Raw genomic sequence first — 72,089 nt, forward strand, 5'->3', positions numbered from 1 at the left:
TCCTCTGGCAGTCTCTATGGGGGTGCTACAGGGTTCAATCCTTGGGCCGACTCTTTTCTCTGTATATATCAATGATGTTGCTCTTGATGCGGGCGATTCCCTGATCCACCTCTACGCAGACGACACCATTCTATATACTTCCGGCCCGTCCTTGGACACTGTGCTATCTAACCTCCAAACGAGCTTCAATGCCATACAATACTCCTTCCGTGGCCTCCAACTGCTCTTAAATGCTAGTAAAACCAAATGCATGCTTTTCAACCGTTCGCTGCCTGCACCCGCACGCCTGACCAGCATCACCACACTGGATGGTTCCGACATTGAATATGTGGACATCTATAAGTACCTAGGTGTCTGGCTAGACTGCAAACTCTCCTTCCAGACTCATATCAAACATCTCCAATCGAAAATCAAATCGAGTCGGCTTTCTATTCCGCAACAAAGCCTCCTTCACTCACGCCGCCAAACTTAGCCTAGTAAAACTGACTATCCTACCGATCCTCGACTTCGGCGATGTCATCTACAAAATTGCTTCCAACACTCTACTCAGCAAACTGGATGCACCTTATACCACCCACCACTGCGACCTGTATGCTCTAGTCGGCTGGCCCTCGCTACATATTCGTCGCCAGACCCACTGGCTCCAGGTCATCTACAAGTCCATGCTAGGTAAAGCTCCGCCTTATCTCAGTTCACTGGTCACGATGGCAACACCCATCCGTAGCACGCGCTCCAGCAGGTGTATCTCACTGATCATCCCTAAAGCCAACACCTCATTTGGCCGCCTTTCGTTCCAGTTCTCTGCTGCCTGTGACTGGAACGAATTGCAAAAATCGCTGAAGTTGGAGACTTATCTCCCTCACCAACTTCAAACATCTGCTATCTGAGCAGCTAACCGAGCTGTACATAGTCTATCGGTAAACAGCCCACCCATTTTTACCTACCTCATCCCCATACTGTTTATATTTATTTACTTTTCTGCTCTTTTGCACACCAATATCTACCTGTACATGACCATCTGATCATTTATCACTCCAGTGTTGTTAATCTGCAAAATTTTAATTATTCGCCTACCTCCTCATGCCTTTTGCACACAATGTTTATAGACTCCCCTTTTTTTCTACTGTGTTACTGACTTGTTAATTGTTTACTCCATGTGTAACTCTGTGTTGTCTGTTCACACTGCTATGCTTTATCTTGGCCAGGTCGCAGTTGCAAATGAGAACTTGTTCTCAACTAGCCTACCTGGTTAAATAAAGGTGAAATAAAAATAAATAAAATAAAACCTGCCCGTTACTCTCGGGGTGAAAACCCATGGTGAGCCTTATCGTGCCCCCTAGGCGTTCCATGAACGCCTTCCAGACTCTCGACGTGAACTGGGGACCCCGATCAGACACTATATCTTCAGGCACCACGTAGTGCCGGAAGACGTGCGTAAACAGGGCTTCCACAGTCTGTAGGGCAATAGGAAGACCGGGCAGAGGTAGGAGACGACAGGACATAGAGAAACGATCCACAAAGACCAGCATCGTAGTGTTTCCCTGTAAGAGGAAGATCCGTTAGATAATCCACCGACAGGTGTGACCAAGGTCGTTGTGAAACGGGTAAGGGATGTAGCTTACCTCTGGGCAGGTGTCTCGGAGCCTTACACTGGGCACACACCGAGCAGGAGGAAACATAAACCCTCACGTCCCTGGCCAAGGTGGGCCACCGTCCGACCGATCCCCGGATTACGAGAGGAGGGTGACGTGTGGGCCCAATAGATCAATTGTTCACGGACAGCAGACGGAACGTACATACCCCCGATGGGACACTGCAGGGGAGCGGGCTCTGTATGCAACGCCTGCTCAATGTCTGCGTCCATCTCCCACATGACCGGCGCTACCAGGCAGGAGGCCGGGAATATGGGAGTCTGATCCATGGGCCGCTCCTCTGTGTCAAACAGCCGGGACAGTGCGTCTGCCTTCATATTCTGGGAACCTAGTCTGTAGGACAGGGAAACACAAAACGGGTAAAGCACATGGTCCACCTTGTCTGACGTGGATTCAGTCTCCTCGCTTCCTGGATGTACTCCAGGTTGCGGTGGTCAGTCCAGAGGAGAAAAGGGTGTTTCCACGTCTTCAAAGCCTTAACCACAGCCAACAGCTCCCGGTCCCCCACATCATAGTTACGCTCTGTCGGGCTGAGCTTCTTCGAGAAGAAAACACAGGGGCGGCGTTTCGGTGGCGTACCCGAGCGCTGTGAGAGCACGGTTCCTATCCCAGCCTCAGACGTGTCCACCTCCACTATGAATGCCAAATAGGGATCCGGATGGGCCAGCACAGGAGCCAAGGTAAACAGAGCTCTTAGCTGCCGAAAGGCCCTGTCCGCCTCAGCCGACCACTGCAACCGTACAGGACCCCCCTTCAGCAGTGAGGTGATGGGAGCAGCCACCTGACCATAACCCCGGATAAATCTCCGGTAGTAATTGGCAAACCCTAAAAATATTCTGGGGGGGATGCGCACGGTGGAGACCTAGTCTGCCCTTTCCACCGTGGTAGCACCAACGGAAACTCCTACACACCTCCCCGAGCACTCTCGAGACCACCCCGGGAGAGCCCTCTGTTGCCAGGAAATAGTGGGGTTATGATAAGCCAACCAGGGAAGGCCGAGTACTACTGGAAACGAGGGAGGACACTCTCTTCCGTCCCGAGGGAGCTGGGTGAACGGTGGCCAGGTATAGGTCCAGCTGTAATAGGAACCGCTGGCACCTTGCTGCCGTCCCATCATACTCCCTGGGAAGGGAGAGACGTATCCCACTGGGACTGGCTCCAGACGGGACGGGCAGAGGTAACTCCGCTTTCTGTCTCTCCCAGCGGTCCATCAAATCAAATCAAATCAAATGTATTTATATAGCCCTTCGTACATCAGCTGATATCTCAAAGTGCTGTACAGAAACCCAGCCTAAAACCCCAAACAGCAAGCAATGCAGGTGTAGAAGCACGGTGGCTAGGAAAAACTCCCTAGAAAGGCCAAAACCTAGGAAGAAACCTAGAGAGGAACCAGGCTATGTGGGGTGGCCAGTCCTCTTCTGGCTGTGCCGGGTGGAGATTATAACAAAACATGGTCAAGATGTTCAAATGTTCATAGATGACCAGCATGGTCGAATAATAATAAGGCAGAATAGTTGAAACTGGAGCAGCAGCACAGTCAGGTGGACTGGGGACAGCAAGGAGTCATCATGTCAGGTATTCCTGGGGCATGGTCCTAGGGCTCAGGTCCTCAGAGAGAGAGAAAGAAAGAGAGAATTAGAGAGAGCATATGTGGGATGGCCAGTCCTCTTCTGGCTGTGCCGGGTGGAGATTATAACAGAACATGGCCAAGATGTTCAAATGTTCATAAATGACCAGCATGGTCGAATAATAATAAGGCAGAACAGTTGAAACTGGAGCAGCAGCACAGCCAGGTGGACTGGGGACAGCAAGGAGTCATCATGTCAGGTAGTCCTGGGGCATGGTCCTAGGGCTCAGGTCCTCCGAGAGAGAGAAGGAGAGAATTAGAGAACGCACACTTAGATTCACACAGGACACCGAATAGGACAGGAGAAGTACTCCAGATATAACAAACTGACCCTAGCCCCCCGACACATAAACTACTGCAGCATAAATACTGGAGGCTGAGACAGGAGGGGTCAGGAGACACTGTCCATGGTCTGGACAACGCGATCTATCATGGCACCAAGATGATGTAACATTGCAGAGTGTTCCTGGACGCGCTCCTCAACTCCTCTAACCGGGGTACCTGCTCCTGCTGACTCCATGGTGGTGTGAAATTCTGTTAAGGATGTGTACTGGAGGAGAAGTCCGCCGCCCGAACAAGGAGGAACTGTGCTTTACACATGTAAATACAATATCAAATGTAAATACATTTACACATTTAAATACAGCAACATATGTAAATACAGCAACACGTTTAAATACAGTAAAACATGCAAATACAGTAACACATGTACATACAATTATGACATAAATTCAATAACCAATGTAAATACAGTAACCCATGTAAATACAGTAACACATGAAAATACAATAACACATGTAAATACAATCACCCATGAAAATACAGTAATCCATGTAAATACAATAACACATGTAAATACAGTAAAACATGTAAATACAGTAACAAGGTCAATACAGTAACAGATGTCAATACAGTGATACATGTAAATACAAAAACCCATGTAAATAGCATAACACATGCAAATACAATAACCCATGCAAATACAATAACCCATGCAAATACAATAACCCATGAAAATACAATAACCCATGAAAAAACAATAACACATGCAAATACAATAAACAATGAAAATACAATAACCCATGTAAATACAGGAATAATTATAGTTACATAAGCAACAACTTGTTGTTATTCACGTCTCCTCTATCAATGTGTTATGATAAATAGATGCTATGACAACAATCTGTGTAAATATTAATCTGTTAAAGTGCCATCTATCACCTAATCACAGGATAACAGTTTGTTTGTGTCTGAAATCAAGGACACCATTTATTTTTCATTCTGTCAGTCATAGAGTATGTTAATCCTGTTTAAAAACTCCCATAAAAGGTTGTTTATTATTCTGAAAAAGAAGAGCTGTTTTGATAGTGTGTTGTTATTAGGATTGGGGTAATAGTGTTGTGTTGTTAGGATTGGGGTAATAATGTGGAGTTGTTAGGGTTGGGGGTATAGTGTGGTGGTGTTAGGGTTGGGAAAATATTGTGGTGTTTTGGGGTAAAAGTGTGGTGTTAGGATTGGGGTAATAATGTGGTGTTGTTGGGGTTGGGGTAATAGTGTGGTGCTGTTGGGGTAATAGTGTGGTGTTGTTGGGGTAACAGTGTGGTGCTGTTGGGGTAATAGTGTGGTGTTGTTGGGGTAACAGTGTGGTGCTGTTGGGGTAATAGTGTGGTGTTGTTGGGGTAACAGTGTGGTGCTGTTGGGGTAATAGTGTGGTGTTGTAGGAGTAATAGTGTGGTGCTGTTGGGTAATAGTGTGGTGTTGTTGGAGTTGGGGTAATAGCGTGGTGTTGTTGGGGTAATAGTGTGGTGTTGTTGGGGTAATAGTGTGGTGTTGGGGTAATAGTGTGGTGTTGTTGGGGTAATAGTGTGGTGTTGGGGTAATAGTGTGGTGTTGTTGGGGTAATAGTGTGGTGTTGGGGTAATAGCGTGGTGTTGTTGGGGTAATAGTGTGGTGTTGTTGGGTAATAGTGTGGTGTTGTTGGAGTAATAGTGTGGTGTTGTTGGAGTAATAGTGTGGTGTTGTTGGGGTAATAGTGTGGTGTTGTTGGGGTAATAGTGTGATGTTGGGTAATAGTGTTGTGCTGTTGGGTAATAGTGTGGTGTTGTTGGAGTAATAGTGTGGTGTTGTTGGAGTAAAAGTGTGGTGTTGTTGGGGTAATAGTGTGGTGTTGTTGGGGTAATAGTGTGGTGTTGTTGGGGTAATAGTGTGGTGTTGTTGGAGTAAAAGTGTGGTGTTGTTGGGGTAATAGTGTGGTGTTGTTGGAGTAAAAGTGTGGTGTTGTTGGGGTAATAGTGTGGAGTTGTAGGAGTAAAAGTGTGGTGTTGTTGGGGTAATAGTGTGGTGTTGTTGGGGTAATAGTGTGGTGTTGTTGGGTAATAGTGTGGTGTTGTTGGGGTAATAGTGTGGTGTTGTTGGGGTAATAGTGTGGTGTTGTTTGGTAATAGTGTGGTGTTGTTGGGGAAATATTGTGGTGTTGTTGGGGTAATAGTGTGGTGTTGTTTGGTAATAGTGTGGTGTTGTTGGGGAAATATTGTGGTGTTGTTGGGGTAATAGTGTGGTGTTGTTGGGGTAATAGTGTGGTGTTGTTGGGGTAATAGTGTGGTGTTGTTGGGGAAATATTGTGGTGTTGTTGGGGTAATAGTGTGGTGTTGTTGGGGAAATATTGTGGTGTTGTTGGGGTAATAGTGTGGTGTTGTTGGGGTAATAGTGTGGTGTTGTTGGGGTAATAGTGTGGTGTTGTTTGGTAATAGTGTGGTGTTGTTGGGGAAATATTGTGGTGTTGTTGGGGTAATAGTGTGGTGTTGTTGGGGTAATAGTGTGGTGTTGTTGGGGTAATAGTGTGGTGTTGTTGGGGAAATATTGTGGTGTTGTTGGGGTAATAGTGTGGTGTTGTTTGGGAAATATTGTGGTGTTGTTGGGGTAATAGTGTGGTGTTGTTTGGTAATAGTGTGGTGTTGTTGGGGAAATATTGTGGTGTTGTTGGGGTAATAGTGTGGTGTTGTTGGGGTAATAGCGTGGTGTTGTTGGGGTAATAGTGTGGTGTTGTTGGGGTAATAGTGTGGTGTTGTTGGGGAAATATTGTGGTGTTGTTGGGGTAATAGTGTGGTGTTGTTTGGGAAATATTGTGGTGTTGTTGGGGTAATAGTGTGATGTTGGGTAATAGTGTGGTGTTGTTGGGTAATAGTGTGGTGTTGTTGGGGTAATAGTGTGGTGTTGTTGGGGTAATAGTGTGGTGTTGTTGGAGCCTGTCTTTGGATTATGAGCTGCAATAGATGTCGTCCATATGTTCCGATATGATCCTGTTTGTCTAACGTGTTGTTCTGTTGTGTCACTGAGAAGGGGGAGATAGGGGGACAAGAGAGAAGAGAGGGTGGGGGGAAATGGGGAGATGGGGGGACAAGAGAGAAGAGAGGGTGGGGGGAAATGGGGAGAATGGGGGGAGGGGATAACCGCTGTTCACTTCGCTGTTATTTCCCAGGCTAGATGAGACAGATCGAGACAAAACCACAGTTAGGCCATTATACCAAAACAGAACCACAGTTATACCCATTATACCAAAACAGAACCACAGTTATACCCATTATACCAAAACAGAACCACAGTTATCCCCATTATACCAAGACAGAACCACAGTTATCCCCATTATACCAAGACAGAACCACAGCTAAACCCATTATACCAAGACAGAACCACAGCTAAACCCATTATACCAAGACAGAACCACAGTTATCCCCATTATACCAAGACAGAACCACAGTTATCCCCATTATACCAAGACAGAACCACAGTTATCCCCATTATACCAATACAGAACCACAGTTATACCCATTACACCAAGACAGAACCACAGTTATCCCCATTACACCAAGACAGAACCACAGTTATACCCATTATACCAAGACAGAACCACAGTTAAACCCATTACACCAAGACAGAACCACAGTTATACCCATTATACCAAGACAGAACCACAGTTATACCCATTATACCAAGACAGAACCACAGTTATACCCATTATACCAAGACAGAACCACAGTTATACCCATTACACCAAGACAGAACCACAGTTTCCCCATTACACCAAGACAGAACCACAGTTATACCCATTATACCAAGACAGAACCACAGTTATACCCATTATACCAAGACAGAACCACATTTATCCCCATTATACCAAGACAGAACCACAGTTATACACATTATACCAAGACAGAACCACAGTTATACCCATTATACCAAGACAGAACCACAGTTATACACATTATACCAAGACAGAACCACAGTTATACACATTATACCAAGACAGAACCACAGTTATACCCATTATACCAAGACAGAACCACAGTTATACCCATTACACCAAGACAGAACCACAGTTATCCCCATTATACCAAGACAGAATCACAGTTAAACCCATTACACCAAGACAGAACCACAGTTATCCCCATTATACCAAGACAGAACCACAGCTAAACCAATTATACCAAGACAGAACCACAGCTAAACCCATTATACCAAGACAGAACCACAGCTAAACCCATTATACCAAGACAGAACCACAGCTAAACCCATTATACCAAGACAGAACCACAGCTAAACCCATTATACCAAGACAGAACCACAGTTATCCCCATTATGCCGAGACAGAACCACAGCTAAACCCATTTTACCAAGGCAGATAATGGCAGAGTTATTTAACGACCACATGAAGCCAAGCAGCTAAACAATAATTATTACCATTAGACCTGCAGTTTACCTGTTCGCTTCGTGGCCCCACTCAAATACATTACTATCTTCACTGTCAAGCCCCTCAGGACAAATACACTTAACATAAATATCAAATAATTAAAAATGAAAAGACAAATGAATGTTGTTGCACGCTAATGAAAATATTAATTTAATGGAGTATTCATTTATTTTGTATTAGAATTTGTATTATTACTGTTGCATTTAAATGATTTTTTGCTTAATGTACGCACACCAAAACAATGTGAAAAACAACACCCCTAACCCTAACCCTCCAACAATGACCAGAAATACATCCCAACCATGGAGGGAAGGTTCGGGGCCAGTTGAATCATCTCAAAATAACACTTCCTCTTCGTCCTTTGCTACTTTTGTTTTTCTGACTGTGGGACCAGAACAATAACTACAGTAAACAATATAATCTGTTTTTTTTATATTCGCAGATATATGTTTCAGGGAATTACAGCACGGATCATGGGATTACACAATTAATGCTGGTAGTCTGGGAATTGGAGAGGGGAAGAATCCTGATGTGACACTGAAACCAGACTCCCTGTTAGGCTAGGATAGTCCAGGGAGACTGACCACACAATACCCAGGGCTATAGAGATGTCTATGGCTCAGACCCTACCTATCTCACTGTGATAGACGACACCGGAAAGGAACACCTGCGATGCTCAAACGCTTTTAAATATATCAGGCTAACCTGAAGCCCCTGATATCACTGGGGATAACCCTCTAACCCTTACTGATATCACTGGGGATAACCCTCTAACCCTTACTGATATCACTGGGGATAACCCTCTAACCCTTACTGATATCACTGGGGATAACCCTCTAACCCTTACTGATATCACTGGGGATAACCCTCTAACCCTTACTGATATCACTGGGGATAACCCTCTAACCCTTACTGATATCACTGGGGATAACCCTCTAACCCTTACTGATATCACTGGGGATAACCCTCTAACCCTTACTGATATCACTGGGGATAACCCTCTAACCCTTACTGATATCACTGGGGATAACCCTCTAAACCTTACTGATATCACTGGGGATAACCCTCTAACCCTTACTGATATCACTGAGGATAACCCTCTAACCCTTACTGATATCACTGGGGATAACCCTCTAACCCTTACTGATATCACTGGGGATAACCCTCTAACCCTTACTGTTATCACTGGGGATAACCCTCTAACCCTTACTGTTATCACTGGGGATAACCCTCTAACCCTTAATGATGAAGCCCCTGGTATCACTGGGGATAACCCATTAACCATTAATGATGAAGCCCCTGATATCATCGGGGATAACCCATTAACCCTTAATGATGAAGCCCCTGATATCACTGGGGATAACCCATTAACCCTTAATGATGAAGCCCCTGATATCACTGGGGATAACCTTCTAACCCTTAATGATGAAGCTTTTTTGTGACATAGAAAGTAAGTCTCTGAATTGTTCATTAACCTCTCTTCCCCTGACCACACTTCAAACTAACAATGTTCCACTGACCACAGCAGCAGAGTACCAAGGTGATTAAACCTCCTCATCAATATAAAACAACAGGCTGATTTATCTGCTTCCTGTCTCTAGTGTCCGGCTACACTAAGAGTCCTGTCAATAACAGCTAACAGCCTCATTAGGGTTTAGAGGCTGTTTACAGGACGAAGCAAGAGGAAGTTGTTTACAGACCGTAGTACGAGGAAGCTGTTTACAGGCCGTAGTACGAGGAAACTGTTTACAGGCCGTAGTATGAGGAAGCTGTTTACAGGCCGTAGTACGAGGAAGCTGTTTACAGGCCATAGTACGAAGAAGCTGTTTACAGGCCGTAGTACGAGGAAGCTGTTTACAGGCCATAGTACGAGGAAGCTGTTTACAGGCCGTAGTACGAGGAAGCTGTTTACAGGCCATAGTACGAGGAAGCTGTTTACAGGCCGTAGTACGAGGAAGCTGTTTACAGGCCGTAGTACGAGGAAGCTGTTTAAAGGCCGTAGTACGAGGAAGCTGTTTTACAGGCCGTAGTACGAGGAAGCTGTTTACAGGCCGTAGTACGAGGAAGCTGTTTACAGGCCGTAGTACGAGGAAGCTGTTTACAGGCCGTAGTACGAGGAAGCTGTTTACAGGCCGTAGTACGAGGAAGCTGTTTACAGGCCGTAGTACGAGGAAGCTGTTTACAGGCCGTAGTACGAGGAAGCTGTTTACAGGCCATAGTACGATGAAGCTGTTTACAGGCCGTAGTACACGGAAGCTGTTTACAAGCCGTGGAAGGAGGAGAGGACCTGAGAGAGACGGGACTGTAGCGTCGGGGCAGAATTGCAGCAGAGTGGCCTGGTTATGAAATGAGACAACATTACTGGCTCTGAACAAACATGTTCATTAGGATGATAGAAAGAGGTCTGACCTGAAGATAAAACACCTCCTACAATGATCAAGCAGCCCTCCTAGTACTGGTACAGCTATAACAGCCCTCCTAGTACTGGTACAGCTATAACAGCCCTCCTAGTACTGGTACAGCTATAACAGCCCTCCTAGTACTGGTACAACTATAACAGCCCTCCTAGTACTGGTACAGCTATAACAGCCCTCCTAGTACTGGTACAGCTATAACAGCCCTCCTAGTACTGGTACAGCTATAACAGCCCTCCTAGTACTGGTACAGCTATAACAGCCCTCCTAGTACTGGTGCAGCTATAACAGCACTGCTAGTACTGGTACAGCTATAACAGCCCTCCTAGTACTGGTACAGCTATAACAGCCCTCCTAGTACTGGTACAGCTATAACAGCCCTCCTAGTACTGGTACAGCTATAACAGCACTGCTAGTACTGGTACAGCTATAACAGCCCTCCTAGTACTGGTACAGCTATAACAGCCCTCCTAGATGTTGTACAGCTATAACAGCCCTCCTAGTACTGGTACAGCTATAACAGCCCTCCTAGTACTGGTACAGCTATAACAGCCCTCCTAGTACTGGTACAGCTATAACAGCCATCATAGATGTGGTACAGCTATAACAGCCATCCTATATGTGGTACAGCTATAACAGCCATCCTAGATGTGGTACAGCTATAACAGCCCTCCTAGTACTGGTACAGCTATAACAGCACTGCTAGTACTGGTACAGCTATAACAGCCCTCCTAGTACTGGTACAGCTATAACAGCACTGCTAGTACTGGTACAGCTATAACAGCCCTCCTAGTACTGGTACAGCTATAACAGCCCTCCTAGTACTGGTACAGCTATAACAGCCCTCCTAGTACTGGTACAGCTATAACAGCACTCCTAGTACTGGTACAGCTATAACAGCCCTCCTAGTACTGGTACAGCTATAACAGCCCTCCTAGTACTGGTACAGCTATAACAGCCCTCCTAGATGTGGTACAGCTATAACAGCCCTCCTAGTACTGGTACAGCTATAACAGCCCTCCTAGTACTGGTACAGCTATAACAGCCCTCCTAGTACTGGTACAGCTATAACAGCCCTCCTAGTACTGGTACAGCTATAACAGCCCTCCCAGATGTGGTACAGCTATAACAGCCCTCCTAGTCCAGTTTTGGTTTGGTGGTGTTGACTGCATGCTGTGTGGAGTGGTTGCCGTTTATTGGCTGAATAATATCTTCATAGATCCTCCCATTGTCTAATCGCATGCGCTCAGTAATTTCACAAATATCGCGTGCTATGCCTTTCACCTGTATAGTAAAATGTAGCGTAACCTGGTCACAAGAAAACTATTCGATAAAATACTCCGGTTGTTTTGTGTCCCATATGTTATGATAGTCACGCTATAAACCCCAGGTGCTTTCACCTGAGAGAGGAGACAGAGGGGTAAAACGGTATATGATATTATTCTGATGGCACATCAGACCGAACACCTATACCTGAGGAATTGTACATCTACGAGACAGAAGGTAAAATATAATCTAATAAAATACATATCATTGTAAATATAAATGTGTATATTTACAGTATCATCCGATTTTGGTTTGATTATTAAGTCAGAAGATATATTCGATTTGGAATAGTTATTTTGATTTGATTCAGTGACTATTTTCCACTGGCCATCTCTGAGAGAAATGATAGACTGTCAATAAACCATTTTATTCGATATAATTGATTTGTGGCTTCGACAGGACAGCTCAATTATTGCGGAAGGATAACATAAATTAACACACGTTTATGCACGAATTCTATCATCTTACATGTGTTTCCCTCGTTTACATTTGCACATATAATGATAGAGTAGGCATACATATGTTTTATTTTCATATTTTCATTGCATGAGCTGTCCTGGTACTTTCCTTGAGTTCGTTGAAAAGTTTAATTGTATTCATGCACCTGCTAAAAGGTGCTGCCCATGTTACAGACACGTGATTTGGGTTGCGGGCTCTGTTCGAGCCCCTTTCAGGTTGGAACTCTGCATCCTTCAGACAGTCTGAATGTTCAGGAAGGAATACCTGGAACTATAACTATACTATGTACATACTATAGCATAACTATAACGACCTTGGAGTCTGTAAAACAGAGAGACTAAATGTCCTCTGAAATCTGATGCCGGCTGGGCGCCACGTTGTCTGGCTGTCTCTAATTGATTAATCTCCACTTAAACTTTCAGGAGTTTGTTTGCTGCAGCTCAAAGGAATTCCATGTGGAGTGGTGTTTTAATTATTATATAGCGAAAAGTCCATCAATAATTATTATGATGGGATATGGCTCAGTGAATCAGCCTTCTCTTTCTGCGGTTAAACCACCACTACACTCTTATTCTCAAAAGAAACCAAAAGGCTATCCTTGCTTCATATATGGCGCCTCTAAAGATTCTATATAGAAGCCCAAAAGAAGCCTTTTGTATCTAAAAGTGTTGGTCCATAATAGTATGCTACCGTGTTGGTTGTCAAATGAGTTCCATTAGGCAGCACCATCTGGTCAACAGTGCTCCTGCTCGCACACTTTATCCTGCACTAATATAGCAACTTCAACAGACCTACTAAAGGCTGATTCAAATTTGATTTGTTAATTCAATTGTTCAGAATTGATTTGTGACCAGTTGTATTTTGGCATGTGCTTTGTTTTTCCCTCCACCTGCAGATTTCTGACTGAGAAACTCTCCTGCGTCAGAAGACGTTTTTCTCTCAACGTCAGAGAGGTAGAACTATGTATGTATTGTAGAATATAGCCATGTGATTTAGCGATGTGTTCATAACTAAATAAAATAGCCTAGATCTACTGCACGTGTGGCCTGACTTTCAAGAAGTACATTTAGGCTACATAATTCAAATCAACCAAAAGGTTTCAGTCCACTTCAAGATGTTGTTATTGTGCTCATGTAGCCAGCAGTATTTTTTAAATAAAGGCATCACGGTTTTATAATTCAACATTTATGTTTACACACAAATCTGGACGTGTAGCGAGGCCACATCATGACGTCAGAGGCCACCACCACACCCTGACATTTTATCTGATAGGCTACTTTAATTTGAGACCATAATCAAGCTATGGAAGAAGAATAGTGGGAAAGGTTATTAGGAAACATCACTGACACTTTTCTCAATGAAACACAGATTAGATTCATCTAGATTATACTGCAGGGTAAATCTTCACAGATGAAGACACACATGGTTTTTTAATTTAGTGATAGACTGTAGCATTAACTAAGGATTCAAATCCAGGTCAATTGTGCTCGAGCATTAGCAATAGCCTATGTCACCTCCTAATCTACATATAGCCTAGGCCTACTTGTGATATAACATCAAAATGGCAAAACAGAAAATCCATAGGTCTGCATTATAATTCTCCAACAAAAGCAAATGAAGCCTATTCACTGCTCCCACACGCCCTTCTGCCGCCAAAAGACATGCGGCCTCATCTCTGGCATCAGATGTTGATGGTGTTATACTGGAGGAGATCAGATGATGTATTTCAATATGGTAATGACCCACCCCGGGCGCAGTTCATTTGTTGACTGATTTGAAGTTAAACGTCTCCGTATCACTTAGTCTTGTAACTCTTAATTTATAACGTTGTTTCGTATTGACCCTGCGAGGTCAAACAGCTATTCTGTTTTAAACGCATGATTCATTTCACAGTAGGGAGACCGTCACTAACATGACACATCATGCATTATCAAAATGGACAATGAATTGATTTCGCACTTCAAATGGTCCAGTATAAAATATTATATTTAGCCCATATTTATATAGTATAATTATCTTCCTTCCACTGGTATTTGTTGGCACACTTCACAGGACCATCATTACTTCTACACTGGTGCAAAGCGTCCAAATTAAAGTTTCTTAATTGAAAGGAAAATAAACGTAGGCTATTAAAGTGTAAGAGAAATAATACATATTATTTTATGATATTATCTTTACTTAATTTAGCCTATACCTGTAAAATGCTAGTTTTAAATAATCCAATGCATTGAACTAGTAGTGGATTGGTTTAATGAAATAGGCTATTCCTATTAAGTGTAGAACTATTCAATACTTAAACATGTATTCCTCCCTGGCTCAATAAATAATTCTCTCTTTTTTTTTACCATTGTCATTCATATGCGTATACTCACACCCTGAGTGTGTTTCACGGTGTGACGCTACAATACAGCCTACTCTCCTATAGTCCTAGCTGTACTATTCTAACCCTGGACGGTGGGAAGCTCCTGCCGGTTGATGCTTCTGCCTGGCCGCGTGCTCCGGTGCCTCTGCGGAGGCGAGACAAAAGCTCGAGCAATGACATCTAAATTGGTCTAAAGAGAAACAGATGGGGCTCGCCCTGCGTGCTGCTGTCACGACGGTCCGGTTTAGGCCAAAAACGATCTGTTAATATTTATTAAGATGAAGGCAGGGAATATATACAAGCAAAACAAACGAATTGATTGATAAGTGTAGTATATTTAATATTACATTTAATGTATTTATTTAATAAAATGCTGAATAATATGTGTAATCAAAGTAGTCTAAATGTAAAGGGGTTTATTGTATTGACTGAAATCGCATTTATTTGCATTTATAAATATTGACAAATATTTTATTGGAATATCTAGGCTATATTATACCGTTCTTCCATCCCAATGACTAAATATATCCAGTCAAACCTGAACCTCTTGTTGGTTATTCATCCTAGTTGTCGTTAATTCATTTAATTATAATCGGTTTGATCCAGTGTTGATGACGTCATCTCACTACATATCAATACTATTTACATCAATAAACTGTTTAGATAATTGATTAGGTGTTCCGGCTACAAACACTTAATCTGTTTCAGATGAACTGTTTCTCTCTTCCGCCCTGTATCGTTAGTGATGGGAGACATGGTGAGACATATGCGGCCTTCTACAATAATGAAGAAATAGCCGCTCTTTATTACCTTTTCTCCCTCATCTTCTCCTCTCATCTCTGCTTGGAAACTTGATGGATGGATGATGGATTTCTCTGAATGTTGTCTATGTGGTCTTTAACGGCCAATTTACGGAAGCCCTGAAATTAACTCTTCATGATGACGACAATTAGAAACTTGCTAAATACTCACGCCAGAATACATGAAACCAATTCACGACACCCGCAATAACATCTGCTAAACACGTGAATTTGACCAATAAAATGTTATTTGATCATATGGCCAATCAATAAATAGTGAACATTTAAATAACATTTAATTGCTTGGTTCCGCTAGAAGCCTATTGACGCACGGTTCATTGTATTCCTGCATGGGAAATCATAAATGTACAATTTATTCCATGTATTTATGAAACAATGTTAATTTACCAGTCATTCACAGGCCTATTCAATGTTATGATGACGGCGCATATATGACAAGTCGTACTGTAAATGTAAAACATATTTGGTAGCCTATAAAAACATTTTTTTCTGTCTTGGTAGAGAAACGTTTTGAAAGGCAAATTTGCTTAGGACAAATAAAATGCAATGTAGAATTACCTGAAGGCATATTGATTAAATGAGTTAGAATTGTTAGCCTATACGCGATTTAGGTTAACAAATTGTTTTAGCCTACTCCAGGTTATGTTTGAGTTACACAGCGCCATGAGTTCTGTGATGTAGGACCGACACCGTGTAAAATAGGCCACAGAGGCATTTTAGTTAGTGACATCGACCTACTTATTGTTCATCTCGTTGTTGGTAAGCCTGCTACATATCTGCTGTTTGTGGATTTGTGAGTCAGAGTCCTCATTCAGATTGGAGGTGTACAGCCCGTCTTTAGCCCGGGGCCAGGCTCCTGCATTAGTCTCTTTAGAGTGTTGAGTGTCAGTTAGTGAAACGTCATTGGCTCCTGGCGGAAAGTATCGAGCTAAAAGAGGGGCAGAGCCACGCGCCAATCACGTCCCGTCCGACACCGCCTGCCTCTAGACACGCGCCTTGTCCTTTAAAGGGAATAAGCCAGAGCGCGCTGCGCACTTACTCATCACCGACTGGTAACTTTCTTTTATAGAACAACATATATTCTCTTCTTCTATATTATTTTATAGAACAACATATTATATCTTCTTCAATATTCGGAATTAATTTACTTCAGCTTTGTAAGGCACGTGGTTTTTAATGTATCGGTTGTATTGGGAGAGAGATAAGGGATGTCTTTATTTTCGTAACATTTGGATTTCTGTCATCACGCTATAGAGGAGGTAAGATATCCCATTCTGTCCACAGTGTAACAATTGAGGTTTGACGTGAATTATTGTGTTATTAGCCTACATTATTATTTTTGATATTATTATAATTATTTTTATTATTATTATTATTATTATTGTGAGTAGGCCTGTTATTATTATGAGTTTTAATATTAGTTTTGTGGCTATCGGCATCAATGAGCAATAATTATTAGAATTGTGTTATGTTGAAAATTAATTCTGGTCTAAATCTGCTGAAAATCACTAGCATACCGAGCACATTTTGCGACATAATATAGAGCCTTTTATTTTAGAATATCTTGCACAGTAAAATACCTCGACCTTCTCCACTGCACATCTTCTGTCAGTAGGCTATCATGTCGTTGACGTATATCTTTTCTAGGCCCTTCCGGGATGACCCTCACATGTCGGTTTGATCTACAGGTCATCCTGTATTTTGTCCTATAATGTTACGCGTGCCAAATTACATTATTATTCAGCAGAGTTCACACCAAGCCAGGTCATATATTAATATCATACATACTATTAATAATTGGTTCTATACTGCCTCTCAGAATGAGGTGTTATATAGCCTCCAGTGTTTTGACCAAACATTTGAAGTACAAAATATGTATTAACATCAACGAAATGGAAGTTCTGTTAAATTACAATTATTTTATTTTTAATTTCGCCATGTTCAGTTGCAATTCTATAACTTTTTATCAACGTTGTACATTTGTGGGCTATCAACAAATGACCCCCAAAGTAAAATAACTATTTATCTTTTTTTTTTTACGAGTAAAGCCTAATGATTCTCTATAATTAGCCTCTATAATTCTCCCAGATGTGCATTGTTGAAAACAGTTCGGCCGCTTCTTGTCTTCGATGCGACATCGTGTCTTTAAGCTTTAAAGTCGAAAACGCAGCGGGCTCAGCGGGAGTTGCGTATAACTTAACTCTGCAAAATGGGAGAGAAAGTTGAACATTTAGCGCCTACAATACAAACTTAATTGAATGTTTATAACAAAATAATATAAATAAGAAACATAAGAAATCATATGTGGTATTGCTATTCAATCATCGTCAAGTTTTTCACCATTAGGCATATATTTTATTTTGCTAATGATAATTTGATATAATTAAAATAGTAATAATAATCATTCTATTTATTTTAACTGAACATCTGTCTGACTGATGTGCAGTTTGAACTTAAATGTTAATGTGTGTGTGGTTTTCCAGCAGAGTATCATCCAGACAGACAGACTGACAGGAGGACTGACTCCACGGTAACACAACCTACTTACTGGTTACCAACACCAGCACTACCATGACCACCCCACCCAGCTCGTTCCAGCAGGAGCCCCTGACCCCCCCCAGACCCCCCCACTCCTCCCTGAAGCCCAACCAGGTGGGTCAAGTGGTTCTGTATGGTGTACCCATCGTCTCCTTGGTGATCGACCATCAGGAGCGGTTGTGTCTGGCCCAGATCTCCAACACTTTGCTGAAGAACTACAGCTATAACGAGATCCACAACCGCCGCGTGGCGCTGGGTATCACCTGTGTTCAGTGCACCCCTGTCCAGCTGGAGATCCTGAGGCGAGCTGGCGCCATGCCCATCTCCTCCCGCCGCTGTGGTATGATCACCAAGCGAGAGGCGGAGCGGCTGTGTAAGTCCTTCCTGGGGGAGAACAACCCCCCCAAACTGCCTGACAACTTCGCCTTTGATGTGTCACACGAGTGTGCCTGGGGTAGTCGTGGTAACTTCATCCCAGCGCGCTACAACAGCAGCAGAGCCAAGTGCATCAAGTGTTCCTACTGCAGCATGTACTTCTCTCCTAACAAGTTCATCTTCCACTCTCACCGTACTCCTGAAGCCAAGTACACCCAGCCGGACGCTGCTAACTTCAACTCCTGGAGACGCCACCTGAAGCTGTCAGATAAAACCCCTCCTGATGACCTGGCTTTTGCCTGGGAGGACGTGAAGGCCATGTTTAATGGTGGCAGCAGGAAGCGGTGTCTACCCTCATCTCACTGCTCCCCTATGGGGCCGGGGAAGGTTGTGAACTCTGGTCTGCCCCACATGATGACCCCTGACCTGGTCCAGAAGAGGAGCCGCTTCGAGGAGGAGGAGGACCTGGATGGAAGCAGCCTGTCTCCCCATAAGAACCCTCGCAGCTACCCGGTGATCCCTGTGCCCAGTAAAGGGTTCGGCATGCTGCAGAAGTTCCCCCCTACCTCCCTGTTCCCCAACCCTTACTCCTTCCCAGCCTTCAGCCTCTGTCAGCAGAAGAAAGATGACAGTGAGGTGGCTGGAGGACAGAAGAACACTGGTCTGTCAGGTCTGCTGTGGCCCGGTCGTAAAGACACCTTCTACCCTCCGTTCTGCATGTTTTGGCCCCCTAGGGCCGCTGGGGGCCTCCCAGTGCCCACCTACCTGCAGCCACAGCCGTCCGTCAACACCCTGTCCTCATTGGCCGAGAGCCCTTCCCTCAGGCAGGCCTTCCTCGACCTATCAGAGCCCTCACAGCCAAGGGCAGGGCCAGACATGAGGGCCACACCCAGGTCAGGCCTGTTTGACCCTGACTCCTCCCCCCTGACCTCTGACCTGCGCCCTGTGACCTCAGAGGGCTGGCTGAAGCTGCTGGACGTCCCGTCTCTCCAGGCCAGGAAAGCCTCCTACCACTCAGCCTTCCGACCTGTCGTCAAGGATGCAGAGAGCATCGCCAAGCTCCATGGAAACCTGGAGGAGTTTGGTTCGGATCGCCACCTGTCCCCCGCCACCAGCTGCAGCTACGCCTCTGAGAGCGGAGGAGAAGGGGAGGAAGAGGGAGAGGGAGGAGAGAGTGAGGAGGAAGGAGAGGTGGATGTGGAGACCAAGCAGGATGAAGAGGAAGAGGACAGCTTCAACAGACCAACCCCACCACAGACACACAGCAGCCTGCACCTCCGAGGGCTGACTGAAGGATCAGGACCATGGGAGAGAGGAGAGAAAGAGGCTGTCACCTTCCCCTGCAGCCCTGCAGATCACAGCCAGGACCAGAGCAGCAGTAGCCTGCCTGCCTCTCCTCCTGCTCCCCCTGCGAGCCTCACACTCTCTCTCCCCAGCCCCACACATACCCCGCTGCCACTGGAGGACCAGGCCTACAAAAATGTAAATATTCCCTTAAGGCACTTTAACTAATTATTATTTAATTGGCGCTGTAGGCTGGCTGATGTAATATGCATAAAGAGATTGATAGTGGCGTCTCCCTGAAGAAATAAAACATCCACAGTGCTCTGATCCCTGATAATAAGAACAGTCCGGTATTGTTTAATGGTCACATTATATCGGTTCTCTCCTTGTCACTTTCTGCCTGTTAGCCTTTCTAATCTGGAACCTGTCGACTCCACATTAACAAGGCTAAGGGAGTTGGTCCCCAACCAGGGGAAACAGTCCTGTTGTACTAATACAAGTGAGGAGACATTCACAGTCTAATAACAACACTAATGAAGAGACATTCACAGTCAAATAGTAACGTAAATGAGGGAGACATTCACAGTCTAATAGTATCATCAATGTGGGAGACATTCACAGTCTAATAACACTAATGAGGGAGACATTCACAGTCTAATAACAACACTAATGAGGGAGACATTCACAGTCTAATAACAACACTAATGACAGAGACATTCACAGTCTAATAACACTAATGAAGAGACATTCACAGTCTAATAACAACACTAATGAGGGAGACATTCACATTCTAATAACAACACTAATGAAGAGACATTCACAGTCTAATAACAACACTAATGACAGAGACATTCACAGTCTAATAACACTAATGAAGAGACATTCACAGTCTAATAACAAAACTAATGAGGGAGACATTCACAGTCTAATAACACTAATGAGGGAGACATGCACAGTCTAATAACACTAATGAAGAGACATTCACAGTCTAATAGTAACTGTGATGAGAGAGACGGTCCTTCTGTATTGATGCTACAGGCTCAGTATGGGAGGGAAACACTTGGAATAGTAACACTACAGGCTTCCCATTGGATAATTACAATACATGCTTCCCATTGGTTAGTAACACTACAGGCTTCCCATTGGTTAGTAACACTACAGGCTTCCCATTGGATAGTAACACTACAGGATTCCCATTGGATAGTAACACTACAGGCTTCCCATTGGATAGTAACACTACAGTCTTCCCATTGGATAGTAACACTACAGGCTTCCCATTGGATAGTAACACTACAGTCTTCCCATTGGATAGTAACACTACAGGCTTCCCATTGGATAGTAACACTACAGGCTTCCCATTGGATAGCAACACTACAGGCTTCCCATTGGATAATTAAACTACAGGCTTCCCATTGGATAGTAACACTACAGGCTTCCCATTAGATAGTAACACTACAGGCTTCCCATTGGATAATAACACTACAGGCTTCCCATTGGATAGTAACACTACAGGCTTCCCATTGGATAGTAACACTACAGGCTTATATTAAGAGTGTTGTTCATCATAGACAAAATTAGGCCAAAAGGAGAATTGTTCCACTCCATTGACTCTTCAAGTCTGTGAAGGCCAGAAGCTATTCTAGTGTACACCAGCATTCTCTATCCCAGGACACCAGTGGTTCTATTGTGGGTAGCATTATTAGACTCCTTCTCGGTTTGATATGCACATGCTAAAACCTCTGTCTTTCTCTGTGTTCTCAGACTCATAAAAGCAGAGACCATGGACTGCCTGTTTACACAACCAAAGAAAACTCCAACATAGCTCGTGAGTAGCATTACCTCCTCATCTTATTGGTTTGAAGACATCGGTTCCTTTCTACCAGTTTTCTGTGTGCAGGTGACCAAATCAACTCTGTTCCCTTATAAACAGATGAATGAATGTCCTTCTGTTCTCCTCTTCCTCTCTCATTCTCCTCTTGATGAAAACAAAGAGCCCAGCAGTTTCTTTGTATCAGAGACAGAATCATCTGGCCCAGAGTACTGGAGAGAGACGGCAGGTAAAACCTCTACTATAATATCTAACTGTTTAATCAAGACAGATAAAACCTCTACTATAATATCTAACTGTTTAATCAAGACAGATAAAACCTCTACTATAATATCTAACTGTTTAATCAAGACAGATAAAACCTATACTATAATATCTAGCTGTTCAATCAAGACAGATAAAACCTCTACTATAATATCTAACTGTTTAATCAAGGCAGATAAACCTCCTCTGCAATATCTAACTTTTCTAACTGATTTATCAAGACAGATAAAACGATCACTATAATAGGACATTTATCTAGACAAGGAGAACAGCAGACTCATTCTCCTCTCACAGACCATACTGTAGGTTTACGGATTACTAGAGATACATAAATAGATGGAATAGCTGATAGACTGTGCAACGGAACATCGGCTGTTTCCAGTGTTCCAATGTGGTCCAGAATGTTTTGTAGATTGTGTTCTACAGGGGGCCATTACAGTTCTAGAATGTGTTCTACAGGGGGCCATTACAGTTCTAGAATGTGTTCTACAGGGAGCCATTACAGTTCAACAAGACAATCAGCTCAACACAGGGAAGGTGACAATCTCCATCTCAACAATATCAAACCCATATAATTGCCTTTTCCCTTGGCAAAACCTTTCATTACAAAGATCACATCTTATTGCCTTTTATATCTGTCACAGAGACATTAAAAGGGTTTTATGACATCTATGCCAACATTCTTATTATGTAGCCCATAATGATATCCTCACATAATGTAGAATTTATTTCAAAAAATTACACGAAACAAATTAAATGAGACCACCTTTGTCTGATTGCTAAACGTCTCCCTGGGCGATGGACGACGTGATTAGACGTTCTGATTCCAAAGACTCTCAGACTCTGTCTTAAGGAGAGGGCTGTTTCTTGGGAGAAAAATAATCTAATTTTCCATTTATGTAATGCAAACTGCCTTGGCTTTGACTATTCACGGTTAATTGACTGTCAAACGAGGTTGTTATCCTGAGGCACTGTCTGCTGATTTGCTTGTCAAATGAGACAGAGAGAGGAGAGGAGCGAGAGAGCGAGAGCAGGCCGTTCCAAATGAGGGAAGTGTTGGGAGGCTTAAGGAGGCAAGACATGAAATGACTAGAGAGGGAAAGAGAGAGGGAGAGAGAGAGAGATGGAGAGAGGGGGAGATTATACATACAGAGAGGGAGAGAGCGAGGGGGAGATTATATACACAAATGTGCTGGATCGCCTCATTTAAGCCATTTGATTTGCCACATTGTCAGAATTCAGAAACAAACACACAAGACATTTTCAGGTTCATAGATGAAGAAATCAGGCCATAATGGAAACGACACTAACATTGTAGAAGAGTGATAGAACAATATGGTTATCATGGTTACAGGACTACAGTAATACATATCCACTGTTAAAAAACGCAGCACGGCTACAGACACTATAGACTGCAGACAGAACAATAGGTTTTACAGGCACCATAATAACAAACATATTGTTTCAAGTGAATGATATTTCAAGCATTTTAGGGAAAGTATTTAATTAACGCATTCACCAAGTGGTTTAATTAGTTATTTACATGATCAAGCGTTTTCCATGTTTTATTGATTGGTTTATAGCATAATGTAGCATAATATCAAATGAATAGCGGGCACGATTATAATGAGATTATTAGTGCAGTTTGACATTTAACATTTACAAACATGTGGTTCTATACGGAATGCAATGACCATTGAGAATGTAAATGACAGTAGTTCTCTGAGAACACAGTAGACAGGGCAATAGAAGATCAAAGCCTTCAAGGATCCAGACAGGTGGAAGGAAATATGCAGTTAGACTGACACCTACAGGCCAATGGTTACATTACAATCAGAGGACTACAGATTATTAGAGGGATAATATAACTCACTGTCCGATTGAGTGCTTGATTCATACTCAACATTTATTTTCTTTCCTCCTTTCCAGGTGATCAAACACAAGATGGAAGTTCCCCTGTTCCACTAAAGGAGGATGTTGAGAACATGGAGAAAGAGGAACTCCAGAAGGTTCTATTGGAACAGATCGATCTACGAAGACGACTAGAACAGGAGTTCCACGCTCTGAAGGGAAACTCCCCCTTCCCTGTGTTCCGTAGGTCTACCTCTCTGTCTCTACCCCTAACCCTTCATATCCTAACCCTTCATACCCTAACCCTAACCCTTCATACTCTAACCCTTCATACCCTAACCCTTCAAACTCTAACCCTTCATACCCTAACCCTAACCCAAACCACTCATACCCTAACCCTTCATACTCTAACCCTTCATACCCTAACCCCTCATACCCTAACCCTTCATATCCTAACCCTTCATACTCTAACCCTTCATACCCTAACCCAAACCCCAACCCCTCATACCATAACCCTTCATATCCTAACCCTTCATATCCTAACCCTTCATATCCTAACCCTTCATAGCCTAACCCTTCATACTCTAACCCTTCATACCCTAACCCTAACCCAAACCCCTCATACCCTAACCCTTCATATGCTAACCCTTCATACTCTAACCCTTCATACACTAACCCCTCATGCCCTAACCCTTCATACCCTAACCCTTCATACTCTAACCCTTCATACCCTAACCCCAACCCCTCATACCCTAACCCTTCATAACCTAACCCTTCATACCCTAACCCTAACCCTTCATACTCTAACCCTTCATACCCTAACCCAAACCCCTCATACCCTAACCCTTCATACCCTAACCCTTCATATCCTAACCCTTCATACCATAACCCTAACCCTTCATACTCTAACCCTTTATATCCTAACCCCTCATACCCTAAACCCACATACACAAATCCCTAACCCCTCATACCCTAACCCCTCATACCCTAACCCTATAACCTCATACCCTAACTCTTCATACTCTAACCCTTCATACCCTAACCCTAACCCCAAACCCTCATACCCTAACCCTTCATATCCTAACCCTCCTTACCCTAACCCTTCATACTCTAACCCTTCATACTCTAACCCTTCATATCCTAACCCGTCATACCCTAACCCTTCATACCCTAACCCTAACCCTTCATACTCTAACCCTTCATACCCTAACTCAAACCCCAACCCCTCATATCCTAACCCTAACCCTTCATACTCTAACGCCTCATACCCTAACCCTAACCTCTAACCCCTCATACCCTAACCCCTCATACCCTAACCCTAACCCCTCATACCTTACCCCCTCGTACCCTAACCCCTCATACCCTAACCCTAACCCCTCATACCCTAACCCCTCATACCCTAACCCCTCATACACTAACCCTAACCCCACATACCCTAACCCTTCATACCCTAACCTCTATTACTCTAACCCTAACCCCTCATACCCTAACCTCTCATACCCTAACCCTAACCCCTCATACCTTAACCCCTCATACCCTAACCCCTCATACCCTAACCCTTTATATCCTAACCCCTCATACCCTAACGCCTCATACCCTAACCCTAACCCCTAACCCCTCATACCCTAACCCCTCATACCCTAACCCTAACCCCTCATATCTTAACCCCTCATACCCTAACCCCTCATACCCTAACCCCTCATACACTAACCCTAACCCCACATACCCTAACCCTTCATACCCTAACCTCTCATACTCTAACCCTAACCCCTCATACCCTAACCTCTCATACCCTAACCCCTCACACCCTAACCCTAACCCCTCATACCCTAACCCCTGATACCCTAACCCCTCATACTCTAACCCTAACCCCTCATACCCTAACCCCTCACACCATAACCCTAACCCCTCATACCCTAACCCCTCACACCCTAACCCTAACCCCTCATACCCTAACCCCTCATACCCTGACCTCTCATACCCTAATTCTAACCCCTCATACCCTAACCCTAACCCCTCATACCTTAACCCTAACCCCTCATACATTAACTCCAACCCCTCATACCCTAAACCTAACCCTTCAAACCCTAACCCCTCATACCTTAACCCCTCATACCCTAACCCCTCATACCCTGACCTCTCATACCCTAATTATAACCTCTCATACCCTAACCCTAACCCCTCATACCTTAACCCTAACCCCTCATACCTTAACCATAACCTTTCATACCCAAGGCCTAACCCCTCATACTATAAACCCTCATACCCTGACCTCTCATACCCTATTTCTAACCCCTCATACCCATACCCTAAACCTAACCCTTCATACCTTAACCCTAACCCCTCATACTCTGACCTCTCATACCCTAATTCTAATCCCTCATGCCCTAACGCTAACCCATCATACCTTAACCCTACCCCCATACCCTAAACCTAACCCCTCATACCTTAACCCCTCATACCCTAACCCCTCACACCCTAACCCTAACCCTAACCCTTCATACCCTAACCCATCATAACCTGACTTCTCATACCCAAATTCTAACCTTTCATACCCTAACCCGTCATACCCTGACATCTCATACCCTAATTCTAACCCCTCATACCCTGACCCTAAACCTAACTCTTCATACCTTAACCCTAACCCCTCATACCCTGACCCTAAACCTAACTCTTCATACCTTAACCCTAACCCCTCATACCCTGACCCTAAACCTAACCCTTCATACCCTAACCCCTCATACCCTGTCCTCTCATACCCTAATTCTAACCCCTCATACCCTAACCCTAACCCCTCATACCTTAACCTTAACCCCTCATACCTTAACCCTAACCCCTCATACCCTAACCACTCATACCCTAAAGCTAACCCCTCATACCTTAACCCCTCATACCCTTACCCCTCATACCCTAACCCCTCACACCCTAACCCCTCATACCCTAACCACTCACACCCTAACCCTAACCACTCATACCCTAACCACTCATACCCTAACCCCTCACACCCTAACCACTCATACCCTAACCCCTCACACCCTAACCCTAACCCCTCATACCCTGACCTCTCATACCCTAACCCTAGCCACTCAAAACCTAATTCTAACCCTTCATACCCAAACCACTCATACCCTAAACCTTCATACACTAACCCCTCATACCCTAACATTCATACCCTAACCCCTCATACCCTATCCCCTCACACCCTAACCCCTCACACCCTAACGCCTCACACCCTAACCCCTCATACCCTAACCCCTAACCCCTCATACCCAAACCCCTAACACCCAAACCCCTCACACCCTAACCCCTCATACCCTAACCCCTCATACCCTAACCCCTCATACCCTAACCCCTCACACCCTAACCCCTCACACCCTGACTGTTACCCTTAACACCCTAACCTTATTCCATGAATCCCAAATAATTTCCTCATTATCTGGGGGTGTAATTGTGAACTGAATGTGTTTTTATCCATCCCAGATCATTTCCAGGACCAGATGAAGCGAGAACTATCGTACAGAGAGGAGATGGTGCAGCAGCTACAGATGGTCAGATCACCTACTACTATACCATAACATGTATTCTACACTGTCTGACCCTAACCCCTACTACACTGTTACTCTGTCTGACCCTAATCCCTACTATACTGTCTGACCCTAACCTCAACTACACTGTCTGATTCTAACCCCTACTAGACTGTTACACTGTCTGACCCTAACCCTTACTACACTGTCTGACCCTAACCCCTACTACACTGTCTTGCCCTAACCCCTACTACACTGTCTGACCCTATCCCCTACTACACTGTCTTACCCTAACCCCTACTACAATGTCTGACCCTAACCCCTACTACACTGTCTGACTCTAACCCCTACTACACTGTCTGACCCTAACGCCTACTATACTGTCTGAACCAAACCCCTACCACACTGTCTGACTCTAACCCCTACTACACTGTTACACTGTCTGACCCTAACCCCAACTACACTGTTTGACGCTAACCCCTACTACACTGTCTGACCCTTACCCCAACTACACTGTCTGACCCTAACCCCAACTACACTGTCTGACCCTAACCCCTACTACACTGTCTGACCCTAACCCCTACTACACTGTTACACTGTCTGACCCTAACCCCAACTACACTGTTTGACGCTAACCCCTACTACACTGTCTGACCCTTACCCCAACTACACTGTCTGACCCTAACCCCTACTACACTGTTACACTGTCTGACCATAACCCCTACAACACTGTTACACTGTCTGACCCTAACCCCAACTACACTGTTACACTGTCTGACCCTAACCCCAACTACACTGTCTGACCCTAACCCCAACTACACTGTCTGACCCTAACCCCAACTACACTGTCTGACCCTAACCCCTACTACACTGTCTGACCCTAACCCCTATTACACTGTCTGACCCTAACCCCTACTACACTGTTACACTGTCTGACCCTAACCCCAACTACACTGTCTGACCCTAACCCCTACTACACTGTTACACTGTCTGACCCTAACCCCAACTACACTGTTTGACGCTAACCCCTACTACACTGTCTAACCCTAACCCCAACTACACTGTCTGACCCTAACCCCTACTACACTGTCTGACCCTAACCCCTACTACACTGTCTGACCCTAACCCCTACTGCACTGTTATACTGTCTGACCCTAAACCCAACTACACTGTCTGACCCTAACCCCTACTACACTGTCTGACCCTAACCCCAACTACACTGTCTGACCCTAACCCCTACTACACTGTTACACTGTCTGACCCTAACCCCTACTACACTGTTACACTGTCTGACCCTAACCCCTACTACACTGTTACACTGTCTGACCCTAACCCCTACTACACTGTTACACTGTCTGACCCTAACCCCAACTACACTGTCTGACCCTAACCCCTACTACACTGTCTGACCCTAACCCCTACTATACTGTCTGATAGTGAGGAGTAAAATGCTAGGAACTGCTGTTATGTGATTATACGTTTTTTGAACTAGGAAGTTTCTATTAATTTTCAAAATATGTTAAATTATATTATTATTATATGATCATACTTTTAATACTATGTTATTTGATGAAAACATTTAGATATATCAAAAATCCCATTCTGATTAATCCTATTCTGATCAAGCCTATTCTGATTAAGCCTTTTCTGATTAATCCTATTCTGATTAATCCTATTCTGATTAATCCTATTCTGATTAACCAGGTTAATCCTATTCTGATCAAGCCTATTCTGATTAATCCTATTTTGATTAATCCTTTTCTGATGAATCCTATTCTGATGAATCCTATTCTGATCAAGCCTATTCTGATCAAGCCTATTCTGATCAAGCCTATTCTGATCAAGCCTATTCTGATTAATCCTATTCTGATTAATCCTATTCTGATTAAACCTATTCTGATTAATCCTATTCTGATTAAGCCTATTCTGATTAATCTTATTGTTAATCTTACCTGTTAGTGATTAACCTGTTTAGCGGGATTGATTTGACAACATCCAGTGAAATTGCAGAGCGCCAAATTCAAACTACAGAAATATCAATTCAAGATTCACAAAAATATAAATCTAATACATCACAATAAAGTTTAACATCTTGTTAATCCAGACCCAGTGTCAGATTTCAAAAAGGCTTTACGGCGAAAGCAGACCATGCGATTATCTGAGGACAGCGCCCCGCATACAAACACATGAAAACAATTTTCAACCAGAAATAATGATATAATAAATGCCTTACCTTTGAAGATCTTCTTCGTTTTGCAATCCCAAATGTTTCAGTGACACAATGAATTATTGTTTTGTTCATAAATTCCTTCTTTATATCCCCAAAATGTGAATTTATTTGGCTCGTTTGATTCAGAAATGCATCGGTTCCAACTCCCCCAACATGACTACAAAGTATCTAATAAGTTACCTGTGAACTTGGTCCAAACATTTCAAACAACGTTCCTAATCCAACCTCAGGTATCCTAAAATGTAAATAATTGATCAAAATTATGACGGGATAAACTGTTTCCAATACCGGATAAAAATCAAATCAAATCAAATTTTATTTGTCACATACACATGGTTAGCAGATGTTAATGTGAGTGTAGCGAAATGCTTGTGCTTCTAGTTCCGACAATGCAGTAATAACCAACAAGTAATCTAACTAACAATTCCAAAACTACTGTCTTATACACAGTGTAAGGGGATAAAGAATATGTACATAATGATATATGAATGAGTGATGGTACAGAGCAGCATAGGCAGGATACAGTAGATGGTATCGAGTACAGTATATACATGAGGTGAGTATGTAAACAAAGTGGCATAGTTAAAGTGGCTAGTGATACATGTATTACATAAGGATGCAGTCTGATATAGAGTACAGTATATACGTATGCATATGAGATGAATAATGTAGGGTAAGTAACATTATATAAGGTAGCATTGTTTAAAGTGGCTAGTGATATATTTACATAATTTCCCATCAATTCCCATTATTAAAGTGGCTGGAGTTGAGTCAGTGTCAGTGTCAGTGTGTTGGCAGCAGCCACTCAATGTTAGTGGTGGCTGTTTAACAGTCTGATGGCCTTAAGATAGAAGCTGTTTTTCAGTCTCTCGGTCCCAGCTTTGATGCACCTGTACTGACCTCGCCTTCTGGATGATAGCGGGGTGAACAGGCAGTGGCTCGGGTGGTTGATGTCCTTGATGATCTTTATGGCCTTCCTGTAACATCCGGTGGTGTAGGTGTCCTGGAGGGCAGGTAGTTTGCCCCCGGTGATGCGTTGTGCAGAACTCACTACCCTCTGGAGAGCCTTACGGTTGTGGGCGGAGCAGTTGCCGTACCAGGCGGTGATACAGCCCACCAGGATGCTCTCGGTTGTGCATCTGTAGAAGTTTGTGAGTGCTTTTGGTGACAAAGCAAATTTCTTCAGCCTCCTGAGGTTGAAGAGGCGCTGCTGCGCCTTCTTCACGATGCTGTCTGTGTGAGTGGACCAAACCATGTGAAGCGCGTTCCAGTCCACCTGGAGTGACACTTACAAAGAACAGTCATACTTCTTAATTTCTCAAAAGAAAAACATTGAACAATTTCTAAAGACTGTTGACATCTAGTGGAAGCCATAGGAACTGCAAGCAGGTTCCTAATAATCAGGGCTTCCCATAGAAAACTATTTGGAAATACTATGACCTTAATTATTTTTCCCCTGGATGGTTTGTCCTCAGGGTTTCACCTGTCAAATCAGTTCTGTTATACTCACAGACATTATTTTAACAGTTGTAGAAACTTTAGAGTTTTTTCTATCCAAATCTACTTATATGCATATCCTAGGTTCTGGGCCTGAGTCGCAGGCAGTTTACTTTGCGCACACTTTTCATCCGGATGTGAAAATACTGCACCCTATCCCTGAGAAGTGTTTAATACTTTTCTGATTGTCCCATCCTGTATTTCATTGTATTTAAAACATATATCAAACAAGCATCTGACATGCCTTTCAAGGCTAGGAAGTTCATTTGTAGCAGTAGTCAATGAGATGAACAGTTGAACATATTGGCATCAGTCACACTCTGTATCTGCTTGTCAGTTACACAGTACCAGTCAAATGTTTGGACACACCTACTCATTTAAGGGTTTTTCTTTATTTTTTCCATTTTCTACATTGTAGAATAATAGTTAAGACATTAAAACTATGAAATAACACATATGGAATCATGTAGTAACCACAAAAGTGTTAAACAAATCAAAAAATTGTTTATATTTTAGATTCTTCAAAGTAGCCACCCTTTGCCTTGATGACATCTTTGCACACTTGGCATTCTCTCAACCAGCTTCACCTGGTATGATTTCCAACAGTCTTGAAGGAGTATTCTGAGCACTGCTTTTCCTTCACTCTGTGGTTCAATTCATCCCAAACCATCTCGATTGGGTTGAGGTCGGGTGGTTGTGGAGGCCAGGTCATTTGATGCAGCATTCCATCACTCTCTGTTATTTCATAGTTTTGATGTCTTCACTTTTTTTTCTACAATGAATAAAATATTAAAAATAAAGAAAAATCCTAAAATGACTATGTGTGTCCAAACTTTTGACTGGTACGTATATAGCTGTTTATATCCTGCTCTCCAATTACATATAGCTGTGTTCTCCAATTACATATAGCTGTGTTCTCCAATTACATATAGCTGTGTTCTCCAGTTATATATAGCTGTGTTCTCCAGTTATATATAGCTGTGTTCTCCAATTACATATAGCTGTGTTCTCCAGTTATATATAGCTGTGTTCTCCAGTTATATATAGCTGTGTTCACCAGTTATATATAGTTGTGTTCTCCAGTTATATAGAGCTGTGTTCTCCATTTATATATATCCTGTTCTCCAGTTATATATATCCTGTTCTCCAGTTATATATAGCTGTGTTCTCCAGTTATATATAGCTGTGTTCTCCAGTTATATATATCCTGTTCTCCAGTTATATATATCCTGTTCACCAGTTATATATAGTTGTGTTCTCCAGTTATATAGAGCTGTGTTCTCCATTTATATATATCCTGTTCTCCAGTTATATATGTCCTGTTCTCCAGTTATATATAGCTGTGTTCTCCAGTTATATATAGCTGTGTTCTCCAGTTATATATATCCTGTTCTCCAGTTATATATATCCTGTTCTCCAGTTATATATAGCTGTGTTCTCCAGTTATATATAGTTGTGTTCTCCATTTATATATATCCTGTTCTCCAGTTATATATATCCTGTTCTCCAGTTATATATAGCTGTGTTCTCCAGTTATATATAGCTGTGTTCTCCAGTTATATATATCCTGTTCTCCAGTTATATATATCCTGTTCACCAGTTATATATAGTTGTGTTCTCCAGTTATGTAGAGCTGTGTTCTCCATTTATATATATCCTGTTCTCCAGTTATATATATCCTGTTCTCCAGTTATATATATCCTGTTCTCCAGTTATATATAGCTGTGTTCTCCAGTTATATATAGCTGTGTTCTCCAGTTATATATATATCCTGTTCTCCAGTTATATATATCCTGTTCTCCAGTTATATATAGCTGTGTTCTCCAGTTATATATAGTTGTGTTCTCCATTTATATATATCCTGTTCTCCAGTTATATATATATCCTGTTCTCCAGTTATATATAGCTGTGTTCTCCAGTTATATATAGCTGTGTTCTCCAGTTATATATATCCTGTTCTCCAGTTATATAATCCTGTTCACCAGTTATATATAGTTGTGTTCTCCAGTTATGTAGAGCTGTGTTCTCCATTTATATATATCCTGTTCTCCAGTTATATATATCCTGTTCTCCAGTTATATATAGCTGTGTTCTCCAGTTATATATAGCTGTGTTCTCCAGTTATATATATCCTGTTCTCCAGTTATATATATCCTGTTCTCCAGTTATATATAGCTGTGTTCTCCAGTTATATATAGCTGTGTTCTCCAGTTATATATAGCTGTGTTCTCCAGTTATATATAGCTGTGTTCTCCAGTTATATATAGCTGTGTTCTCCAGTTATATATAGCTGTGTTCCCCAGTTATATATAGCTATGTTCTCCAGTTATATATAGCTGTGTTCTCCAGTTATATATAGCTGTGTTCTCCAGTTATATATAGCTGTGTTCATGTTTAGTCTGTAATGATGTATCTGATTCAGAGGAGGAGCTGATGGTTCTGTCTATAGTTTACAGTCTGTAATGATAGATCTGAACACCCTTAAGTATGAGGTTGTGTTATGAGTATCTAACCCTAGAGTGAAGGGAGGTTCAGAACAATCAATTTATATTTGTTTGCAAATCAAATGCGCTAAATAAATGTCAATGACTGCATAACAAGGTATATCTACACTGTAAGTACACTGGACTAATGTTATTTTTCTACCTTGTTCTGCAGATGCCAAACATCATCCGGAAAGAAAAGATCACATCACATCTTAACAAAAAGAGCTAAATTGTAAGTACCTTCTTGATGGTTTTAGAACATTCAGTGTTTTGTGAAGGCGATGGAAAATATGTTGTTGTGGGGGAGTTTAAAATAGGGGTTCTAAGCTGACACATGGACTTGTTTTAAGATGGTCATTCTAAGGATAATTTTGCTATTTGATTTACAATTTTAGGACCCATAAGAATAAAATAATATATATACAAATTATTTAGAATAAATATTGAATTTGGCCTTTACAAAAATAGCCTCTGAGAATAGCATAGAATAACACAGTTAAAACATAAATCATAATGAACAAGGTTTTGAAGTGTCTGTCCTAAATATAGGATATCTAAAAAAAACTCAGCTATATATGTATACAGTTAAAGTCGGATGTTTACATACACTTAGGTTGGAGTCATTAAAACTCATTTTTCAACCACTCCACAAATTTATTGTTAACAAACTATAGTTTTGGCAAGTCGGTTCGGACATCTACTTCGTGCATGACACAAGTAATTTTTCCAACAATTGTTTACAGACAGATTATTTCACTTATAATTCACAGTATCGCAATTCCAGTGGGTCAGAAGTTTGCATACACTAAGTTGACTGTGCCTTGGAACAGCTTGGAAACAGCTTGGAAAATAAACAGCTTGGAAAATTCCAGAAAATGATGTCATGGCTTCTGATAAGCTTCTGATAGGCTAATTGAAACCATTTGAGTCAATTAGAGGTGTACCTGTGGATGTTTTTCAAGGCCTACCTTCAAACTCAGTGCCTCTTTGCTTGACATCATGGGAAAATCAAAAGAAATCAGCCAAGACCTCAGAAAAAATTGTAGACCTCCACAAGTCTGGTTCATCCTTGGGAACAATTTATAAATGCCTGAAGGTACCACGTTCATCTGTACAAACAATAGTACGCAAGTATAAACACCATGGGACCACGAAGCTGTCATACCGGTAGGGAAGGAGACCCAATTTTCTCCTAGAGATGAATGTACGTTGGTGTGAAAAGTGCACATCAATCCAAAAGAACAACTGCAAAGGACCTTGTGAAGATGCTGGAGGAAACAGGTACAAAGTATCTATATCCACAGTAAAACGAGACGTATATCGACATAACCTGAAAGGCCACTCAGCAAGGAAGATGCCACTGCTCCAAAACTGCAATAAAAAAAAGCCAGACTACAGTTTGCAACTGCACATGGAGACAAAGATTGTACTTTTTGGAGAAATTACCTCTGGTCTGATGAAACAAAAATAGAACTGTTTGGCCATAATGACCATCGTTATGTTTGGAGGAAAAAGGGGGCGGCTTGCAAGCCGAAGAACACCATCCCAACCGTGAAGCACGGGGGGGGGGGGGGGACAGCATCATGTTGTGGGGGTGCTTTGATGGAGGAGGGACTAGTGCACTGCACAAAATAGATGGATTCATGAGAAAGGACAATTATGTAGATATTATGTGGATATATTGAAGCAACATCTCAAGACATCAGTCAGGAAGTTAAAGATTGGTCGCAAATGGGTCTTCCAAATGGACATTGACCCCAAGCCTACTTTTTGTGGCAAAATGGCTTAAGGACAACAAAGTCAAGGTATTGGAGTGGCCATCACAAAGCCCTGACCTCAATCCTATGGAAAATGTGTGAGCAGAACTGAAAAAGTGTGTGCGAGCAAGGAGGCCTCCAAACCTGACTTCGTTACACCAGCTCTGTCAGGAGGAATGGGCCAAAATTCACCCAACTTATTGTGGGAAGCTTGTGGAAGGCTACCCGAAATGTTTAAAGGCAATGCTAACAAATACTAATTGAGTGTATGTAAACTTTGGACCCACTGGGAATGTGATGAAAGGAATAAAAGCTGAAATAAATCATTCTCTCTACTATTATTCCGACATTTCACATTCTTAAAATAAAGTAGTGATCCTAAGACAGGGAATTTTTACTTGGATTAAATGTCAGGAATTGTGAAAAACTGAGTTAAAATGCACTTGGCTAAGGTGTATGTAAACCTCCGACTTCAACTGTATATTCTGTTTGTTTTTTTTTAACACATATTTAACGCGTTTTTGGGTAGGCACAAAACTACCTTCATACTTCCATTCATTTTTTTAACCGTTACTGGTTATCTTCAGACGGGTCTAGTGACAACGATTTCCGGCTGTAGTTCTGCCACCTTTCACCGCAGATGCGGAAGTGCAACATGACATGACGTAGGTGGATTGAGACGAACTGGTGCGTTCAAAAAGTATCCACACCCCTTGACTTTTTCCACATTTTATTGTGCTGGTTTTAATTGTTCTTTTTTGGTCAACTTTCTACACAAAATACACTAATGTCAAAGTGGAAGAAATATGCTAACATTTGTAAATCATTTATGAAAAATTATATATATTTTATATATTTATATTTATATTATATATATTTTGATTAGATAGCCAATACATGAAGCACGGGGGTTGAGGGACGAGGTCAAATGTTGTATTGTCAAACATCTTCACATCCTTTTTTTTTTGTCCTTTTTCATAGTTGTCTGTTTTAGTATTGAGCCAATGCATGTTACAATCATTTTGACAGCAATTACAACTGTAAGTCTTTCTGGGTAAGTCTCTAAGAGCTTTGCACATCTGGATTGTGCAACATTTGCCCATAATTTTTTTTAAACATTCTTCAAACTCTGTCAAATTGATTGTTGCTCATTGCTAGACAACCATTTTCAGGTCTTGCCATAGATTTCCAAGCAGATTTAAGTCAAAACTGTATCTCGGCCCCTCAGAAACACTGACTTCTTGGTAAGACACTCCAGTGCAGATTTGGCCTTGTATTTTAGATTACTGTCCTGCTGAAAGGTAAACCTGTCTCCCAGTGTCTGGTGGAAAGCAGACAGAACCAGGTTTTCCTTTAGGATATTGCCTGTGCTTATCTCCATTCCATTTAGTTTTTATCCTGAAAAACTCCCTAGTCCTTGCAAATGACAAGCATACCCATAACATTATGCAGCCACCACTATGCATGAAAATATGGAGACTGGTACTCATTGAATTGATTTGCCCCAAACATAGCAATTGTATTCAGGACAGAACGTGTATTGCTTTGCCACATGTTTTTTGCAGTATTACTTTAGTGCCTTGTTGCAAACAGGATTCATGTTCTGGAATATTTTTTATTCTGTACAGGCTTCCTTCCTTTCACTCTGTCAATTAGGTTAGTATTGTGGAGTAACTACAATGTTGTTGATCCATCCTCAGTTTTCTCCTATCACAGCCATTCAATTCTGTAACTGTTTTAAAGTCACCATTGGCCTCATGATGAAATCCCTGAGCGGTTTCCTTCCTCTCTGGGAACTGAGTTAGAAAGGACGCCTGTATCTTTGTAGTGACTGGGTGTATTGATACACCATCCAAAGTGTAATTAATAACTTCAACATGCTCAAAGGGATATTCAACGTCAGATTTTTTTTACCTATCTACCAATAGGTGCCCTTCTTTGCGAGGCTTTGAAAACCTCCCTGGTCTTTGTGTTTAAATATGTGTTTGAAATTCACTGCTCAACTGAGGGACCTGACAGGAAATTGTATGTGTGGGGTACAGAGATGTGGTAGTCATTAAGGAAATCATGTTAAACACTATTATTGCCCACAGAGTGAGTCCATGCAACGTGTTATTTGACTTGTTAAGGACATTTTTACTCCTGAACTTATTTAGGCTTGCCATAACAAAGGGGTTGAATACTTATTGACTCGACATTTCAGCTTTTAATGTTTAATTCATTTGTAAAAATGTTGAAAAACATAACTCAAAGTTTGCTATTTTGGGGTATTATCTGTAGGCCAGGGACAAAAAAAATCAATTTTAAACTCAATTGCATTTTAAATTCATGCTGTAACACAACACAATGTGGAAGAAGTCAAAGGGTGTGAATAGTTTCTGAATGCACTGTACACACTGGGGTCTGAAAAGATTAACACCCTTGATAAAGATGAGCACAAATTACTGTGTAAAATAAATAATTTGCAACCTTTTACCTTAGAGGCTGCTGCCCTGTATACAAAGACTTGGAATCACTGGCCACTTTAATAACGGAACACTAGTCAATTTAATTATGTTTACATAATGTTTACATACTGCTTTACTGATCTCATATGTATATACTCTATTATATTCTACTGTATTTTAGTCAATGCCACTTTGACATTGCTCGATCTAATATAAACACATTTCTTAATTCAATGTTTTTACTTTTAGATTTGTGTGTATTGTTGTGAATTGTGAGATACTACTGCACTGTTGGAGCTAGGAACACAAGCATTTAGTTAGATACTACTGCACTGTTGGAGCTAGGAACACAAGCATTTAGTTAGATACTACTGCACTGTTGGAGCTAGGAACACAAGCATTTAGTTAGATATTACTGCACTGTTGGAGCTAGGAACACAAGCATTTAGTTAGATACTATTGCACTGTTGGAGCTAGGAACACAAGCATTTAGTTAGATACTACTCCACTGTTGGAGCTAGGAACACAAGCATTTAGTTAGATACTACTGCACACAAGCATTTAGTTGTATACTACTGCACTGTTGGAGCAAGGAACACATGCATTTAGTTAGATACTACTGCACTGTTGGAGCTAGAAACACAAGCATTTAGTTAGATATTACTGTACTGTTGGAGCTAGGAACACAAGCATTTAGTTAGATACTACTGCACTGTTGGAGCTAGGAACACAAGCATTTAGTTAGATACTACTGCACTGTTGGAGCTAGGAACACATGCATTTAGTTAGATACTACTGCACTCTTGGAGCAAGAAACACAAGCATTTAGTTAGATATTACTGTACTGTTGGAGCTAGGAACACAAGCATTTAGTTAGATATTACTGCACTGTTGGAGCTAGGAACACACACATTTAGTTAGATATTACTGTACTGTTGGAGCTAGGAACACAAGCATTTAGTTAGATACTACTGCACTGTTGGAGCTAGAAACACAAGCATTTAGTTAGATATTACTGTACTGTTGGAGCTAGGAACACAAGCATTTAGTTAGATACTACTGCACTGTTGGAGCTAGGAACACATGCATTTAGTTAGATACTACTGCACTGTTGGAGCTAGGAACACAAGCATTTAGTTAGATACTACTGCACTGTTGGAGCTAGGAACACACACATTTAGTTAGATACTACTGCACTGTTGGAGCTAGGAACACAAGCATTTAGTTAGATACTACTGCACTGTTGGAGCTAGGAACACAAGCATTTAGTTAGATACTACTGCACTGTTGGAGCTAGGAACACAAGAATTTAGTTAGACACTACTGCACTGTTGGTTACTACACCCGCAATAACATCTGCTAAATATGTGTATGTGACCAATAACATTTTATTTGAATTCAAATTCTAAACTATATTTTATGCTCAAAAACGTGTATTGTATTTATTATACTTTTATTATATTATATTTGATTATATATTAACACAATTGCTCAGAAAAAAATATATTTTTTAATAAGTAATATTTTTCTCTCCCAAAAGGTAGGGGTCAAAATTATTGACACCCCTGTTTTCAATACCTTTCAATACCTCACCTGACCACGTCAACCATTTTCGACCCCACTGTAGGTAATATAATATAGTAAACATGATACACATGGTATAATATGATAGTCATGATGTCATAACTTTGACTCACCAGGGAACTTGGAAGTCCTGAACCATCTGGACAAGAACCTGAGGTCCTATGAACCTCAGGAGTGAAATGGAGGTGGAGTGAAACCAACTAAAACAAACAACTATGAAAAAGGACAAAAAAAAGGACGTGAAGATGTTTGACAATACAACATGTGACCTCGTCCCCCAACCAATCCTTGACAGTCTCTGACATGGACCATGGAGGAAACAAATAAAGACTTTGTCTACTACTCTGACGCCAGGTCCAAACCTAGAACAATATTAAATACTACTGCAGTGAATTACTACAGCAGACAGCCTGTCCACCTGTATATATTCCACCTGCCGTCCCAGGATACACACAGAACCAATCAGCTATGAAGGACTCAGATATTTGTTGGTGTTCCAATACAATGATTGATTTCATCACAATGTATCTATATGTGTTTGTTTATCTGATCTGATTAAATGACTGATTACATTACTATGATCCTGATCATGACATGTCACATGTTAAAGAAGGATGTGAGGTACATCAACAGAGAACAGTAGAAACAGCCCCTCACTCCTCCTAGTTGTTTAAGAACATATCATGGATCACTTGTCATGAATACAAAATCTATAATGTTATTATTACAAACTGTTCATGTATTTAAATATGTCATTGTTGTTTCTATACTATTTATGTGGATAAATAAAAAGTCTATACAAGAATTAAACAAAGTACTGTGGATTCCTAATTACTACTTTGGTGTTAGGGTTGGGTTAGGGTCGAGTTAGGGTTGGGTTAGGGTTAGGTTAGGGTTAGGTTAGGGTAGGATTAGGGTTAGTTTAGGGTTGGGTAAGGGTTAGGGTTAGGCAAGGGTTAGGGTAAGGGCTAGGTTAGGTTAGGTTATAGGTTAGGGTTAGGGTTGGGTTAGGGTAAGGGCTAGGTTAGGTTAGGGTTAGGTTTGGGTTAGGGTTGGGTTAGGGTTGGGGTTGGGTTAGGGTTAGGGTTGGGTTAGACGTTGGGTTAGGGTTAGGTTAGGTTAGGGTTAGGTTAGGGTTAGGGTTGGGTTAGGCTTAGGTTTGTGTTAGGGTTGGGTTAGGGTTAGGTTAGGGTAAGGTTAGGTTAGGGTTAGGTTAGGGTTAGGTTTGGTTAGGGTTAGGTTTGGTTAGGGTTAGGTTAGGGTTGGATAAGGGTTAGGGTTAGGTTAGGGTTAGGGTTGGGTTAGGGTTGAGTAAGGGCTAGGTTAGGGTTAGGTTAGGGTTAGGGTTAGGGTTGGGTTAGGGTTGGGTTAGGCTAGGGTTAGGGTAAGGGTTGGGTTAAGGTTAGGTTAGGGTTGGGTTAGGGTTGGGTAAGGGCTAGGTTAGGTTAGGTTAGGGTTAGGGTTGGGTTAGGGTTAGGGTTGGGTAAGGGCTTGGTTAGGGTTGGGGTTGGGTCAGGGTTAGGGTTGGGTTAGGGTTGTGTAAGGGCTAGGTTAGGTTAGGTTGGGTTGGGTAAGGGCTAGGTTAGGTTAGGGTTAGGTTAGGTTAGGGTTAGGGTTGGGTTAGGGTTAGGTTTGGGTAAGGGCTAGGTTAGGTTAGGGTTGGGTTAGGGTTAGGGTTGGGTTAGGTTAGGGTTAGGGTTTTATTAATGTTTTTATTTCACCTTTATTTAACCAGGTAGGCTAGTTGAGAACAAGTTTTCATTTACATCTGCGACCTGGTCAAGATTAAGCATAGCAGTGTGAACAGACAACACAGAGTTACACATGGAGTAAACAATTAACAAGTCAGTAACACAGTAGAAAAAAGAAAAAAAAGAGAGGTTTAGGGTTAGGGTTGGGTTAGTGTTAGGGTTAGGTTAGGGTAAGGTTAGGTTAGGGTTACGTTAGGTTAGGGTTAGTGTTAGAGCAAGGGCTAGGTTAGGGTTAGCGTTAGGTTAAGGTTAGGGTCGGGTTAGGGTTAGGGTTAGGTAAGGGTTGGGTTAGTGTTGGGTTAGGGTTGGGTTGGGTTAGGGTTGGTTTAGGGTTAGGGTTAGGTAAGGGTTGGGTTAGTGTTAGGTTAGGTTACGGTTGGGTTAGGGTTAGGTTAGGGTTGGGTTAGAATTGGGTTAGGGTTAGGGTTGGGTAAAAGTAAGGGTTAGGGTTAGGGTTGGGTAACGGTTGGGTTAGGGTTAGGTTACGGTTGGGTTAGGGTCAGGGTTAGGGTTAGGGTTAGGGTTAGGGTAGGGTAGGGTTAGGCCAGGGTTAGGTTAAGGGCTAGGTTAGGTTAGGGTTAGTGTTAGGGTTGGGTTAGGGTTGGGTAAGGGCTAGGATAGGTTAGGGTTAGGTTAGGGTTAGAGTTGGGTTAGGGTTATGGTTGGGTTAGGGTTGGGTTAGGCTAGGGTTAGGGTAAGGGCTAGGTTAGGGTTAGGGTTGGGTTAGGGTTGAGTTAGGGTTGGGTAAGGGCTAGGTTAGGTTAGGTTAGGGTTAGGGTTAGGGTTGGGTTAGGGTTAGGGTTGGGTAAGGGATAGGTTAGGTTAGGGTTGGGTTAGGGTTAGGGTTAGGTTAGGGTTAGGGTTTTATAATTTTTTTTAGGGTTAGGGTTAGGGTTAGGTTAGGGTTGGGTTGGTGTTAGAGCAAGGGCTAGGTTAGGGTTAGCGTTAGGTTAAGGTTAGGTTAGGGTTGGGTAAGGGTTAGGGTTAGGTAAGGGTTGGGTTAGTGTTGGGTTAGGGTTAGGTTAGGGTTGGGTTAGGGTTGGTTTAGGGTTAAGGTTAGGTAAGGGTTAGTGTTAGGTTAGGGTTAGGTTACGGTTGGGTTAGGGTTAGGTTAGGGTTGGGTTAGAATTGGGTTAGGGTTAGGGTTGGGTAAAGGTAAGGTTTAGGGTTAGGGTTGGGTAAGAGTTGGGTTAGGGTTATGTTACGGTTGGGTTAGAGTTAGGGTCAGGTCAGGGTAAGGGTTAGGGTAAGGGTTAGGTTAGGGTTAGGGTTAGGGTAAGGGTTAGGGTTGGGTTAGGGTAAGGGTTAGGTTAGGTTAGGTTTAGGGTTAGGGTTTGGGTTAGGGTTTGGTTTAGGGTTGGCTTAGGATTAGGTAGGGTTAGGTTAGGTAAGGTTAGGGTTAGGGTAAGGGCTAGGTTAGGGTTAGCGTTAGGTTAGGGTTAAGTAAGGGTTAGGTAAGGGTTGGGTTAGTGTATGGTTGGGTTGGGTTCGGGTTAGGTTACGGTTGGGTTAGGGTTAGTAATAGAGCAAGGGCTAGGTTAGGGTTAGCGTTAGGTTAGGTTAGGGTTGGGTTAGGGTTAGGGTTAGGTAAGGGTTGGGTTAGTGTTGGGTTAAGGTTAGGTTAGGGTTGGGTTAGGGTAAGGGTAAGGTTAGGTTAGGGTTAGGTTAGGTTTGGTTAGAGTAAGGGCTAGGTTAGCTTTAGGGTTAGGTTAAGGTTAGGTTAGGGTTGGGTTAGGGTTAGGTAAGGGTTGGGTTAGTGTTGGGTTAGGGTTAGGTTAGGGTTGGGTTGGGTTGGTTTAGGGTTAGGGTTAGGTAAGGGTTAGTGTTAGGTTAGGGTTAGGTTACGGTTGGGTTAGGGTAAGGGTTAGGGTTGGGTTAGAGTTAGGTTAGGGTAAGGGTAAGGGTTAGGGTTGGGTTAGGGTAAGGGTTAGGTTAGAGTTAGGGTTTGGGTTAGGGTTAGGTTTAGGGTTGTTTTAGGATTAGGATGGGTTAGGTGAGGTTAGGGTTAGGGTTAGGGTTAGGGGTTAGGGTTAGGTTAGGGTAGGGTTGGGTTAGGCCAGGGTTAGGTTAAGGGCTAGGTTAGGTTAGGGTTAGTGTTAGGGCTGGGTTAGGGTTGGGTAAGGGCTAGGTTAGGTTAGGGTTAGGTTAGGGTTAGAGTTGGGTTAGGGTTAGGGTAAGGGCTAGGTTAGGTTAGGATTGAGTTAGGGTTGGGTAAGGGCTAGGTTAGGTTAGGTTAGGGTTAGGTTAGGGTTAGGGTTAGGGTTGGGTTATGGTTAGGGTTGGGTAAGGGCTAGGTTAGGTTAGGGTTGGGTTAGGGTTAGGATTAGGTTAGGGTTTTATAATTGTTTTTATTTCACCTTTATTTAACCAGGTAGGCTAGGGTTAGGGATTAGGGTTAGGGTTAGTGTTAGGGTTAGGGTTAGGTTACGGTTGGGTTAGGGTTAGGTTAGGGTTGGGTTAGAATTGGGTTTGGGTTAGGGTTGGGTAAAAGTAAGGGTTAGGGTTAGGGTTGGGTAAGGGTTGGGTTAGGGTTAGGTTAGGGTAAGGGTTAGGGTTAGGGTTAGGTTAGGGTAAGGGTTAGGTTAGGGTAAGGGCTAGGTTAGGTTAGGATTGAGTTAGGGTTGGGTAAGGGCTAGGTTAGGTTAGGTTAGGGTTAGGTTAGGGTTAGGGTTAGGGTTGGGTTATGGTTAGGGTTGGGTAAGGGCTAGGTTAGGTTAGGGTTGGGTTAGGGTTAGGATTAGGTTAGGGTTAGGGTTAGGGTTTTATAATTGTTTTTTTTCACCTTTATTTAACCAGGTAGGCTATGGTTAGGGATTAGGGTTAGGGTTAGGTTACAGTTGGGTTAGGGTTAGGTTAGGGTTGGGTTAGAATTGGGTTTGGGTTAGGGTTGGGTAAAAGTAAGGGTTAGGGTTAGGGTTGGGTAAGGGTTGGGTTAGGGTTAGGTTAGGGTAAGGGTTAGGGTTAGGGTTAGGTTAGGGTTAGGGTTGGGTTAGAGTTAGGTTAGGGTAAGGGTTAGGGTTGGGTTAGGCTAAGGGTTAGGTTAGAGTTATGGTTTGGGTTAGGGTTAGGTTTAGTGTTGGCTTAGGATTAGGTAGGGTTAGGTGAGGTTAGGGTTAGGGTTATGGGTTAGGGTTGGGTTAGGGTTGGGTAAGGGTTAGGATTAGGTTAGGGTTAGGGTAGGGTAGGGTTAGGCTAGGGATAGTTTTAGGGTAAGGGCTAGGTTAGGGTTGGGTTAGGGTTAGGGTTGGGTAAGGGCTTGGTTAGGTTAGGGTTAGGTTAGGGTTAGGGTTGGGTTAGCGTTGGGTAAGGGCTAGGTTAGGTTAGGTTAGGGGTTAGGGGTTAGGGTTAGGGTTAGGGTTGGGTAAGGGTTAGGGTTAGGTTAGGGTTAGGCTAGGGTAGGGTTAGGCTAGGGTTAGGGTAAGGGCTAGGTTAGGTTAGGGTTAGTATTAGGGTTGGGTTAGGGTTGGGTAAGGGCTAGGTTAGGTTAGGGTTAGGTTAGGGTTAGGGTTAGGGTTGGGTTAGGTTAGGGTAAGGGCTAGGTTAGGTTAGGTTAGGGTTAGGTTAGGGTTAGGGTTAGGGTTGGGTTAGGGTTAGGGTTGGGTTAGGGTAAGGGCTAGGTTTGGTTAGGTTAGGGTTAGGGTTGGGTAAGGGCTAGGTTAGGTTAGGGTTAGGGTTAGGGTTGGGTTAGGGTTGGGTAAGGGCTTGGTTAGGTTAGGGTTAGGATTAGGGTTGGGTTAGGGTTAGGGTTGGGTCAGGGTTAGGGTTGGGTTAGGGTTGGGTAAGGCTAGGTTAGGGTTAGGGTTGGGTTAGGGTTGGGTTAGGTTAGGGTTAGGGTTGGGTTAGGGTTAGGGTTAGGGATAGGTTAGGGTAAGGTTAGGGTTAGGTTAGGTTAGGTTCGGTTAGAGTAAGGGCTAGGTTAGCTTTAGGGTTAGGTTAGGTTAGGGTTAGTGTTAGAGCAAGGGCTAGGTTAGGGTTACCGTTAGGTTAAGGTTAGGTTAGGGTTAGGGTTAGGGTTAGGTAAGGGTTGGGTTAGTGTTGGGTTAAGGTTGGGTTAGGGTAAGGTTAGGTTAGGGTTAGGTTAGGTTTGGTTAGAGTAAGGGCTAGGTTAGCTTTAGGGTTAGGTTAAGGTTAGGGTTGGGTTAGGGTTAGGGTTAGGTAAGGGTTGGGTTAGTGTTGGGTTAGGGTTAGGTTAGGATTGGGTTAGGGTTGGTTTAGGGTTAGGGTTAGGTAAGGGTTAGTGTTAGGTTAGGGTTGGGTTAGGGTTAGGTTAGGGTTGGGTTAGAATTGGGTTAGGGTTAGGGTTGGGTAAAGGTAAGTTTTAGGGTTAGGGTTGGGTAAGAGTTGGGTTAGGGTTATGTTACGGTTGGGTTAGAGTTAGGGTCAGGTCAGGGTAAGGGTTAGGGTTAGGGTAAGGGTAAGGGTTAGGGTTGGGTTAGGGTAAGGGTTAGGTTAGGTTAGGTTAGGGTTAGGGTTCGTGTTAGGGTTTGGGTTAGGGTTAGGGTTAGGTTTGGCTTAGGATTAGGTAGGGTTAGGTTAGGTAAGGTTAGGGTTAGGGTTAGGGTAAGGGCTAGGTTAGGGTTAGCGTTAGGTTAGGGTTAGGTTTAGGGTTAGGGTTAAGTAAGGGTTAGGTAAGGGTTGGGTTAGTGTATGGTTGGGTTTGGTTCGGGTTAGGTTACGGTTAGGTTAGGGTTAGTGTTAGAGCAAGGGCTAGGTTAGGGTTAGCGTTAGGTTAAGGTTAGGTTAGGGTTGGGTTAGGGTTAGGGTTAGGTAAGGGTTGGGTTAGTGTTGGGTTAAGGTTAGGTTAGGGTTGGGTTAGGGTAAGGGTCAGGTTAGGTTAGGGTTAGGTTAGGTTTGGTTAGAGTAAGGGCTAGGTTAGCTTTAGGGTTAGGTTAAGGTTAGGTTAGGGTTGGGTTAGGGTTAGGTAAGGGTTGGGTTAGTGTTGGGTTAGGGTTAGGTTAGGGTTGGGTTAGGGTTGGTTTAGGGTTAGGGTTAGGTAAGGGTTAGTGTTAGGTTAGGGTTAGGTTACGGTTGGGTTAGGGTTAGGTTAGGGTTGGGTTAGAATTGGGTTAGGGTTAGGCTTGGGTAAAGGTAAGGTTTAGGGTTAGGGTTGGGTAAGAGTTGGGTTAGGGTTATGTTACGGTTGGGTTAGAGTTAGGGTCAGGTCAGGGTAAGGGTTAGGGTAAGGGTTAGGTTAGGGTTAGGGTTGGGTTTGGGTTAGGGTAAGGGTAAGGGTTAGGGTTAGGGTTGGGTTAGGGTAAGGGTAAGGGTTAGGTTAGGTTAGGTTAGGTTAGGGTTAGGGTTTGGGTTAGGGTTAGGTTTAGGGTTGGCTTAGGATTAGGTACGGTTAGGTTAGGTAAGGTTAGGGTTAGGGTTAGGGTAAGGGCTAGGTTAGGGTTAGCGTTAGGTTAGGGTTAGGTTTAGGGTTAGGGTTAAGTAAGGGTTAGTTAAGGGTTCGGTTAGTGTATGGTTGGGTTGGGTTCGGGTTAGGTTACGGTTGGGTTAGGGTTAGGGTTTGGTTAGAATTGGGTTAGGGTTAGGGTTAACCAAAATAGGGTTAGGGTTAGTGTTAGGGTTAGGGTTAGGGTTAGGTTAGGGTTAGGTTAGGGTTAGGGGTAGGTTTAGGGTTGGGTTAGGGTAGGGTTAGAGTATTGTTAGGGTAGGGTTAGAGTTAGGGTTATGGTTAGGTTAGGTTAGGTTAGGTTAGGTTAGGATTAGGGTTAGGGTTGGGTTAGGCTAGGGTTAGGGTTAGATAGTAGATAGTGTATAGGTCCAGGGTTAGATAGTGTATTGGTACAGGGTTAGATATTAGATAGTGTAGAGGTACAGGGTTAGATAGTAGATAGCGTATAGGTACAGGGTTAGATATTAGATAGTGTAGAGGTACAGGGTTAGATAGTAGATAGTGTGCAGGTACAGGGTTAGATAGTAGATAGTGTATAGGTCCAGGGTTAGATAGTGTATTGGTACAGGGTTAGATAGTATATAGCGTATAGGTACAGGGTTAGATATTAGATAGTGTAGAGGTACAGGGTTAGATATTAGATAGTGTAGAGGTACAGGGTTAGATAGTAGATAGTGTAGAGGTACAGGGTTAGATAGTAGATAGTGTAGAGGTACAGGGTTAGATAGTAGATAGTGTAGAGGTACAGGGTTAGATAGTAGATAGTGTATAGGTACAGGGTTAGATATTAGATAGTGTAGAGGTACAGGGTTAGATATTAGATAGTGTAGAGGTACAGGGTTAGATATTAGATAGTGTAGAGGTACAGGGTTAGATAGTAGATAGTGTATTGGTACAGGGTTAGATATTAGATAGTGTAGAGGTACAGGGTTAGATAGTAGATAGTGTAGAGGTACAGGGTTAGATATTAGATAGTGTAGAGGTACAGGGTTAGATAGTAGATAGTGTAGAGGTACAGAGTTAGATATTAGATAGTGTAGAGGTACAGGGTTAGATAGTAGATAGTGTAGAGGTACAGGGTTAGATATTAGATAGTGTAGAGGTACAGGGTTAGATAGTAGATAGTGTAGAGGTACAGGGTTAGATAGTAGATAGTGTAGAGGTACAGGGTTAGATAGTAGATAGTGTAGAGGTACAGGGTTAGATAGTAGATAGTGTAGAGGTACAGGGTTAGATAGTAGATAGTGTAGAGGTACAGGGTTAGATAGTGTATTGGTACAGGGTTAGATAGTAGATAGTGTAGAGGTACAGGGTTAGATAGTAGATAGTGTAGAGGTACAGGGTTAGATAGTAGATAGTGTAGAGGTACAGGGTTAGATAGTGTATTGGTACAGGGTTAGATAGTAGATAGTGTAGAGGTACAGGGTTAGATAGTAGATAGTGTAGAGGTACAGGGTTAGATAGTGTAGAGGTACAGGGTTAGATTGTCCACGTTTTAGAAACATTGTAGGTCTCTCCTGGAGAGTTACCTCCTTCTAGGTTTTCTCCAACCGTAATCCAGTGCACCTGATTCTAAAACCAAGCTGGTTGATAAGCTACAGCAGGATACCTGTACAGGAGATCTGAACCTCCAGCTACTTCCCCAACCCTTTCCCTTGTAACCTCTCTCCCTCGACTCAAAGCCGTCTTTGGAGATTCAGAGAGGTGTAAACACAGACAGCTTGCAGCCACCACATTTAACAATGGGTGATTCATCCAAAATTACATCTCATTTTTGCCCATTCTTCAAGGCAGAACTCTTCCAGCTCCTTCAAGTTGGATGGGTTCCGTTGGTGTACAGCAATCTTTAAGTCATACCACAGATTATCAATTGGATTTGACTCGGCCATTCCAAGACATTTAAATGTTTCACCTTAAACCACTTGAGTGTTGCTTTAGCAGTATGTTTAGGGTCATTGTCCTGCTGGAAGGTGGACCTCCATCCCAGTCTCAAATCTCTGGAAGACTGAAAAAAGTTTCCCTCAAGAATTTCCCTGTATTTAGCGCCATCCATCATTCCTTAAATTCTGACCAGTTTCCCAGTCCCTGCTGATGAAAAACATCCCCACAGCATGATGCTGCCACCACCATGCTTCACAGTGGGGATGGTGTTCTCAGGGTGATGAGAAGTGTTTGGTTTACACCAGACATAGCATTTTCCTTGATGGCCAAAAAGCTACATTTCAGTCTCATCTGATCAGAGTACCTTCTTCCATATGTTTGGGGAGTCTCCCACATGCTTTTTGGTGAACATCAAATGTGTTTTCTGGCCACTCTTCCTTAATTCCCAGCTCAGTGGAGTGTACTTACTGCTTAATGTGGTCATACGGACAGATACTCCTATCTCCGCTGTGGAGCTTTGCAGCTCCTTCAGGGTTATCTTTGGTCTCTTTGTTGCCTCTCTGATTAATGCCCTCCTTGCCTGGTCCGTGATTTTTGGTGGGCGGCCCTCTCTTGGCAGGTTTGCTGTGGTGCCATATTCTTTCCATTTTTAATAATGGATTTATTGGTGCTCTGTGGGATGTTCATGTTTCTGTGATTTTCTTAAAACCAAACCCTGATCTGTACTTCTCCAAACTTTGTCCCTGACCTGTTTGGAGAGCTCCTTGGTCTTCATGGTGTCGCTTGCTTGGTGTTGCCCCTTGCTTAGTGGTGCTGCAGACTCTGGGGCCTTTCAGAACAGGTTTATATATACTGAGATCATGTGACAGATCATGTGACAGACACTTAAATAAAGTCCACCTGTGTGCAATCTAACCAATTATGTGACTTCTGAAGGTAATTGGTTGCACCAGATCTTATTTAGAGGCTTCATATCAAAGGGGGTGAATAGATAGGCAAGCACCACTTTTTAGTAAAACAATTTTGAAACAATTTGGACTATATTGTGTATGTCCATTACATGAAATCCAAATAAAAATCCATTTAAATTACAGGTTGTAATGCAACAAAATCTGAAAAATGTCATAGGCGATGAAAACTTTTGCGAGGCACTGTATTCTTGCCTGTGTTAAGGAGGTCCAGTAAGGTTATGAATAGTACTGATGACTGTATTACAATCATGTTAGTGAGGTTGACCTGAGTGATTGTAATATTGTAAAACGTTCTGTGTCTGATCTCATCACCTGCTGCTTGCATTTTAATAGCGAAGGTCTTTATGAATTACACTTTCAGAAAATTAGGATAAATCTGCCAACATCAGTCAACAGCCATCTTAGTGGCGAACAACATTCCCCTTGACACACGATTTTGTGATGAGACTCCAAATTATGTTGAAGATATGGCAAAATAGTAGCTAATACCGACGATCAAGGTAAGAAGAGACATAGCTGTACCGTTCTACTACTGTTTGATGAAGTTGTCCCTGCATTATGCTACTGTATGTCATTTGAGGCATCCTTTATTTTAACGGGGAAGACCGAGGTCTCTTTTTCAAATGCGCCCTTGTAATGTCTGCTTCCAACTCACACCCTCAAACATGTAGATCCCCTGAACGCAGCTCACTCTCCAGATCCCAATCATCTGAATTGTAATCACCTGTTCACACACCTGAATGTCATTATCACACACTATTTAGTTCAGTTCTGTACACCCCATCACTGTGAGGTATTGTTTGTTTTGTGGCACACGGCTTTCAGAGCGCTGGATCTCCCGTGATTTACTCCTCTCGTGTATGATAGTTTTTGCCTGCCTCACTAATGATTCTTGTTGCCTATTCACTGCCTGTACTACTGCCAGATTTCCTGTTATCAACCGTTTGCCTGATCTCCCGGACTCCATTATTAGCCTTTTCCCTGCCTGTACTGTTGCCCTTTTGGACCCCCTGTGTGTGACCTTCTGCCTGCCCCTGGACCCAGCTACCTACCCCCTCCTGTGTGTGACCTTCTGCCTGCCCCTGGACCCAGCTACCAGCCTCCTCCTGTGTATGACCTTCTGCCTGCCCCTGGACCCAGCTACCTGCCCCCTCCTGTGTATGACCTTCTGCCTGCCCCTGGACCCAGCTACCTGCCCCCTCCTGTGTGTGACCTTCTGCCTGCCCCTGGACCCAGCTACCTACCCCCTCCTGTGTGTGACCTTCTGCCTGCTCCTGGACCCAGCTACCAGCCTCCTCCTGTGTATGACCTTCTGCCTGCCCCTGGACCCAGCTACCTTCCCCCTCCTGTGTATGACCTTCTGCCTGCCCCTGGACCCAGCTACCTGCCTCCTCCTGTGTATGACCTTCTGCCTGCCCCTGGACCCAGCTACCAGCCTCCTCCTGTGTATGACCTTCTGCCTGCCCCTGGACCCAGCTACCTACCCCCTCCTGTGTGTGACCTTCTGCCTGCCCCTGGACCCAGCTACCTACCCCCTCCTGTGTATGACCTTCTGCCTGCCCCTGGACCCAGCTACCTGCCTCCTCCTGTGTATGACCTTCTGCCTGCCCCTGGACCCAGCTACCTACCCCCTCCTGTGTGTGACCTTCTGCCTGCCCCTGGACCCAGCTACCTGCCTCCTCCTGTGGTCCTTCACAATAAACACCTGCTGCGCCCTGCGCTTGAAACCAGCTCTCTGTCTCCCCTCGTGTTCATTACAGCCCTCTATAATTCAACCCAAATATACACATTAAAAAATACAAAACACAGTCATGGGAAGCACAAATAAAACATCACAAATCAAAACAGTTACATTTCTCCACAAATACGTTCCCAATCAATCATTTAAATTGGCCGAACGGCACCAGAACATAAAGAGGAAATTTTGTTTGAATTTTGTTCCAATAATATGGTGCTTTAAAACTGAAATCAGATTTACCTAGCTCGGTGGAGACCCTAGGAACCTCGAGTTAATCAATCCTGTGAACAGGTTAGGCAACAAAAGGTGTTTATACTTCAACAGCAAAGTTTGATTAGACAGAAATGTATGAAGTAGCAATGTAGGGATTCATGGGTCTTTAGCGAAGTCCAGCCAACCTTTTGATACAGGATCCAGTGATGAGTATCAAAACTGTCCCCTGTAAGAAGACAAAGGGCTCTATGGTAGATGGCATCCAGAGGTTTAAGAGTTTTAGCAGCTGCACTTTGATAAATAATATCATCATAATCAACAACAGATAAAAAGGTTGACTGAATAATCTGCTCCCTACTGCTTATAGAAAGGCACCATCTGTTTCTGTAGAAAAAGACTACTTTAAATCTTCACTTCTTAACCAGATCATGTGTATGTTTTTTTAAACATCAAATCCATATCAACCCAAATGCCTCAGTGTTTATATGCAGGACATTGAAAGTTTTCATGTCACATGCACAAATACAGTGAAATGGCTTTCTTCTAAACTCAAAACCCAGGAATGAGGTAATCAATAACAAGGGGTAAGGTGGCTAGACAAGTTAAACAGAGTAGCAGCGGCTTGTATGTGAGTGGGTGTGTAGCGTCAGTATACATGTATGTGAGTGTGTGTGTAGAGTCAGTATACATGTATGTGAGTGTGTGGGTGTGTGTGTGTGTGTAGAGTCAGTATAAATGTATGTGAGTGTGTGGGTGTGTGTGTGTGTGTAGAGTCAGTATACATGTATGTAAGTGTGTGGGTGTGTGTGTGTGTGTAGAGTCAGTATAAATGTATGTGTGTGGGTGTGTAGAGTCAGTATACATGTATGTGTGTGGGTGTGTAGAGTCAGTATAAATATATGTGTGTGGGTGTGTGTGGGTGTAGAGTCAGTATAAGTGTATGTGAGTGGGTGTGTGTGGGTGTGTAGAGTCAGTATAAGTGTATGTGAGTGGGTGTGTGGGTGTGTAGAGTCAGTATAAATGTATGTGTGTGGGTGTGTAGAGTCAGTATAAATGTATGTGCAGATTATGGAGTGAGTGTTAGTTTGAGTGAGAGCATATGGTGTGACTGTGTGTGTGTGTATTTGTGTGTGTGTGTGTGTGTGTGTGTGTGACAGTGTGTGTATTGGTGTGTGTGTGTGTGTATGACAGTGTGTGTGTTGGTGTGTGAGTGTGACTGTGTGTGTGTGTGTGTGTGTGTGTGTGTGTGTGTGTGTGTGTGTGACAGTGTGTGTGACAGTGTGTGTGACAGTGTGTGTGACAGTGTGTGTGACAGTGTGTTGGTGTTTCTGAGGCATCTTTGACCTGGTTTGCTAAATAACTCTCAAAGAGTGCAGTGTATAAAGTCAGAAAATCTGGTGTCTCAGGCATTGCCTGTCACCAAGGGAGTACCCCAAGGCTCGATCCTAAGCCCCACACTCTTCTCAATTTACATCAACAACATAGGTCAGGCAGTAGGAAGCTCTCTCATCCATTTATATGCAGATGACACAGTCTTATACTCAGCTGGCCCCTCCCCGGATTTTGTGCTAAATACTCTACAACAAAGCTTTCCTAGTGTCCATCAAGCTTTTTCCACCCACAAATGCTAGATGTTCTTTACCATTCGACCATCAGATTTGCAACCAATGCTCATTATAGGACACATAAATGCGCTGTATACTCCTCTGTAAATTGGTCATCTCTGTAAGACCCACTGTTTGATGCTTACTTATCTTTCTTTTAAAACAAAAACAATATTTCACCTTTATTTAACCAGGAAGGCCAGTTGAGAACAAGTTCTCATTTACAACTGCAACCTGGTCAAGATAAAGCAGTGCAAAAAAAACCAACAACACAGAGTTACACATGGGATAAACTAAAGTACAGTCAATAACACAATATAAAAATCTGTATACAGTGTGTGCTAAGGAGGTAAGGCAATAAATAGGCCAATAGTAGTGAAGTAATTACAATTTAGCAAATTAACACTGGAGTGACAGATGTACAGATGGTGATATGCAAGTAGAAATAATGGTGTGCAAAAGAGCAAAAAAGGTAAATAAAAACAATATGGTCTTCTTCTGTTGGCACTTCAAAATGTCCCATAAACGTCACAAATGGTCCTTTTGTTCGATAAATTCCTTCATTATATCCCCAAAATGTCAATTTATTTGGCGCGTTTCATTCAGAAAAACACAGGTTCCAACTCCCCCAACATGACTACAAATTATCTAATAAGTTACCTGTAAACTTGATCCAGACATTTCAACTTTCCTAATCCTACTTTAGGTATCCTAAAACGTAAATAATCGATAAAATGTAAGACGGAATATACTGTGTTCAATAGCGGATAAAATCAAAGTGGAGCGAGCTCCAGGTCGCACACCCACTCTAAACACTAGTCCACTTGGCTTGACACTCAGAAAGGAAAAGGCTACTTCTTCGTTACTCAAAACAAAAACATCAACCAATTATTAAAGACTGTTGACATCGAGTGGAAGCCATAGGAACTGCAACGAGGTACCCCCGAAATTGAGATTCCAATAGAAAACTAATTGAAAACACAGTGAACTCAAAAACAATGTTTCCTGGATGGTTTGTCCTCGGGGTTTCGCCTGCCAAATAAGTTATGTTATACTCACAGACATAATTTTAACAGTTTTATAAACTTTAGAGTGTTTTCTATCGATATGCACACCCTAGCTCCTGGGCCTGTGTAGCAGGCAGTTTACTTTGGGCACTCTTTTCATCCGGACGTGAAAATAATGCCCCCTATCCCAAGTAGTGAAGTAACTCCTCCTGTCTTCCAATGGTGGCTCCGTGGAGGAGGCGGCGTCGCGGCACTGGTCTGGGTCTGCTGGGTGAGTCATGGCCATTAGGACTGAGGATAAGACCCAGATGCAGACTGTTTGAATCACAGATGTTTATTTACAAAACAAGTGGCAGACCAATGACAGGTCAAGTGCAGGCAGAGGTCATTAATCCAGGGCAGAGTCAGTAAGGTACAGAACGGCAGGCAGGCACAGGGTCAGGGCAGGCAGAATGGTCAAAACTGGGAGAACTAGAAAACAGCAACTATAGAAATACAAAAAAACACTTTGGTAGGACTTGACAGGACAATACAAACTGACAACAAAAAGAAAACACAGGTTTAAATTCACAGGAGATAATGGGAGACACCTGGTGGGGGGTGAAGACAAGCACAAGACAGGGGCTTGTCACAACAATAGACAAACACAGTCTGTTAACTTATAAAACACAAACAAATACATGTTTTATGCCTTTATTGAACATACCATGTAAACCGTGTGAACATTCACATTGCAGGGTGGGAAAAGTATGTGAACCCTTGGCTGTAAAAACTGGTTGACCCGTCTTTGGCAGCAATAACCTCAACCAAACATTTTCTGTATTTGCAGATCAGACCTGCACAACCGTCTGGAGGAATTTACAACAGTTTACAAAGCTGTTTCAATTCAGCAATATTCTTGGGATGTCTGGTGTGAACCACACTCAAGATCATGACACAGCATCTCAATCGGGTTGAGGTCAGGACTCTGACTGGGCCACTCCAGAAGGCGTATTTACTTCTGTTGAAGCCATTCTGTTTTTGATTTTCTTCCGTGTTTTGGGTCGTTGTCCTGTTGCATCACCCAACTTCTGTCAAGCTTTAATTGGTGGACAGATAGCCTTACGTTCTCCTTCAAAATGTCTTGATAATCTTGGGATTTTTTTTTTCCGTTGATGAGAGCAAACTGTCCAGGGCCTGAGGCAGCAAAGCAGCTCCAAACATGATGCTCCCTTCACCATACTTTACAGTTGGGATGAGGTTTAGATGTTGGTGGGCTGTGCCTTTTTTTCTCCACACATAGTGTTGTGTGTTCCTTCCAAACAACTCAACTGTAGTTTCATCTGTCCAAAGAATATTTTGTCAGTAGCGCTGTGAAAAATCCAGGTGCACTTTTGCGAACTGCAGCAATGTTTCTTTGGACAGCAGTGGCTTCTTCCGTGGTGTCCTCCCATGAACACCATTCTTGTTTAGTGTGTTACGTATCGTAAACTCGTCAACAGAGATGTTAGCATGTTCCAGAGATTAATTTAAGTCTTCAGCTGACACTCTAAGATTCTTCTTAACCTCATTGAGCATTCTGCGCTGTGCTCTTGCGGTCATCTTTGCAGGACGGCCACTCCTAGAGAGTAGCAACAGTGCTGAACTTTTTCCATTTATAGACAATTTGTCTTACTGTGGACTGATGAATATCAAGGCTTTTAGATGTGCTTTTGTAACCCTTTCCAGCTTTATGCAAGTCAACAATTCTTAATCTTGGCTCTTCTGAGATCTCTTTTGTTCGAGGCAAGGTTCACATCAGGCATTGCTTCTTGTGAATAGCAAACTCAAATTTTGTGAGTGTTTTTTATAGGGCAGGGCAGCTCTAACCAACATCTCCAATCTCGTCTCATTGATTGTACTCCAGGTTAGCTGACTCCAATTCGCTTTTGGAGAAGTCATTAGCCTAGGGGTTCACATACTTTTTCCAACCTACACTGTGAATGTTTAAATTATGTATTCAATATAGACAAGTAAAATACAATAATTGATGTGTTATTAGTTTAATCACGCTGTGTTTGTCTGTTGTTGTGACTTAGATGAAGATCAGATCACATTTTATGACTAATTTATGCAGAAATCCAGATAATTCCAAGGGGTTCAAATACTTTTTCTTGACACTTTCTGCATAGTCACTTCACCCCTACCTACATGTACAAATTACCTCAACTAACCTGTACCCCGCACATTGACTCGGTACCAGTACCCCCTGTATATAGCCTCGGCATTGTTATTTTGTTGTGTTACTTTTAATTTTAATTTTTAGTAAATATTTTCTGAACTCTATTTCTTGAACTGCATTGTTGGATAAGGGATTGTAAGTAAGTATTTCACGATAAGGTCTACACATGTAGTATTTGGTACTTGTGACAAATACATTTTTATTTTATTTTATTTGAGAGTAAACAAGTCTGACACACGCAATACAGTGCATTCGGAAAGTATTCAGACCCCTTGACCTTTTCCAAATTTTGTTACGGATTCTCAAATTGGTTAAATATTTTTCCCTCATCAATATACACACAATACCCCAAAATAAAAAAGCAAAAACTGGTTTTAGACTGATAGATCACATTTACATAAGTTTTTTCAGACCCTGTAATCGCTGCCAAAGGTAATTTGTTGAAGCACCTTTAGTAGTGATTACAGCCTTGAGTCTTCTTGGGTATGATGCTACAAGCTTTGCACATTGGTATTTAGGGAGATTCTCCCATTCTTCTCAGCAGATTCTCTCAAGCCCTCTCAGGTTGGATGGGGAGAGTCATTGCACAGCTTTTTTCAGGTCTCTCCAGAGATGTTCAATCAGGATCAAGTCCGGGCTCTGGCTGGGCCACTCAAGAACATTCAGAGACTTGTCCCGAAGCCACTCTTGCATTGTCTTGGCAGTGAGCTTAGGGTTGTTGTCCTGTTGGAAATTGAACCTATGCCCCAGTCTGAGGTCCTGAGAACTCTGGAGCAGGTTTTCATCATGATCTCTCTGTACTTTGCTCCGTTCATCTTTGCCTCGATCCTGACTAGTCTCCCAGTCCCCGCCACTGAAAAACATCCCCACAGCATGATGCTGCCACCACCGTGCTTCACCGTAAGGATGGTGCCAGGTTTCCTCCAGACATGATGCTTGGCATTCAGGCCAAAGAGTTCCATCTTGGTTTCATCAGACCACAGAATCTTGTTTCTCATAGTCAGAGTCGTTTAGGTGCCTTTTGGCAAACTCCAAGCAGGCTGTCATGTGCCTTCCTTCTGGTAACTCTACCATAAAGGCCTGATTGGTAGAGTGCCTCAGAGATGGTTGTCCTTCTGGAAGGTTCTCCTATCTCTACATAGAAACTCTGGAGCTCTGTCAGAGTGACCATCGGGTTCTTGGTCACCTCCCTGACCAAGGCCCTTCTCCCCGATTGCTCAGTATGGCTGGGCGGACAGTTCCAGGAAGAGTCTAGATGGTTCAAAACTTCTTCCATTTAAACATGATGGAGGCCACTGTGTTCTTGGGGAGTTTCTATGCTGCAGAAATGTTTTGATACCCTTCCCCAGATCTGTGCCTCGACACAATCCTGTCTCGGTGGTTATCCATTTTAAAGTTTTCTAAAAGCCTTTTATCACTTTGTTATTATGGGGTATTGTGTGTAGATTTATGATGACTTTTTAAAAATACATTTTAGAATAAGGCTGTAATGTATCAAAATGTGGAAAACAGTCAAGAGGTCTGAATACTTTCCGAATGCAGTTTTGTGGTTTCAAGACCCGACTAGGAGTACCACAACACTAACCAAAGTGGACTGACAGGGAACTCTCTTTTAACTATTTCTGTTTAATGCAGTACATTGTTTAATGCAGTAATTTACTAGATGCTCTTATCCAAAGGGACTGGAGCAATTAGGTTTAAGCGTATCTCTCTGTTGAATTAATGAAGTACGTCTGATGATGATGAACTCTGTTATCTCTCTGTTTAATGCAGTACCTGTGATAATGGTGAACTCTGTTATCTCTCTGTTTAATGCAGTACCTCACATAATGGTGAACTCTGTTATCTCTCTGTTTAATGCAGTACCTCAGATAATGGTGAACTCTGTGTGTGTCGTCCTTCCGCTATCGTTTGGAAAAAGGAGGATGGAGAGACGTAGGCTGGAAAGATTGAAGGAGGTGAAGGAGGCTGGAGAGGTGAAGGAGGCTAGATAGCTGAAGGAGTCTGGAGAGGTGAAGGAGGCTAGATAGGTGAAGGAGGCTGGGGAGGTGAAGGAGGCTGGAGAGATGAAGGAGGCTAGAGAGGTGAAGGAGGCTAGAGAGGGGAAGGAGGATGGAGAGGTGAAGGAGGCTGGAGAGGTGAAGGAGGTGAAGGAGGATGGAGAGGAGAAGGAGGCTGGAGAGGTGAATGAGGTGAAGGAGGCTGGAGAAGTGAAGGAGGTGAAGGAGGATGGAGAGGTGAAGGAGGCTGGAGAGGTGAAGGAGGATGGAGAGGTGAAGGAGGATGGAGAGGTGAAGGAAGCTGGAGAGGAGAAGGAGTACGGAGAGATGTAGGAGGATGGAGAGGTGAAGGAGGTGAAGGTGGCTGAAGAGGTGAAGGAGTCTGGACAGGTGAAGGACGCTGGAGAGGTGAAGGAGGCTGGAGAGGTGAAAGACGCTGGTGAGGTGAAGGAGGATGGAGAGGTGTAGGAGGATGTAGAGGTGAAGGAGTCTGGAGAGGTGAAGGAGGTGAAGGAGGCTGGAGAGGTTAAGGAGGCTAGAGAGGTGAAGGAGGTGAAGGAGGCTGGAGAGGAGAAGGAGGCTGGAGAGGAGAAGGAGGCTGGAGAGGTGAAGGAGGTGATGGAGGATGGAGAGGAGAAGGAGGCTGGAGTGGTGAAGGAGGTGAAGGATGCTGGAGAGGTGAAGGATGCTGGAGAGGTGAAGGAGGTGAAGGAGGATGGAGAGGAGAAGGAGGCTGGAGAGGTGAAGGAGGCTGGAGAGGTGAAGGAGGATGGAGAGGTGAAGGAGGATGGAGAGGTGATGTCTGGAGAGGTGAAGGAGGATGGAGAGGTGAAGGAGGATGGAGAGGTGAAGGAGGCTGGAGAGGTGAAGGAGGCTGGAGAGGTGAAGGAGGATAGAGAGGTGAAGGCTGGAGAGGTGAAGGAGGCTATTTTACCAGGTAAAGTGACTGAGAAGACATTCTCATTTACAGCAATGACCTGGGGAATAGTTACAGGGGAGAGGAGGGGGGATGAATGAGCCAATTGGAAGCTGGGGATGATTAGTTGGCCATGATGTTATGAGGGCAGATTGGGAATTTAACCAGGATACCTGGATTAACACCCTTACTCTAATGGTGGGAGGCCTCGGGTCTGAGACGCCAAAGCCTCCCACCATTAGCTCTGACAAAATGAAAGCCCTAGTCTTTGGAGACTCCATTACCCACAGTATTAGACGGTGCTGGCTAAGGCTAAAACTGGCGAGTGGAGAGAGTATAGAGATATTGTTATCCGCGTCGGCACCAACAATGTTAGGATAAAACAGTCAGAGGTCACCAAGCGCAACATAGCCTCAGCGTGTAAATCAGCTAGAAAGATGTGTCGGCATCAAATAATTGTCTCTGGCCCCCTCCCAGTTAGGGGGAGTGATGAGCTCTACAGCAGAGTCTCACAACTCAATCACTGGTTGAAAACTGTTTTCTGCCCCTCCCAAAATATAGAATTTGTAAATTATTTGCCCTCTTTCTGGGACTCACCCACAAACAGAACCAAGCCTGGCCTGTTGAGGATTGACAGACTCCATCCTAGCTGGAGGGGTGCTCTCATCTTATCTACGAACATAGACAGGGCTCTAACTCCCCTAGCTCCACAATGAAATAGGGTGCAGGCCAGGCAGCAGGCTGTTAGCCAGCCTGCCAGTTTAGTGGAGTCTGCCACTAGCACAGTCCGTGTAGTCAGCTCAGCTATCCACATTGAGGCCTTGTCTGTGCCTCGTTCTAGGTTGGGCAAAACTAAACATGGCGATGTTCACTTTAGCAATCTCACTGGAATTAAGACCTCCTCCATTCCTGTCATTATTGAAAGAGATTGTGATATCTCACATCTCAAAATAGGGCTACTTAATGTTAGATCCCTCACTTCAAAGGCAGTTATAGTTATTTACTAATCACTGATCATAATCTTGATGTGTTTGGCCTGACTGAAACATGGCTCAAGCCTGATGAATTTACTGTGTTAAATGAGGCCTCACCTCCTGGCTACACTAGTGACCATATCCCCCGTGCATCCCGCAAAGGCGGAGGTGTTGCTAACATTTACGATACCAAATTTCAATATACAAAAAAAAATGTCTGCGTTTTCGTCTTTTGAGCTTCTAGTCATGAAATCTATGCAGCCTACTAAATCACTTTTTATAGCTACACTTTATAGGCCTCCTGAGCCGTATACAGTTCCCTGAATTCCTAACGGATCTTGTAGTCATCGGAGATAATATTGATAGTTTTGGTGATTTTAATATTCACATGGAAAAGTACACAGACCCACTCCAAAAGGCTTTCGGAGCCATCAACAACTCAGTGGGTTTTGTCCAACATATCTACTCACTGCCAACAGTCGTACTGGACCTAGTTTTGTCCCATGGAATACATTTTGTGGATCTTAATGTTTTTCCTCATAATCATGGACTATCGGACCACAAGTTTATTACGTTTTCAATCACAACAAATAATCTGCTCAGACCCAAACCAAGGATCATCAAAAGTTGTGCTATAAATTTTTGGACAACCCAAAGATTCCTAGATGCCCTTCCAGACACCCTCTACCTACCCAAGGACATCAGAGTACAACAATCGGTTAACCACCTAACTGAGGAACTACATTTAACCTTGAGTAATACCCTAGATGCAGTCGCACCCCTAAAAACTAAAAACATTTCTCATAAGAAACTAGCTCCCTGGTATACAGAAAATACCCGAGCTCTGAAGCTTCCAGAACATTGGAACAGAAAGGGCGCCACACCAAACTGGAAGTCTTCCGACTAGCTTGGAAAGACAGTACCGTGCAGTATCGAAGAGCCCTCACTGCTGCTACACCAAACTGGAAGTCTTCTGACTAGCTTGGAAAGACAGTACCGTGCAGTATCGAAGAGCCCTCACTGCTGCTCCACCAAACTGGAAGTCTTCCGACTAGCTTGGAAAGACAGTACCGTGCAGTATCGAAGAGCCTTCACTGCTGCTACACCAAACTGGAAGTCTTCTGACTAGCTTGGAAAGACAGTACCGTGCAGTATCGAAGAGCCCTCACTGCTGCTACACCAAACTGGAAGTCTTCTGACTAGCTTGGAAAGACAGTACCGTGCAGTATCGGAGAGCCCTTACTGCTGCTACACCAAACTGGAAGTCTTCTAACTAGCTTGGAAAGACAGTACCGTGCAGTATCGAAGAGCCCTCACTGCTGCTACACCAAACTGGAAGTCTTCTGACTAGCTTGGAAAGACAGTACCGTGCAGTATCGAAGAGCCCTCACTGCTGCACCACCATCCTATTTTTCAAATTTTTCCAATTGAGTAGAATAAGAACAATCCTATGTTACGGTGAGTGAATGAGGACCCAAAAGCGAACTAACTTAAACAGAGCTTCTTTAATAACCAAACATAGGTAGGCTCAGATAGACCGGCAGATTCCGACAGGACAGGACAAGGTTACAGCAAACATGACGATAGTCTGGTTCAGGCATGAAACACAACAAACAAGAATCCGACAAGGACAGGAACAAAAACAGAGAGAGATATAGGGGACTAATCAGAGGGAAAAAGGGAACAGGTGGGAAAAGGGGTGACGAGGTAGTCAAGAGGAGACAAGGAACAGCTGGGGGAAAGCGGGGGAGAAAAGGTAACCTAATACGACCAGCAGAGGGAGACAGGGTGAAAGGAAAGGACAGAAAGACACAACATGACAATACATGACAGTACCCCCCCACTCACCGAGCGCCTCCTGGCGCACTCGAGGAGGAAACCTGGCGGCAACGGAGGAAATCCTCGATCAGCGCACGGTCCAGCACGTCCCGAGAGGGAACCCAACTCCTCTCCTCAGGACCGTACCCCTCCCAATCTACGAGGTACTGGTGACCACGGCCCCGAGGACGCATGTCCAAAATCCTGCAGACCCTGTAGATGGGTGCGCCCTCGACAAGGATGGGGGGGGGGGGGGGGAAGACGAGCGGGGGCGCGAAGAACGGGCTTGATGCAGGAGACATGGAAGACCGGGTGGACGCGACGAAGGTATCGCGGAAGAAGAAGTCGAACTGCGACAGGATTAATGACCCGAGAAATACGGAACGGACCAATGAACCGCGGGGTCAACTTGCGAGAAGCCGTCTTAAGGGGAAGGTTCTGAGTGGAGAGCCAAACTCTCTGACCGCGACAATATCTAGGACTCATAGTTCTACGCTTATTAGCAGCCCTCACAGTCTGCGTCCTATAACGGCAAAGTGCAGACCTGACCCTCTTCCAGGTGCGCTCGCAACGTTGGACAAAAGCCTGAGCGGAGGGGACGCTGGACTCGGCGAACTGAGATGAGAACAGCGGAGGCTGGTACCCGAGGCTACTCTGAAAAGGAGATAGCCCGGTCGCAGACGAAGGAAGCGAGTTGTGGGCGTATTCTGCCCAGGGGAGCTGTTCTGACCAAGACGCAGGGTTGCGAAAAGAAAGACTGCGTAAGATGCGACCAATAGTCTGATTGGCCCGTTCTGCTTGACCGTTAGACTGGGGGTGAAAGCCGGAAGAGAGACTGACGGAAGCCCCAATCAAACGGCAAAACTCCCTCCAAAATTGAGACGTGAATTGCGGACCTCTGTCCGAAACGACGTCTGACGGAAGGCCATGAATTCTGAAAACATTCTCGATGATGATTTGTGCCGTCTCTTTAGCAGAAGGAAGCTTAGCAAGGGGAATGAAATGAGCCGCCTTAGAGAACCTATCGACAACCGTAAGAATAACAGTCTTCCCCGCTGACGAAGGCAGTCCGGTGACAAAATCTAAGGCGATGTGAGACCACGGTCGAGAGGGAATGGGAAGCGGCCTGAGACGGCCGGCAGGAGGGGAGTTACCGGACTTAGTCTGCGCGCAGACCGAACAAGCAGCCACGAAACGACGCGTGTCATGCTCCCGGGTGGGCCACCAAAAACGCAAATTGGTCTACACGGACAAGTTCTGCCCTGGTTTAGATATTATCTGTTGGAAAGATATCAGTTTGTCTCTGTGGATGGTTTCGGTGTTCCTCAAGGTTCCGTTTTAGGCCCTTCAGGCCCTATTGTTGTCACTATATATTTTATCTGTTGGTGATGTCATTCTTAGACATAATGTTAACTTGCACTGCTATGCGGACGATACACAGCTGTACATTTCGAAGAAACATGGTGAAGCCCCAAAAACTGCCCTCACTGGAAGCCAGTGTTTCAGACAAAAGGAAGTGCAAATGTTTTACTTTTAAGCTTGGACAAAACAGAGATGCTTGTTCTAGGTCCCAAGAAAAACAGAGATCTTCTGTTGGATCTGACAATTAATCTTGTTGGTTGTAGAGTCGTCTCAAATAAAACTGTGGATCTCTGCATTTCTCTGGATCCTGGTCTCTCTTTTGACGAACATATCAAGACTGTTTCGAGGACATATTTTTTCAATCTACTTAACATTGCAAAAATCAGAAACTTTCTGTCCAAAAATGATGCCGAAAAATGTATCCATGCTTTTGTCACTTCTAGATTAGACTACTGCAATGCTCTACTTTCCGGCTACCCAGATACAGCACTAAATAAACTTCAGTTAGTCATAAACACGGCTGCTAGACTCTTGAGTAGAACCCCAAAATGTGATCAGATTACTCCAGTGCTAGCCTCTCTACACTGGCTTCCTGTTAAGGCAAGGGCTGAGTTCAATGTTTTTCTGCTAACCTACAAAGCATTACATGGGCTTAGCTCCTACCTATCTTTCTGATTTGGTCCTGACATGGGCTTAGCTCCTACCTATCTTTCCGATTTGGTCCTGCCGTACATACCTACACGTACGCTATGGTCACAAGACGCGGGCCTCCTAATTGTCCCTAGAATTTCTAAGAAAACAGCTGGAGGCAGGGCTTTCTCCTATAGAGCTCCATTTTTATGGAATGGTCTACCTATCCATGTGAGAGATGTGAGAGAAGTCCATGTGAGAGACGCAGACTCGGTCTCAACCTTTAAGTCTTGATTGAGTGTAGTCTGGCCCAGGGATGTGATGGTGAACGGAAAAGCACTAGAGCAATGAAGCACCCTTGCTGTCTCTGCCTGGCCAGTTCCCCTCTCTCCACTGGAATTCTCTGCCTCTAACCCTATTACGGGGGCTGAGTCACTGGCTTACTGGTGCTCTTCAATGCCGTCCCTCGGAGGGGTGCACCACTTGAGTGGGTGGATTCTCTGACATGATCTTCCTGTCCGGGTCGGCGCCCCCCTCGGGTTCGTGCAGTGGGGGAGATCTTCCTGAGCTATACTCAGCCTTGTCTCAGGGTAGTAAGTTGGTGGTTGAAGATATCCCTCTAGTGGTGTGGGGGCTGTGCTTTGGCAAAGTGGTTGAGCTTATATCCTGCCTGGTTGTCCCTACCCGGGGGTATAGTCGTGCGGGGCCACAGTCTCTCCCGACCCCTCCTGTCTCAGCCTCCAGTAATTATGCTGCAATATTTTGTGGCGGGGGGCTAGGGTCAGTCTGTTATATCTGGAGTATTTCTCCTGTCTTATCCGGTGTCCTGTTTGAATTTAAATATGCTCCCTCTAATTATCTCTCTCTCTTTCTCTTGGAGGACCTGAGCCCTAGGACCATGCCTCAAGATTACCTGGCCTGATGACTCCTTGCTGTCCCCAGTCCAGCTGGTCGTGCTGCTGCTTCAGTTTCAACTGTTCTGTCTGCGGCTATGGAACCCTGACCTGTTCACTGGATGTGCTACCTTGTCCCGGACCTGCTGTTTTGGACTCTCTCTCTACCGCACCTGCTGTCTCTAACTCTGAATGATCGGCTATGAAAAGCCAACTGACATTTACTCCTGAGGTGTTGACCTGTTGCACCCTCCACAACCACTGTGATTATTATTATTATTTATATTATTATTATTATTATCGGACCCTGCTGTTCATATATGAATGTTTGAACATCTTGGCCTTGTTCTGTTATAATCTCCACCCGGCACAGCCAGAAGAGGAATGGCCACCCCTCATATCCTGGTTCCTCTCTAGGTTTCTTCCTAGGTTCTGGCCTTTCTAGGGAGTTTTTCCTAACCACCGTGCTTCTACATCTGCATTGCTTGCTGTTTGGGGTTTTAGGCTGGGTTTCTGTATAGCACTTTCTGACATCGGCCGATATCAAAAGGGCTTCATAAATACATTTGATTGATTGATTGATGATATGTGCCACAGAGAGTCATATTTTGAAATGTTTTATGACAAATAAATATAATTTCACGTTGGATTCATGCAAACAGCGGGAGTTTTCCACCCAGTTCTTATTCAATCCTGTTAGGCTCTAGTTGTAACGTGTTCATTGGGAGTCGGAAAGCAAGTTCAGAGAATGAATACTTTAATAAACGAACATGGACAGAAAAAGAAAACGGGTAGAGTACGGATGATCAGGTGGGAAGAACCAAAGAGAGTGATGGATTTAGGGAAGGTAATCAGGCAGGAAGAACCAAAGAGAGTGATGGATATAGGGAAGGTAATCAGGCAGGAAGAACCAAAGAGAGTGATGGATATAAGGAAGGTATTCAGGCAGGAAGAACCAAAGAGAGTGATGGATATAATGAAGGTAATCAGGCAGGAAGAACCAAAGAGAGTGATGGATATAGGGAAGGTAATCGGGCAGGAAGAACCAAAGGGAGTGATGGATTTAGGGAAGGTAATCAGGCAGGAAGAGCCAAAGAGAGTGAGGGATATAGGGAAGGTAATCAGGCAGGAAGAACCAAAGAGAGTGATGGATTTAGGGAACGTAATCAGGCAGGAAGAACCAAAGAGAGTGATGGATTTAGGGAAGGTATGAGTCTGATGAGGCGCTGGTGCGCGTAACGATGGGGACAGGTGTGTGTAATAATGAGCAGCCTGACCACCTCGAGCGCCGGAGGGGGTCTATACGTGACACTAGTTTAGTGCACTTTACCACCACTATAATGAAATAAGAGCACAGTGTGTTGTATATCTTATGCCACAGCAGAGGCTGCAATTAGTAATCAAACCAACACTTTATCCGTCACACAACAACTGTGTACTAACAGTAAAATATTTCCATATCATACCATACAATATCAAGGATACACAGCAGAGAAGTTGAGGATTAACATATTTAACATACCTGCAAAATATTGTGTATTTTAACCACAACCCACAGCTGCAGTCCATAGTCAGTTTCATTCTGATGATCATAAGGGTACTGTAGCACAGCTGTGTTTGTCACATTGACCCTGAGATACATTACAGTAGTAGTTTGATCCTAAACACATGAAGGATAGGAGGACATTTCCTGGAATTATCACCATATGTTTATCAGCGAGATTAGACCTCAGAACCAGATTAATTCTCTATAATCTGGTGGTGGTGCCTTTCTCTCTCTAAAGTGATGTTTTGTTACAGGTCTGGGGTCAGCCTTTATTTACATCCCCAATGACGTCCTATTTCCTACATAGTGCAGTTTATTTGAGTCAAAAGTAGTGCACTAAATACATTGGTAATGTGGGACTCAGACTTTACACTGCCCCAAGTGCCCTACGAGGGCTGGAACAGATCAGTAATGTGGGACTCAGCCTTTACACTGCCCCTAGTGCCCTACGAGGGCTGGAACAGATCAGTAATGTGGGACTCAGCTTTTACACTGCCCGTAGTGCCCTACGGGGCCTGGAACAGATCAGTCATGTGTCTATTAATGCATTCTGTCCGGATAGAACCCAGCGATACATATACATCTCAGAGAAAATGGTGAAAAGGACATGGTTAATTATTCATTGATTTAAACTTCATGAATCGATCATTCTTGGTCAGTGGGGAAATTGGGGTGAAATATGACATCTGTATGTATCCCTGTATATCTGTATTGTATCCCTGTATATATGTAATGTATCCCTGTATATCTGTAATGTATCCCAGTACATGTTTAATGTATCCCTGTGTATCTGTAATGTATTCATGTATATCTGTAATGTATTCATGTATATCTGTAATGTATCCCTGTATATCTGTAATGTATCCCTGTATATCTGTAATGTATCCCTGTATATCTGTAATGTATCCCTGTATATCTGTAATGTATCCCTGTATATCTGTAATGTATCCCTGTATATCTGTAATGTATCACAGTATTTCTGTAATGTATTCCTGTATATCTGTAATGTATCCCTGTGTATCTGTAATGTATCCATGTATATCTGTAATGTATTCATGTATATCTGTAATGTATTCCTGTATCTCTGTAATGTATCCCTGTATATCTGTATGTATCCCTGTGTATCTGTAATGTATCCCTGTATATCTGTAATGTATCCCTGTGTATCTGTAATGTATCCCTGTATATCTGTTATGTATCCCTGTATATCTGTAATATATCCCTGTATATCTGTAATGTATCCCTGTATATCTGTTATGTATCCCTGTATATCTGTAATATATCCCTGTATATCTGTAATGTATCCCTGTATATCTGTATGTATCCCTATATGTATCCCTGTATATCTGTATGTATCCATGTGTATCTGTAATGTATCCCTGTATATCTGTAATGTATTCCTGTATCTCTGTAATGTATCCCTGTATATCTGTATGTATCCCTGTGTATCTGTAATGTATCCCTGTATAACTGTAATGTATCCCTGTATATCTGTAATGTATCCCTGTATATCTGTGATGTATCCCTGTATATCTGTATGTATCCCTGTATCAGACATCCCTGTATGTCTGTAATGTACCCCTGTATATCTGTAATGTATCCCTGTATATCTGTAATGTATCCCTGTGTATCTGTAATGTATCCCTGTATATCTGTAATGTATCCCTGTATATCTGTATACAGGGGCACATTACAATGTATCCCTGTATATCTGTAATGTATCCCTGTATATCTGTGATGTATCCCTGTATATCTGTATGTATCCCTGTATCAGACATCCCTGTATGTCTGTAATGTATCCCTGTATATCTGTAAAGTATCCCTGTATATATGTAATGTATCCCTGTATATCTCTATGTATCCCTGTATATCTGTAATGTATCCCTGAATATCTGTAATGTATCCCTGTAAATCTGTATTGTATGACTATATATCTGTAATGTATCCCTGTACATATGTAATGTATCCCTGTATATCTGTATTGTATCCCTGTATATCTGTATGTGTCCCTGTATGTCTGTATGTATACCTGTATATCTGTAATGTATCCCTGTATATCTGTAATGTTTCCTCCCTGTATATATGTAATTTATCCCTGTATATCTGTAATGTATCCCTGTAAATCTGTAATGTATCCCTGTATATCTGTATGTGTCCCTGTATGTCTGTATGTATACCTGTATATCTGTAATGTATCCCTGTGTATCTGTAATGTATCCCTGTGTATCTGTAATGTATCCATGTATATCTGTAATGTATCCCAGTATATCTGTAATGTATCCCTGTATATCTGTAATGTATCCCTGTATATTTGTATTGTATGACTATATATCTGTAATGTATCCCTGTACATATGTAATGTATCCCTGTATATCTGTAATGTATCCCAGTATATCTGTAATGTTTCCCTGTATGTCTTTATGTATCCCTGTATATCTGTAATGTATCCCTGTATATCTGTAATGTATCCCTGTATATCTGTAATGTATCCCTGTATATCTTTATGTATCCCTATATGTTTCCTTGTATATCTGTATGTATCCCTGTGTATCTGTAATGTATCCCTGTATATCTCATTACAGGGGCACATTACAATGTATCCCTGTATATCTGTAATGTATCCCTGTATATCTGTAATGTTTCCCTGTATATCTGTAATGTATCCCTGTATGTCTGTATGTATCCCTGTGTATCTGTAATGTATCACAGTATTTCTGTAATGTATTCCTGTATATCTGTAATGTATCCCTGTGTATCTTATACCACCCACCACTGCGACTTGTATGCTCTAGTCGGCTGGCCCTCGCTACATATTCGTCGCCAGACCCACTGGCTCCAGGTCATCTACAAGTCCATGCTAGGTAAAGCTCCGCCTTATCTCAGTTCACTGGTTACGATGGCAACACCCATCCGTAGCACGCGCTCCAGCAGGTGTATCTCACTGATCATCCCTAAAGCCAACACCTCATTTGGCCGCCTTTCGTTCCAGTTCTCTGCTGCCTGTGACTGGAACGAATTGCAAAAATCGCTGAAGTTGGAGACTTTTATCTCCCTCACCAACTTCAAACATCTGCTATCCGAGCAGCTAACCGATCGCTGCAGCTGTACATAGTCTATTGGTAAATAGCCCACCCATTTTCACCTACCTCATCCCCATACTGTTTTTATTTATTTATTTTTATTTTTCTGCTCTTTTGCACACCAATCTCTACCTGTACATAACCATCTGATCATTTATCACTCCAGTGTTAATCTGCATAATTGTAATTATTTGCCTACCTTCTCATGCCTTTTGCACACAATGTATATATAGACTCCCCTTTTTTCTACTGTGTTATTGACTTGTTAATTGTTTACTCCATGTGTAACTCTGTGTTGTCTGTTCACACTGCTATGCCTTATCTTGGCCAGGTCGCAGTTGCAAATGAGAACTTGTTCTCAACTAGCCTACCTGGTTAAATAAAGGTGAAATAAAAAAAATAAATAAAAATCTGTAATGTATCCATGTATATCTGTAATGTATTCATGTATATCTGTAATGTATTCCTGTATCTCTGTAATGTATCCCTGTATATCTGTATGTATCCCTGTGTATCTGTAATGTATCCCTGTATATCTGTAATGTATCCCTGTGTATCTGTAATGTATCCCTGTATATCTGTTATGTATCCCTGTATATCTGTAATATATCCCTGTATATCTGTAATGTATCCCTGTATATCTGTTATGTATCCCTGTATATCTGTAATATATCCCTGTATATCTGTAATGTATCCCTGTATATCTGTATGTATCCCTATATGTATCCCTGTATATCTGTATGTATCCCTGTGTATCTGTAATGTATCCCTGTATATCTGTAATGTATTCCTGTATCTCTGTAATGTATCCCTGTATATCTGTATGTATCCCTGTGTATCTGTAATGTATCCCTGTATATCTGTAATGTATCCCTGTATATCTGTAATGTATCCCTGTATATCTGTGATGTATCCCTGTATATCTGTATGTATCCCTGTATCAGACATCCCTGTATGTCTGTAATGTACCCCTGTATATCTGTAATGTATCCCTGTATATCTGTAATGTATCCCTGTGTATCTGTAATGTATCCCTGTATATCTGTAATGTATCCCTGTATATCTGTATACAGGGGCACATTACAATGTATCCCTGTATATCTGTAATGTATCCCTGTATATCTGTGATGTATCCCTGTATATCTGTATGTATCCCTGTATCAGACATCCCTGTATGTCTGTAATGTATCCCTGTATATCTGTAAAGTATCCCTGTATATATGTAATGTATCCCTGTATATCTCTATGTATCCCTGTATATCTGTAATGTATCCCTGAATATCTGTATTGTATGACTATATATCTGTAATGTATCCCTGTACATATGTAATGTATCCCTGTATATCTGTAATGTATCCCTGTATATCTGTATGTGTCCCTGTATGTCTGTATGTATACCTGTATATCTGTAATGTATCCCTGTATATCTGTAATGTTTCCTCCCTGTATATATGTAATTTATCCCTGTATATCTGTAATGTATCCCAGTATATCTGTAATGTATCCCTGTATATCTGTAATGTATCCCTGTATATTTGTATTGTATGACTATATATCTGTAATGTATCCCTGTACATATGTAATGTATCCCTGTATATCTGTAATGTATCCCAGTATATCTGTAATGTTTCCCTGTATGTCTGTATGTATCCCTGTATATCTGTAATGTATCCCTGTATATCTGTAATGTATCCCTGTATATCTGTAATGTATCCCTGTATATCTTTATGTATCCCTATATGTTTCCTTGTATATCTGTATGTATCCCTGTGTATCTGTAATGTATCCCTGTATATCTCATTACAGGGGCACATTACAATGTATCCCTGTATATCTGTAATGTATCCCTGTATATCTGTAATGTTTCCCTGTATATCTGTAATGTTTCCCTGTATATCTGTAATGTATCCCTGTATGTCTGTATGTATCCCTGTGTATCTGTAATGTATCCCTGTATTTCTGTAATGTATCCCTGTATATCTGTAATGTATCCCTGTATATCTGTAATGTATCCCTGTGTATCTGTAATGTATCCCTGTATATCTGTAATGTATCCCTGTGTATCTGTAATGTATCCCTGTTTATCTGTAATGTATCCCTGAATATCTGTATATATCCCTATATGTTTCCCTGTATGTCTGTATGTATCCCTGTATATCTGTAATGTATCCCTGTATATCTCATTACAGGGGCACATTACAATGTATCCCTGTTTATCTGTAATGTATCCCTGAATATCTGTAATGTATCCCTGTATATCTGTATTGTATGACTATATATCTGTAATGTATCCCTGTACATATGTAATGTATCCCTGAATATCTGTAATGTATCCCTGTATATCTGTATTGTATGACTATATATCTGTAATGTATCCATGTACATATGTAATGTATCCCTGTATATCTGTAATGTATCCCTGTATATCTGTAATGTTTCCTCCCTGTATATATGTAATTTATCCCTGTATATCTGTAATGTATCCCTGTAAATCTGTAATGTATCCCTGTAAATCTGTAATGTATCCCTGTATATCTGTATGTGTCCCTATATGTTTCCCTGTATGTCTGTATGTTTCCTTGTATATCTGTATGTATCCCTGTGTATCTGTAATGTATCCCTGTATATCTGTAATGTATCCCTGTATATCTCATTACAGGGGCACATTACAATGTATCCCTGTATATCTGTAATGTATCCCTGTATATCTGTAATGTATCCCTGTATATCTCATTACAGGGGCACATTACAATGTATCCCTGTATGTCTGTATGTATCCCTGTATATCTGTAATCTATCCCTGTATATCTCTATGTATCCCTGTATATTGAATGTATCCCTGTATACCTGTAATGTATCCCTGTAAATCTGTATGTATCCCTGTATATCTGTATGTATCCCTTTATACCTGTAATGTATCCCTGTATACCTGTAATGTATCCCTGTGTCTCTGTAATGTGTCCCTCTATATCTGTAATGTATCCCTGTATATCTGTAATGTATCCCTGTATATCTGTAATGTATCCCTGTA

The 72,089-nt window shown here is 42.8% G+C and overlaps 1 protein-coding gene across 4 annotated transcripts; it reads left to right on the plus strand.

Moving 5' to 3' along the window:
- Positions 1-11,721: 11,721 nt before the first annotated feature.
- On the plus strand, positions 11,722-39,877 carry LOC110523104 (SKI family transcriptional corepressor 2). 4 transcript variants are annotated; one of them, XM_036976604.1, is made up of 9 exons: positions 11,722-11,943; positions 13,121-13,188; positions 17,892-19,803; positions 21,367-21,430; positions 21,597-21,662; positions 23,627-23,791; positions 27,029-27,096; positions 33,458-33,517; positions 39,190-39,877. In XM_036976604.1, exons 3-8 carry the CDS (start codon positions 17,980-17,982, stop codon positions 33,512-33,514), a joined length of 2,244 nt encoding a protein of 747 aa, XP_036832499.1. In that variant the 5' UTR covers positions 11,722-11,943; positions 13,121-13,188; positions 17,892-17,979; the 3' UTR covers positions 33,515-33,517; positions 39,190-39,877. The 4 variants fall into 4 exon arrangements, with proteins under 4 accessions (XP_036832499.1, XP_036832500.1, XP_036832497.1 ...); XM_036976605.1 differs by having other exon boundaries at positions 13,121-13,178; XM_036976602.1 differs by lacking the exons at positions 11,722-11,943; positions 13,121-13,188 and adding an exon at positions 16,299-16,667.
- Positions 39,878-72,089: the final 32,212 nt, after the last annotated feature.

This window comes from Oncorhynchus mykiss, chromosome 5 (assembly GCF_013265735.2).
Source record: "Oncorhynchus mykiss isolate Arlee chromosome 5, USDA_OmykA_1.1, whole genome shotgun sequence".
NCBI classification, from domain to species: domain Eukaryota; kingdom Metazoa; phylum Chordata; class Actinopteri; order Salmoniformes; family Salmonidae; genus Oncorhynchus; species Oncorhynchus mykiss.

What these genes read in the sequence shown, in the direction of transcription:
- LOC110523104 (XM_036976604.1), top strand. Translation starts at nt 17,980, where the DNA reads ATGACCACCCCACCCAGCTCGTTCCAGCAGGAGCCCCTGACCCCCCCC. An exon ending in GTACTGGAGAGAGACGGCAG is followed by an intron (nt 21,663 to 23,626) that starts GTAAAACCTCTA and finishes CCTCCTTTCCAG; the next exon opens with GTGATCAAACACAAGATGGA. An exon ending in CTCCCCCTTCCCTGTGTTCC is followed by an intron (nt 23,792 to 27,028) that starts GTAGGTCTACCT and finishes TATCCATCCCAG; the next exon opens with ATCATTTCCAGGACCAGATG.